At 40.9% G+C, this 72,089-nt stretch overlaps 1 long non-coding RNA gene across 1 annotated transcript; it reads left to right on the forward strand.

Annotated features, from left to right (window-relative positions):
- The first annotated feature begins 20,164 nt into the window (after positions 1–20,164).
- On the forward strand, positions 20,165–49,812 carry LOC131140350 (uncharacterized). Its single transcript, XR_009132390.2, has 3 exons — positions 20,165–20,361; positions 28,803–28,878; positions 48,520–49,812. It is a non-coding gene; the product is annotated as an uncharacterized LOC131140350 (long non-coding RNA).
- The last annotated feature ends 22,277 nt before the right edge of the window (positions 49,813–72,089 follow it).

Here is a 72,089-nt window from a genome sequence, read left to right on the forward strand (position 1 = left end):
ACTGACTCCGACCACAATGACACGGTGATGGAGAAATTTGATGGATTCGTGGGAGGAGATGAATGAAAAACTCACCTTATTGCTTACGTTGCCTTTTTTTGACCTTTTTTAAGCATAAGCCTAAGAATATGGTGCGCCTTATGTATGGGTTCACCACAGAAATAAACCCAGACCGCGCCTTGTAATCCAGTGCGCTTTATGGTGCGAAAAATACTGTACTCCTCCAATTTGAAAGTAAAATTCATTAATTCATTCATTTGGGTGGAGCATAAAATATATTTAAAGGGGACCTATTATGCTTTTTCCACTTTTCTGGCCAATAAATCTTGTTAGAATGTTGTAATTTTGTGCTAAATGATGCCAAAATTTCAGATAATGAAGTTTGTGCATTTGAAAGTGAGCCCTGAAAGAAGTCAGGGATGGCTTAAAACGCTCAGCTTTAAAAGGCGTGGTAAAACTGCCCCTTTGTGATGTCACACAGGGGCGGATGTCCTTATTTGGTTCATAGTACTTTGGGCACTTTGGGCGTGTGGCCAATCACAGCGGAGGGTGGATAAGTTAAAACAGTGTCTGGAAAAAGACAGGTCATTTTACTTATTAGGAGGAGGAAGTCTTAGTTATCACTATCTATTTCATCGTAGCAGATCCTTTCAGATGTTCAAGGATACCATATTTATCCTTGATGATGGTCGCAGTGTTTGAGCAGCTTGAACCGAGCCGAGCCGTACAGTCGTTATGGACTTCTCCACTGAGCCTTTTACAATTTCTAAAAACAATGGCATGGAAAACTTATTTTAGTTTTATTAAAGGCAAAGTGTACTGATTAGTACATCCTCCAACCCAGCTTCAATCATTCCATGTTAGCGTGTGCAATCATCTGTGCATCAAGGTGAAGCATGATACTGACGTGCATCAGCTTGTACTAATCATCTTCCCCGTCCCTAAAATCACACACAAAGAAACCATGACACCTCCACAAACATGACACACATGTGATGTGGCTGTCATGTCACAGTGACAGTGTGACAATGCTTGTATTGTATTGTACACCGTATGCCTATGAGCAATTTAGCGTACACACGGGAGCATGGGGGAGGTTCACACGTTGCATTTTCAGTTTTTGTTTGATGAGCATGTCCACATAAAGAAAAAAAAAGCATCACTTTGACAGCGTTGGTCCAGCTCCATCCTTCCAGGTCAGTCCGGGGTTTAATTGTCAGCCTTAAATATTCATGGGCACGCTGAGTGGATAAATGAAGGTATAAGCACACTGTAAAATTTTCAATAGGGCAAGTGTCACTGACTTTCCCGGATACAATTTACTGTACGCTCCGACATTTACTGTAATGCCAATTAATATGTTAAGAGCAAGGAAAGAAAGCGGAATGGCATTTTCCATTTATACGTTATGAACTAATCCACAATGAGATGGATACCATTAAGAGGAAAGGTGCACCGCAATAAAATGGAGCACTTTATGGGGCGGTGTTTTATAAAGGTATGAATCTATGTAATTCTAACATCCAATCTCACCTTTTGATGCCTCCAACCATTACTTTTTACCTGAGCAAGTGTTCCCTCCTGATAACCGCAGACATATTATTTGATACAAACAGAAAAAAGTACCTAGTATATGCGCCACCTTATCTGTTTGGACAGTTTAATTCATTCATTCATTCATTCATTTTCTACCACTTTTCCTCACGAGGGTCGCGGGGGTGCTGGAGCCTATCCCAGCTGTCTTTGGGCGAGAGGCGGGGTACACCCTGGATTGGTCGCCAGCCAATCACAGGGCACATATAGACAAACAACCATTCACACTCACATTCATACCTATGGACAATTTGGAGTCGCCAATTAACCTAGCATGTTTTTGGAATGTGGGAGGAAACCGGAGTACCCGGAGAAAACCCACACATGCACGGGGAGAACATGCAAATTCCACACAGGGATGGACGAGGGTGGAATCGAACCCTGGTCTCCTAGCTGTGTGGTCTGCGCGCTAACCACTCGAACGCCGTGCCGCCCTCAGTTAAGTTCAAAATAGGTAAAATTTTTTTAACACTGATTGTGAAGTATCGTCTTTTAATTTGTTACACTGTATGCACAAAAGTATTGGGACACATACACAGTAGTGTTTTTCCAATTGTGGATCGTGTTCCTTATATATAAATGGAATATTTTTGTAGTCATGACATGGGAAACCTCGCAAACCTGCCTATGTTAGGTATGCCTATGTTTTTGGGGGGTTAAATTGTCATCATGGCCAGTTTACTAATATGTTACAATTGTTACAATTGTTACAATTAAACACACAAGTTGTAATTGTGCCTTGCGACCAACCTCGTTTCTTTTACATCTTGCATTCAAATTTGGAAGTATTGTGTGAATTTTGCGGCATATTTTGTGAGAAAGTTGTTTGAATTCCTAATTGCACGACTTCTGGGGCATCACACTTTATTTTCTCACCTTATTCAGCAACATATTAGAAGAACAAACTACTTCCATTCGCCGTACGTATTGACTCTAACATATGTTAAAACCCAGAAAAAGATTCATTTACTTATACTAACCAAGCACAAGCCAGTCAGAGCTTTTCTTCCTGTCACTCATTCACACGCACACACCAGAGACAACAGAGGAAACAAATAACAAACGCTAATTTTAAGATAATGGTGACCAGTGAAGTATTGACAATCAGCTAAGAAATGCTTTCATTATTGCAAATATTTTTCCAAAAACATATCTTGAGTTTCGAGTTTCTTATTCACGGTTGTCATTATTATATTATTATTTGGAGTGGTATTTAATAAAGTGGCCAAGGATGTACAGTAGGTGAGGAGAGAATTGAAGAAGAATTGTCTGCTACAGTGCTTCATTGTGGGCGGCACGGCGGTCTAGTGGTTAGCGCGCAGACCTCACAGCTAGGAGACCAGGGTTCAATTCCACCCTCGACCATCTCTGTGTGGAGTTTGCATGTTCTCCCTGTGCATGCGTGGGTTTTCTCCGGGTACTCCGGTTTCCTCCCACATTCCAAAAACATGCTAGGTTAATTGGCGACTCCAAATTGTCCATAGGTATGAATGTGAGTGTGAATGGTTGTTTGTCTATATGTGCCCTGTGATTGGCTGGCGACCAGTCCGGGGTGTACCCCGCCTCTCACCCGAAGACAGCTGGGATAGGCTCCAGCACCCCCTCGTGAGGAAAAAGCGGTAGAAAATGAATGAATGAATGAGTGCTTCATTGTCACTATGATGTCCTCCCACCCGGCAGTTTGCACCCAAACATCTTTTAGAATCAGACTCTGTAACTCAGCAACCGTCAAAGCTAACGCAACCGTACCCACAGCTGTCCCACCCTCCCATCCACTCACCACCTCTCTTGCCAAGGTTAGAATCCCTTCATCCTCCACGCTTCCATCCTTCTCCTTAATGGTTTATTTGACGATAATTAACCCTGAATCCAACAGAGACGGGGGCCAGTGAGAGATTGATGGCCTCGTCGGCCTGCAACACCTGTTCTTCCTGCGAGGGGCTCCTCACTTACCAAACCGTGGCCAAATATGACTGCCCCCGAAGCCCTGCGTGTTAATGTCAAAGACAAACACGGGTCCTCCCCAGTGGCCTGGGTGCTCTGTATATTGCGCGACACGGCGGCCACAACCTCTGATTACACTCATTATTCCACTCAAGCCCAGACTGCTCTGAGGGGGCATCTTGCAGTCCCTTTTGTCCCAATTATCTACAGCGGCCCATAAAATGTCTATTAGTCTGCGGCACACACACACCCTTTGCATACAGATGCCGTGACTTACTGGAGAGTATATTTCATTCAGGCCAGTCCACTTGTCAGCGAATCCATTGAAGCAAGGGAGCAAGTGCACAATTGGGAGCCTCACCGCACACGGGAATAATAGAATCGACAACTCAAGTGTAATAATGGTCAAAGTTATGCCGCTTTAAGGCTGCTTGCTGTTATTCTAGTATTCACTGTGCTCTGAGATGATATTGATCAACATGCATACACTCTCCTCCAAAAGTTTGGGAACACCTGCAGATGTTTTTGCTAACGTTTGCCTGCTTGTTTGTTTGTCTTTGTTCAAAATAACTTGAAAAGTACTAAATGTGCATAGGTTGTGTTTTCGTGCTGATATGCTGGACCAGCATAAGTTGTTTTTTCGTGCATTTTCGTGCAACCGCACAGCAGCGACGGCGAATCAGGAGTGACTGCTATTATGGTGCCGCGTTCCAACTGTTCTGTCTGTTTTTAACTTTTTGTCTTCCACCTCTTTCATTACCTTGTCGCTTTCTCTAGCCTCTTCAATCTCCGCATGTCTTTAAACACCCCCTTCCTTCTTCGTCCTTTGGGACTCCAGCAAACCACAGTGAGAGCCATTATCCACAAATGGTGAACCTTCCCAAGAGAGGTCACAAAAGACCCCACAACAACATCCAAATAACTGCAAGCCTCACCTGCCTCAGTTAAGGTCTGTGCTAATGACTCCATTAGAAAGGCACTGGACAAAAACAGCCTGCATGGCAGGACAAAAAGAACATTAAGACATGTCTGGCTTTGCCAGAAAACATCTTGATGATTTCCAAGACCTTTGGGAAAAAAACTTTGTGGTCTGACAAGGCAAAAGTTGTACTTTTTGGAAGGTGTGAGTCCCATTACACCTGGTCTAAAAGTACATTGGAATCCAAATAATCACTTTTTAAATGAATTAATTATGTTATAAAAGAGCATCAGACTCTGTGTGACTGTGTTGGGACGCCCCACGGTGCAGAGACGCACACACACACACACACACCAATTAACAAATATTTAGTATTTACAAAATAAATGTGAAAAACTAAAAAAACTCCAACAGAATTGAATGGTGCAGGTGTACTTAATAAAGTGACTTTTTTGCTGGTTGTTGTGGTGAATGACTTCTGTGGGTAAATATTCATAAGATTGCTGAAAAGTAATTCGTGCCTTCACACATGTGCTCACTATTACCCTAAACAGATGTTAATTATTTCCTTTACTCCCCCAACTTTACTTGAGGTGTTCCCAACTCCTGTAAGATGTTAGGGTGATGCATTCAAGGGGGCCCCCCTGTCATGTTTGCTTCAACAGGGGCTTTCGGGAATTGGGGAATAATCCAAAGCAGGATGCAAGTGTTAAATTTTTCATAAAGAGAGGAACCACAGAGAATGCACCCAAGCAACAATGCACTCCAAAGCAGATGTAGAGCGTTTTTAATTTATGGAGAATGGAGCGAAATGGGCAGATGGAGCAAGAGGAGGTGGAGGCATGGTGAGGGACTCCACTTTTTCTCTCTTCTCACCTCACAAACAAGAGGAGCCTGTGAGCGTGTGCCACACAGCACACACAAACACACTCCCACACGGCGCTTAAAAGACAACCATTTGCGCAAAATGCACCACCCCCACTAGTTGTGCGCGCACACTTCACACTCCCGACGTTTCCTCCCTCACAAACAAATACACAAGCCTCCTCCTTCGGATCACTTTCTCCTACAGCTCACAGCAGAACACATATACACACCATCATCCCCAAAACACACAACCGGCTCCTCCAAAGTTAGACCAGACTTGATGAAGAACATCCAGTAATGAAAGGCCTTGTGTGTTCTACAGCAAAGAGACGGGCCTCATTGGGGTGGGCCATATGTAGATATGAATATGCATAAGAAGCTGTCATACAGGCAACAGGCACTACACATATATGTGATGCCAAAGGTCACCAGTTTGAGGCGTGAAAATTAGCTCTTTGTCAGGCATTTAGAGACATGTAAGACAGTGTTTGGAGGGCGTGGGCGGACTGTGAATTATGCTAATGTGTGGCGTGAAAGTAGTCCTTGGCTCGCTTTTTAGAGGACGCTATTGATTGAGAAGTTTGGCTGCATTGCCTAAAGTTTGTTTGTATTTGGAGGGAAGCTCTTGTTTATGATGTACAGCCAGTGCAAATTGAACCTGATGAATATATTTTCATTTTTACTCGAATCTTGTGTTAAGTTTTTTTTTTTTTTTTTCAAAGTTATACGTACTAAACCCACAGAAATCACTGTCATATACGATATATTAGTCAACAAATCCGATGCATCAACAGATCTTATCCAATATGTTTTTTGTGATTATCGTTTGTTGGTGTGTATGTCTGTTTTGAATTGTCCTTGCACAAACGCAACAACAATTCAACTAACACTTTTAGTTTTCATTGATTTTGACCGATTTTTCAAGGCACACAATATTGTGTCCTCTGTCTATATAAACATGGAATCTACCAAAGGAAAGATTAGAGTCTCGTCTTTCATCAAAAAAAAACTTTGTTTCTACCTTTTTCTGTGCTTTAGTAATCAACAGTAGAAGATAGGTAAGTTTCAGGAAAATATCAGTTCACAACAAAAACAGAGACATAAACAGCTTTTTTATGAAAAGAAACATTTCAAGTATAACTGTCATAATATGTTGTGCTGCTTTGCTGCCGCCTGTTTGTCGTTGCACTGCACCTCCGAGTGTTGTGGGAGGAGCTCCTGAACACACCTGCAGCCAATTACCCTGGGACTACTTAAGCTGTGCGGTGTGGACTGATCATTGCCAGATTGTCGATTGTACCTTGCTTGTGTACCGTGCCTCCCTGCCTTGTGTTTGCTTGTCGTGCTTTGTGGTGATGCGGTTTCATTTTGTGGGTACTTTGTATATCTGTTTGGTTTGTTTCTTGTTGCCTGCTTTGTTTTCAGCAGTTCCTTTTCTTGGCTGCCTCTTCATCTGTTACGATCTGTTACGATGCGATACTGTTAACTGGGCTTCGCCACCCGACAATAACTTTCACGTTAACACAAATGTTTTGCTTTTGTGACATCTGAAATGCCAACTATACCACAACATAAACAACACAAAACAGGTTGTTTTACATCAAAATAAATAAATAACATTAATCCATTCATTCATCCATTTTCTGCGGCTTGTCCTCACAAGGGTTACGGGGGTGCTGGAGCCTATCCCAGCTGTCTTCGGGCAGGGTACACCCTGGACTGATCGCCAGCCAATCACAGAGCACATATAGACAAACAACCATTCACACTCACATTCATACCTATGGACAATTTGGAGTGGTCAATTAACCTAGCATGTTTTTGGAATGTGGGAGGAAACCGGAGTACCCGGAGAAAACCCAAGCATGTATGGGGTGAACATGCAAACTCCACAGAGATGGCCGAGGGTCTCCTAGCTGTGTGGTCTGCGCGGAATGTATGGCACAAAAGCTGTGTCATAAAAATATAATAAATGATTCATTCATTCATTTATTCATTTTCTACCGCAAGAGGTGGGGTACACCCTGGACTGGTCACCAGCCAATCACAGGGCACATATAGACAAACAACCATTCACACTCACATTCATACCTATGGACAATTTGGAGTCACCAATTAACCTAGCATGTTTTTGGAATGTGGGAGGAAACCGGAGTACCCGTAGAAAACCCACGCATGCACGAGGAGAACATACAAATTCCACACAGAGATGCCAAGCAAAGAATCAAACCCAGGTCTTCCCGATCTCCTGGATGGTCCTATGCTTGGTGGAGGTAGTAATGCCGGATCTATTCTACACAGACTATTGTGAACTCATGCATTCGGACACTGGAAATGAAATTGATTAATTGGATTCATATTATTTAGTGCGGGAAAAATGTGTTTTTTTTATATGTTGCGGTTTTCGTCTAACATTTTGGAACAGATTAGTGACGAAAACTGAGGTTGCAGTATACTATACCGCTATGAGTGGTTCCTTACGGCCGAGCATGTGTTTTGCTTTGTTGTTCTTGGCACTGCTACTACACACTTCCCAACAGATGTTTCTCACTTGCCGTTTTCCAAAAACACAATTCTTGCAGGAAAAAAACAAAACACAACCCATATTTTACAAGTCTGCCACTCTAACAAGCACAACTATCTCCAGCTTCTTAACTATTTATTTGCGGTGACATTAGCCCGGCATAATGCCTCAATGAGACATATGTGTCCTTAGGCTGATGCCCAGACGGCTTCGCTGTGTCCCGCAGTCTCTCCGCTGTAAATTCCCCACTTAAAATTTCATGATCTCCCGCTCTGCAGGATACCACTTCCATCATGGAAGGAGTTCTCAAACCTAATAACCGTTTCTTCTCTTGCAGAGCCATCAAAAACCTATTTGTTTCAACAAAAGCCCCCCCCCCCTCTCCTCTCCCTATACAGAGACTCTGGGTAATAATGCTAGATAGGTTTTAAGGGCAATGAATTGTGGAATTACCATTTTCTCCTCTCTCTGTCTCTTTCTTCCTGTTCTCTTCTTTTCTCTCTCTGGAGATCCTTATATTAAACACTTAATTATTCATTGGTAATGCCTGTCATGGTGAAATATTGCTCTCTGCCAATCGGAATGCATCATACTGCCGAAGCCTCTCTTCCTGGGGTTAATGGCACGGGCCCTCGGTTGCATTAGCTTGGCTAAATGCAGCACACCTCATAAGTCAAAGTTCCCTAAGTGAGTGGCGAAGTCGTCACCTCCAGATCTCTCGTCTACTTTCAGCCTCGGCTTGAGGGTCAGTGAGATCATCTTCACACAGGAGGACATGCACACACACACATCCTATAAATGTCCACAGCGATCCTTTATTGTTTTATCTAAGGGACGGTTTACACTTGATAGAGTAGATAGAGTAGTTCCATCAGATCAGAGCTTTCAGAGGTGAAGGGTGGATGGATGGCTATTCATGCAGGGATGCACCCTCCGACTGAGTCTTATGACTAAATTATGAATCGGACATTAGTCATTCCATACCGCATGTTCCAATTTCAGCAGACACAAACATTATTAAGCAGATTACAGGAGATAGCGACGACAAGGATCTCACAGGTTTGATAGGAAGATGCATGGCGGCCCTCTGTGTGTTAATGCAATCTTTCCTCAGCAAATATGCAGTGCTAACAAAAAAAAAGGTAGTTTTGTGCACTTAAGCGAATTGCGGCTTGATTACATCTTCCTAATATTGCTGAAATGAAATTCATTTTATCACTGGTTAACAGGGCATTTTGTCCAATACGGGAGGGGCAAAAACAAACAGCTGACGTAGGAGTAAACATTTCACTTGCCTTGCAAATAACATAAAAAGCAAAAGCAATTAATTTTATTTGAAGGGAGGTTTGTTCTTGTCTACCCGTGAGAACAAAAAGGGAACAAGATAAAAGATGAATACAATCTGAAAAGCCTGTAGAGGTCATTATTTTAGCGCCTTCTATTAGCTGATTAAACATACAGTATATGACTTCATATCAGCATTTTATTACCATGATGTTTAGCCCATATGGAAAATATCACTAGTAAGAAAGTTACTGGTTTGTCTCGTTAAATTGTCCCTTACCAATACAAGTCTTGAATGAATAACAGATACACGTGTGGTTTCTCCACACCGCATGCATTTGATCAAAATGAATACTCACTGGCTATGCTTTAGTTATATCTCCATATTTATAAACGGAATACTTTAATAGTTAAAGTCGAGAAAAACCTGTTTGAACTTCTACATACGGTTTTCATCATTATTCGAGCCCTCTAGACATGAAATAACACCCCTAGAGTCAATATAGTAGCTGCAATCAAACCAATATAAAAATATGAAAACGTGAATAAGACTTGTGCTATTTTTGTGTTGCAATGCATGTATTCTATAGAACAGGAAGTGACGATGGGGCTTCAGTGTTAGTGCATCAGTGTTATGATTATTATTATGATTATTGGATTGTTATTGTGCCTGTTGTGAGGTAATTCGAACCTGCAATAAAAGCCTGTTGTTCCGGCAATCAAGTCAGATGCTTGTCTCACCGTATATTGCAACTGTTATGCTTGAAAATGCTTGAGGCAAATAAATATTCATATTTGCTCATATATGCATTTATATATTTTTTAATGAGCTGAATTCGTCCAGGGCGGCATGGCGATCTAGTGGTTAGCGCGCAGACCTCGCAGCTAGGAGACCAGGGTTCAATTCCACCCTCGGCCATATCTTTGTGGAGTTTGCATGTTCTCCCCGTGCATGCGTGGGTTTTCTCCGGGTACTCCGGTTTCCTCCCACATTCCAAAAACATGCTAGGTTAATTGGCCACTCCAAATTGTCCATAGGTATGAATGTGAGTGTGAATGGTTGTTTGTCTATATGTGTCCTGTGATTGGCTGGCGACCAGTCCAGGGTGTACCGCGCCTCACGCCCGAAGACAGCTGGGATAGGCCACTCTCGTGAGGAAAAGCGGTAGAAAATGAATGAATGAATGAATGAATTCGTCCATTCATTCCTTTTTAAAGCTACAGCACAGACACAAAAAACGGTATGTTCCCATTAGAACTTACTAAAAGCACTTATAAACTGTCTAAATTCTACCGTAATGGTTAGATTTTAGCCAACACACTTGAGACTTCCTTTGAAATTATTGAGTAGTATAATGTGGAGCCTTTAAAGTTAAATCCCCCAAAAGTTGCTTGAAGTCATTTGTTTATTACTTAATGACTCTTGAAATCCAACCGACGCATTGGAGTCCAGAAATTTTTTGACCTTCACATGGCAGTTGACTCCCTTCACTGTAGAGCTCATTAGCCAACCATCTAATCTCATTAGACGATGCTGCGTGAAGATGGCACTGCTACAAAGTCTCTCTCTCTCTCTCTCTTTGGGGTCTGGGCCAGCCACATGAACAGGTGTCGGCGTGGCCGCTCAAGTCTGGGCCAGGCGGAGTCCCCGCTAACCCTTCTCCCTTAATTACCACGCATGCCAGTATGCTCGCGATCTGCTGCCGTTCATGACAGTTGGTGTTTGGGTAGAGGCTTTTATGTTTGTTTTAGCTGATGTTTGCTGCTTATTTAGTCTTTGTCAAAGGAGCACTTTTGCATCTTTAGCCTGCGTTTCTCCTGCCGGCTCCAACTGCTCTCAGATTGCATTTGCAGTGCAAGAGCCACTTTGGAAACTTTAGGCAATAATCAGTTGTTGATTTAGTGTTTTAGTGTAACTATTTACAAGAAACTTAGTGTGCACAGAGAAGGGAATGGAGGCACTGCGGCACAGCTGAGGGGATTGGCAGATTCCGTCTAGGCCTTGGGCATATAGGCCTAGTCATTTCCATGTTGACAACAGCAGTAATCAAGAATTTTCCTGCTCTAACATGCTAACAATTCATTTTGGTCATATCCAGCTTCAGATTTAGCCTAATCTCAAAATAGCAATGAGCCGCCTTCCTGATAAATCTCATTGACATTCTTCACTCTAAACCTCCACTAACGTCCATTTCCATTCTATATTTTACAACCCCTGTCCGTGTATTTCTCTTTATATATATTCTCCGGCGCTCATATTGCATATCACATGGAGTCATATTTATTGTTGCAGCTTATTTAAATAATCACCGGCGTGTCAACGAACATTATAGCCGCCCGTCAAGGTAATAACACATTGTCAGCGCTGTTGGCAAGCAAATATTAAACCATAGATCAACGTTTAACAATGCATAATGGACTGGATCTGCATGTTCCTGTTTCCATTTCAGTTGGCCCTCGGCTATATTAGAATAATTTAATGCTCCAAATAATATGAAAAAAAGCTTGTTATTATTGCTTTGTTATGATTAATAGTCAAAGGATTCACACTTTGGTGTGGTATGGAATATGAGGCTGTTTGCATGTGACAGTTGTTTGATTGTAATGTTTGCAAGCTTGTTCCACAGTAACAAAACCGGGGAAAGCAAGACTTATGAAGTATAAATCTGCACTGGTGTGATTTATTCAACGCTGCATAATGCTGGGCAAGTCTTATGGTCTTGGTTAGTGTCAGAATGCACAATTCCGAAATATATATTTACACATTGCACATAGCTCATCCACACTGGCAGTTTTAAACCCTGGAGTGATGCCTTTTGTTAGGTGCACCTTTCTCTGGTTCTGCTCTTGCAAAAATAACAATGTGGAGGTTTGATGGAACAAAATGTTCAATCATTGCATATGTCACGGTTCGCCATGCGGGTGTTGCGATGCGACCCCAGGATGCAGAGATGAGACGACTGGTGCAGGTAAAAGCTTTGCTTTTATTTCTTTAAACACGGCGAATGCAGCACTGGCATACGACACGTACTAAACGACAAACAATGAACCAACAAAAACTAGACGCACCTGGCTGAACTAAATACAAGAAACAAATTGGAAACAGGTGCGCGTAGAAGAAAGTGTAAAAGTAACGAAACACAGGACAGACGAACACAGGAAGAACTACAAAATAAGAGCATGAAAACCGGAACTAAGGCAAACAACGTGAAAAACAAAACTGTCACACCGGAGGCGATGCAGATTGTGACAGCATATAAGCAGCAGGTAGAGTATGTACACCACACTATTTAAACCAGGGGTCAGTAAACTGCAGCTCCAGAGCCTCTCTTTGCAATATTGCTTGAATATTTTTTGAACATCAGCGTGGGAAAAATGCACGTCTTTGTAATGAGTTTAAAAAAATCCAACTTTGTGTGAGACCATGAACGCATCCTGGCTGAGTTCTGACTTGTGACTGGATGAGCATGTGGATGTGCAGACGGGACGCTATTCAGTTCTCTCTGAATTTTTTTTTCAAAAGTGGCGTGGGAACACACTAAACAAATCTGATTATTTTACAGTAATTTACTCATTCATTTATGTAAGTTTATCTCCAATACTAGCAAAACAACTTGATCAACTTGTCTTTTCTTATATGAACTACTTTGATACCCCAAAATTCCCACCAAATTAAACCGTGGGAGATTCATAATTTGCTCAGCATGTGAGCTCATCACAGCTGTTTGCCAGATAAAAAAAACAGCCTGTCAATTCACTGTGCTACACGTTTCTTCAGGCATCAGGTAGTCAGATTTAACCAAGGTGATACCATGACAACCCTACTAGTTGGCATCCCTTACACATGCACACTCACTACACTTCTATTTGTTGCATTCCCTTCTTAGAGATTATAAGGTGTTTTAAATGTATGTTTATGTATGTTAGGGGGTAAAATGGCTCTTTTTTAGTAAAGGTTGCCAACCCCTGATTTAAACTCTATAAGTAAGTAAGTCAGTAAGTATGTTGGAGTTCATATTACTCTCAATAAATCATATTTGGCAGCACTCATGCAGCCCCAAACCATGTCCCCCACACCACCATGCTTACCTTGGTACTAACTTGTGTTGTCAGCTATTTAGACAATAATGTAATGTAATGATGGCATTTCCAGTGGCTAATAAGTCTATACTGTTATACAAACTGTACACTGACACTTTAAAGCAGGGGTCTCAAACACTCGGCCCGCGGGCCAAATGTGGCCAGCAGGACACTAGTTTGAGGCCCCCGCCTTGACATGAAAGTTTAATGTTAGTGCGGCCCGCACAAGTTTGATATGGATGCTGTATGGTATCATGTACCCAGAAAAAAATAGTTATCCTCCCTATCCGTGTGGAAGTGGTAAGTTTTTGGCTATTTAAGTTTAAAGGAAATAACTTGGAGGCTACCGTTTAGGTCCCTAGCTCTCTAGTTTGCGAGTTAGCATGCGTCTGAAGACCCTGCAGTTGCGCAATATGTTGTAAATAAAAAAAGTATAAATAGTTGTGTTTTGTCATGTCTACAGGGCTCTATTCTCTGTTCATTTTAATCTGAAAAAATAATTTGTCTACCCACCAACTATATGTGGTTTCTTAAGTTTTTATTATTTGCCGTTTTATTAATATTATATTTATTTATTACTGCTTGATTGATTTTCTTTATTCTTGAATTGTTTATTTATTTTTCATCTTATTTTGTGCAGAAAATAAAAATTAAGATATTTGAGAACAGTGGAATGTTTTATCAGAGATTTTATTGTAGAAAATCGGAACCAAAGCACTGAAAAAGTTTGTATATTTTTCTGTTTTTAATAAATGCGTTTTTTTGTTTTTTTTTGAAAACCTGATGTGGCCTAGCCTTGCCCAGACCCTAGCCCCAGTGGCCCCCAGGTAAATTGAGTGTGAGACCCCTGCTTTAAAGCATATCCAAGTTTCATTTCTACGGTGCTGTCCCCGTAATAGCAATGCTTGCAGTAATGTAAGGGGTGTAATTTGCCAAGCTGACTAACATAAATCCAATAATTGCTCCTTTAAGCCCCATTTTTGTTTCCCTGTTGGGCTTTTCATCTACTTAAATGCTCTACTTTGTTCACCTGCTAATCACTGCATTTGTGTGCCACGTGAGATTGGTGAAAGCAATAAAACAAAACAAACCTGTTTTAGGATCTCTCTGAGGATGTGTGGATGATATATATGCACAAACATTCATTACCTGACTTGCACAAGCATCTTTCTGTGATCTTTGACATTCCCTTGTCTTATTGTGTGCATTTATAAGTGTAAGAGTGTGTGTGGTGGGTGCTAAGTGTTTGCCTTCGGGGATTTCTTCATAGATACTCGCTGATGTAGCAGCTATCACAGCTCAGGGGTGCTCCAGTTGGGTCTGATTAGCCCTCCACGGACAGGAAGGGTCAAGGAAAGGCCGGGGAAAGAGGAAGTGAGTGGTTGGCGGGGTGGCATGGACACGCAAATGAATGGTTACGGGGCAGCGAGCAGGGAATTAGACACGTCGGCCCGAGGTCTCCATTTCCCTGCAATCAGCACGACACCTGGCCTTGGCTTAATTGGTCAGGGTACCTCCACCTAATCCATCCTTCTTCTCCGTGTCTGAAGCCTTTTAAGTTTTGCAGTGAATGCACCAAAGCTGGGAAGAACTAGGGAAGAGGGTCTCTTTGACGGCCTAATCCAATTAGATAACTGTTAGAAAACCCCAAGTTGAGTTTCACATAAAGACCTCGGAGCTCTGTGACCTAAAGCCAGATATTTTTTATATACCCATGATCTTCTCCATCTGACTGGATTCTTGTTTGTTTTTAAGTTTAATCTTAATTAACTCTTTAATGTGCTTATGTAAACAACAGAGCAGAGTAGACAACACAACAGCAGCAACAGGAAGACACCGACTACAAGGATTCAAACTGATTTATTCATATTTACAGAGTCCTCCTCGCCTTAGGTGATGTCTGTGTGAGTAAACACATGAATATACAGCAGATCATTGCTTGATTTTCTTTTTCAAGACATGCCACGAAGGCCATAGTTACTGTAAATCTGCTGGAAAACCTTCCAAAGCATCAAAAATGCATGGAAAATATCAAACTCAGGATACTTCTATGTGAGAGGTGACCGCTCTTTAAATGTTTGCCAAAGGCGGGGACCACCGGCCAGTTCCGGTAATACCTCATAATGTCCCTGCATAGTGATCAAACAATGAAATTTAATCAGTAGCCTCCAGTCTACTTCCCATAAAAATGTGTTCTCTAATATAAAGTTCATTTCTATGAATATTAAAGCAGCATATCATCTGTTGAATATTTCATTTGAGCTCCACCTTTAATAATGCACAATGAGGAATAGAACATTGCCTACTTTGCCTGTGGACTGTGACTTTGTCCACTGTTGTGTAGTAGTACATCACACGCCACATTAAAAGTTGTGCTATCTGTAATAAAAGTGTTTTTTTTTTATTTTTAAAATGACACTTTCAGAAGTGCATATTGTGGCGCTGCTTTTGGCCAGATTGGCTGTCAGGCTGAAATGTGGAAGAATGATGAAGGTTTAAGTAAATGTCTAAAGTGAAGCATTGCTTGACATTTCTGCCTTCTGGATGTTATTGGATTAAACTTTTAAATGAGATGGCAGTCGCTGTTCTTCAGATATGCTTTTTTTTATACTCTGTGCTACTTTTCCACAAACTCAACCAGGTACTACCAGGTAGTACTTGAAGGTTTCCAAGTGTTCTGACTTGATAGATGCTGATTAGACGGCACTGGTGTGCTTTAGGTTGGCTACAATAAAAGCCCACTCTAAAATGATCAGTTTTACTGTACTGAAAAGGTTCCAAAAGGGAAAAACAGTCAATATCCTGTGTGACCACAATGTCTCTTATGTCTACAGGCCATCAGGTTGTTGATTGTGGCCTGCAGAATGGTCTACTCCTACCATACTCAGTAGGTGACATGTCTGGCCACGCAAGAACTGGGATGTTTTCAGCTTCCTGAATGGGGCTGTGCATTATGATGCAACATGAGGTGATGGACGTGGATGACTGGCACTTCAATGGGCCACTGGATCGAGTCAAGGTATTGGTGTGCAGTTAAAATATCAATAAAATGCACCTACAGTATGTTGTCCATCACATAACGCCTGCCCACACTTTCAACCGAGGGCCACTCAATCCACAACACTGACATCAGTAAACCAGCGCTCACCCACACGATGCCATACACGCCGTCTGTCATTGGTCGTTTAAAGTGAAAACAAGGACTCATCTGTGAAGAGAACACCTCTCCAAAGTGCCAAATGCACACTAAAGTCGGTTACAACGAATTGCGAAATAAAAAAAAACAAAGTAGCCGGGACTAGCCACAGGAAAAACTAACATAAGGAGTTTGGCGTCAGGTTACTATCAAAAGTAAGAGCAAACAAACTACATAAAAACGAGCATATAAACTGAAACTGAAGAGGTAAAAATAATATTGGGGGGAGTAATATCATTTTTGCGAATGCATCATGAAGTGAGAGGGCGCACAGAATTAAAAATCACAAAATCACCTCTCACTTTCTCATTTCCATGCTCGCTTGCTTCTATTTTCTGCGCTCATTCGTTGACATTTGTTGCTTGTTCTTAAACCTGATTGGACATTAACTCATTTGTTTTTTTTCAACACAACGACTTGCTCCCAAAGACGTATTTATACATCTTTTAAAGAGGTAATAATGCTACTACAAAATAGAAGAGACGTTTGGTGCAGGTTTAACCCAAAATAATGACCATAAGGTGGCAGAAGCCCATTTTATAAGAGCTCGGCCTGCATCTTTCCCATTGAAATACATTAATTCATTCATTTTTTACCGCTTATCCTCACAAGGGTTGTGGAGGTGCTGGAGCCTATCCCAGCTGTCTTTGGGTGAGAGGCAAGAGACTGGTCGCCAGCCAATCACAGGGCACATATAAACACAGTCACATTCATACCTATGGACAATTTGGAGTCACCAATTAACCTAGCATGTTTTTGGAATGTGGGAGGAAACCGGAGTACCCGGAGAAAACCCACGCATGCACGGGGAGAACATGCAAACTCCACACAGAGATGGCCAAGGGTGGAATCGAACTCGGGTCTCTAGCTGTGTGGATTGCACGCTAAACACTCGTCTACCACGCAGCCCATTGAAATACATACTAATCTTTATATCTTTATATACCATGTCTAGCCCAGGTACACAATATTCTACATGCCTTGAAAAACCTGTTAAAATCATCATTCATTCATTCATTCATTTTCTACCGCTTTTCCTCATGAGGGTGGCGGGGGGTGCTGGAGCCTATCCCAGCTGTTTTTGGGCGAGAGGCGGGGTACACCCTGGACTGGTTGCCAGCCAATCACAGGGCACATATAGACAAACAACCATTCACACTCACATTCATACCTATGGACAATTTGGAGTCACCAATTAACCTAGCATGTTTTTGGAATGTGGGAGGAAACCGGAGTACCAACACCAACACAAAATTTCAAGTCATCAGGACTAAAGTCCGAGTCATTGATGTCAATGTCCAAGTCAAGTCGCAATGATGTAACAGACTGTATAAGACGGACTGTATAAGAGTTGTCCTTTATTTATGTTATTTGCTAGCATCTTGTTCTAACCGGTGTGCCTTCACTGTGGTGTGGCGCCTGTGTTCAAGCAGTAATATTGATGTTAGACAAAGAAAGATGTTGAAACAGTTATGTAAGGTGCTACACGAGCACTCTGCAAGGCTTTAGATGCTTATAGAGTCTTAATTGTGTGACATTATAAGGATGCAAATGAAGTGTGTAGACATGGCAACCCTGTTTGAAAAAAGCCTTGAGGCCGTCTCTCCTTTTGTTTCCTTCCTCTCACAGCCCTCCTCTAATTATATTATCCCCGTCATTTGACTTACTTGCCGCTCTCCCACCCTCCTAAAATGCCGTTGTATGGCACTGTCATCAAGGTGATAATTGCATTTCAGTTCTCAGTAAGAGACATTCTTAATTATTTCAGCATTAGACGATAGTTATACAGGCAATTATGGCTTGACTTCACAATTATATACTTTGTTGGATTGCCTTTTATCACCGGGACACAATGAGCCTTTTTTTTTTTTTTTTTTTAGTGGCTGACAAGCGAGGCACCACTTTCAAATACAAAAGATAAGCTTTGCAACGCTTCTTTATGGCTTCCATTCAAATGTAAACATTGTATGTTGTGTTGAGGGGCTTTTAATCTGCTTAATGTTTATATACAGTAGTTGCAATGGAAAAGCAGTGAAAAGGAATATTTGCTGACTTGCTGGACTGCATCTCCTTTTAAACACGTTAAAACACTTTAATGTTGTATTTTTGTGTTAAACAATGCTTAAAATTTCCAACAATGAGTTTTGCACATTTGAGATGTCTCTCCCAAAGGTACGTTTTTGTAACACTTCCTTGTATGGGCGTGCTGTATAAGCTGTTAGCTGTACAAGCTGACTGATGTCATTAATAGTATGTTTGTTTCCCTCCTCCCATCTATGGCATGCATTTGGGTGACACATTGTCCATACAGAGGAGAGTCACATATATTTTCTGTGTGAAATTTACCCATGGAAGAAAAACCAAGAGGTGGCCACCGTGTGTTATATGGTATGATGGATGCTGGTGTGATAAACTCATTGATCATACACAAGGAGAATTCCATGAAGAGAAGTGACAAACAAATGAAGAGGAGGCAGTACAGTACTGTACATGCAGGCAGAGCAGAGGCTCAGAATTCTCATCTGCAGCATGGAAAGAAAAAGTTCCCAGCTCCATCATTTATTTTTTTTGTTTGGGAATTTGTCATTCATGATTACAATTGGCTGGCACCCAGGGTGTACCCCACCTCTTGCCTGAAGTCAGCTGGGATAGGCTCCAGCATAACCCTAGTGAGGATAAGTGGCATAGAAAATGGATGGATGGTACTTGAGACTGACTTCCTCCATCTCTGATGAATATTAAATACTTTTTTTAATGTAGCACCTTGCCCAAAGACAGCTGAGATAGGTTCCAGCATGCCTGCGACCCTCACGAGGATAAGCGCTATAGACATAGACTTTCTTTATTGTCATTGCACAATAACACAGCAGTGAAATTGCCAACGAAATGTCGTTGCCTGGCTCCCGTGTTATAATATACAATAAATAATAAATAATAATGTGGAGAATCAATAGATTACATCAAATATGAACAACAATGTACAGCGTAAACAGTAATTTGTACAAATAATTTAAATAATTTAGAATAAATAACAATAATTTAAAGTTTTGGTTGTGTGTGTGGGCAGGTAGGGGGGCTTATTTGGCATTGAGCAGTCTGATAGCCAGGGGAAGTAGCTGTCTCTAAACCTGGTATAAAACATGGATGAATGGATAAAATTTTTAACCTTAATACCAAAAGATAAAAAGTGGAATGTTCCTAAAATAAGAAATATGAACACATTTTTAAGTGAAAATGACTTATCCATAGTAACAGGCGTCCTTCTGCCTCAAGAGACAATTGCAGGTGGACAGAGAAATGGTCGAGCCACAGCTGCAGTAAACTTATACCTTATAATAGTATGCAGTAGTAAGTTAAAAGAAGCCAAAATCCATCTTACATGCAAAAAAGGGCTTGCAAAATACAGTATATATTAGGAAAAATACTTTCAAAAAACTAGTGGCATTATCTGTATATGCAAATAGTTAATTTAATGAACTTAATAAAACATCATACATTACTGTGTATATATCTAGAAATAAACATAACCTTTAAACTGAAGATACTTATTTAAAAAAATCAGATCCAGATTTCATTTGTGCTTTTGTGTTTTTAGTTTGTACTTTGTCATTCTTCCCACTGCAATCGTGTAGATCCTCCCTACCATCCTAACAACCTCATACACATAAGATATGCTGCTAATATTCTCCAACAGTGCTTAATATGTTTGAGGCCTAATTATGCAGTGGCACCCACCTGGTTGCGGCTCATAGCATGCTGCAGTCTGCCTGCTCTAAAGTCTTGGAGCAGGCATCAAAGCCACCTGGTTTTGATGATGAAGTCTTGGCACCAGTCCCTGTTGGCAGGATTAGAGAGTGTCACATGCTGGAAAAAAAGGCTTCACCTTCTGCATGAACACGATAAGTATTTTTGCAATGCGGAAAAGTTACAAGACGGCTAAAGTGATTATTGAAGGTAAGCGTTCTGTAAATATGCAACTTATGCTTGTGAGATGTTGAGAAATGTAAAAGATCTCGCTGTAGGTTTATTTAACACCAGACGTAAAGCAGCCTATTCAGCCTCCATTTCTGTTTTAGTGCTTTTTACAGTATGTAAACATGGCCAGTCACAATCTAGTCTTTGGACAGAACTGATTTCCGCTTGCCAGCAGCTAAATTGGGATCAGTTATTAGCAGTCAGCTCACCAGATGTCGACTTCAATAAACACACATTTGATATCATGGAATGGGCAGCACAGACAAGTGCAGGGGTATAGGGAGCCAACATTTAAATGAAAGTAAATTCACTTCAACTGTCCACAGATGTGCATTTACATTGTCTGCTAACGGCCAATTCATTATTATCCTGTTCTTAATTATTGTCCGCTAACTGCCAAGCTGGGCTTGTCTTTGGCTTGGTTATTGATGTATGTGATGCAGCCAAAACAACTGTTTACTTTAATTACAGGAATAACAAAACACAAACTAAACACCACTCAGTCAGCATTGTTGAGCAAGCCGTAACTTCTTTGCTGGTCGTATACATGCAAAGCGATACCACTTATTACCTCCTATAAAAGTAAGCAATGTAAAGTCACTACATTTATATTGATTGCAAAGAGAAACCTACGAATACAAATCTGAAACCTTAAAGTCACACCACTATTCACATAGGGGGGGGGGGGGAACGTAATTAGAAAAGTCCGCTTACTAATGTTGTGTGATTTTAGATGGCTATTTTTCTCCCAATATTCTTAAAAATGTACAACCTTCTGGAACATTCAACTGTACAGGTATGCAAAACCCTCCAAATGTGGGTTTTACTCCGGTTTCCTCCCACATTCCTAATACATGTTAGGTTAATTGGCGACTCCAAATTGTCCATAGGTATGAATGTGAGTGTGAATGGTTGTTTGTCTATATGTGACCTGTGATTGGCTGGCGACCAGTCCAGGGTGACAGCTGGTATCAGCTCCAGCATACCCCTAGTGAGGATAAGCGGCATAGAAAAAGATGGATGTTAGCATTGGGTGAGTACCTTGTGAGTACTGTCTCATCAATGTAACATAGTTTGTGTACTCTATAATGCTTTCAGTTCAAATGCTGGAGAAATCTGCTGCATAAAGTCCCTTTTTAAATATTTAATTTGTCTGGCCATGTATACACTATCCAAAAGTAAATTACACTTATTAAAATACAAAAAAAATACTCAAATACAGATGGAAGGGAGGACTTTCTTTTTATAAATATTATAATTGGAGTTAATTTTAAACAACCTAGTTGATAGGTGCTGCTGTTTTGGTCACATGATTGTTATTATGAGCTCAGCAGTCTACTCTTTGTAGGCTCGGCATCCGCCAGGGGGTAGAGGGAAGGCTGCTGTGGAAGATGATAGATAGATGGATGGTGTATTTATCATAAGTGAATAATCCAGTCAGCCATTTATGAGAGAGCCATTGGAGATCACTTTTTGGGAGTTTTTTTTTTTTTTTAATGTTTAGAACTTGTTTCAAAGTGACCCCAAAAGTAATTGTATTTTAATGAAACAACAATACCCTGAATATCATGCACCCCCTACCGCTAACACTCTTGCAGTGTGGTAACAAATGCACGGCAGTCATTGTCCATGTAGCAGGAGATACATCAAGACAACCGCACGGACATCAAAGATCAAATTACACCTGCCAGTTTGAGCCGCATTGATAACCCCCGATGTCACTAGGAATCTAATCAAAATCTAAATTGTGCCCTACTAAAACAGCCCCCCTTGATTAGTTCTCCAATAAAATCCATTTCCTGCCCCCGTGCCTATTTTAGGCCGTTTATTTCCCCTGTGGTATCAAGCAATAGGCCCTTTCCCAGGACTTCCATCTGAGAAGCCCGGCGTGATGCGTGTCTGTCTGCAGTACTTTACAAGAGCTTGATGCTTCTGTCCGCCCCCCGACCATTCCAATCATTATAGCAGCCCTACTATTAGCTTTTCCAATATTCACTGCCGCCTCTACCTTTTGTGTCCACCCTCACCAGAACTTAAACGGGCAGTGCTTCCACAAGATTGAGGCACCTTTTTTCCCTCCTCTTCTTCACTGCCTTGAATTGCAGAGCTGTCTGGAAGAGAGTGAAATAACACACACGGTAATGGGCATCCATCTGCTCTGCCTGTCACAGGGAGGACGCCTTGAATCATTCACCTTTAAAAAAAAAATACTTCCCGATATTCACAATATGCCAATAAGAGTGGCTTTCATTTTTACATAGCTTGAACTCTAGGAATGGTTATATATGCGTAGATTATTTCTAGAAAATGACCATCTTGCACACCACATCCCCTTTTGGAAAAATAAATAGAGATTACTATTGTCATATTTGTCATATTCATTCATTATCTACTGCTTATCCTCATGAGGGTCGCGGGCATGCTGGAGCCTATCCCAGCTGTCTTCGGGCAAGAGGCGGGGTACACCCTTGACTGGTCGCCAGCCAATCACAGGTCACATATAGACAAACAACCATTCACACTCACATTCATACCTATGGACAATTTGGAGTCGCCAATTAACCTAGCATGTTTTTGGAATGTGGGAGGAAACCATAGTACCCGGAGAAAACCCACGCATGCACGGGGAGAACATGCAAACTCCACACAGAGATGCCCGAGGGTGGAATTGAACTCAGGTCTCCTAGCTGTGTGGCTTGCGCGCTAACCACTCAACCACCATGCAGCCTTTGGAGGTGTTTGAAATTGCTAATGCTGTAAATGGGATTTTAAACTGAAATTGCCATCGATTTAGCACATATGTTTTAATGCGTTTTGTATATGTTGAAAGTCACGGAGAAATTTGTTTGTATCTTGTAAGTTATACTTATTTATTAGAGTGCTTCAAGATTGTTCATGAAATGTTGTATTGAAACAGGAGTTCAGAACATTCAGAAAGAGATCACCTAAAAAAACACGTTTGCTTGTTGTTAATGGAGAATGCAAAACATTTCTTCAAAAGTACATATTTTACATTATGAACAAGGTGAAAAATAAGATTTAGTTGCCATTGATTACTTATCAAGTTTTCTGTCCAGCAAGGTCAAACGACTGCCATACTGTTAAAGGTCTGATTTTATAGTCACAAAGCTGGACTCCGGATTTGGCAAGCAGCCACAGGTCTTATTTAGTTGCTGATGTTTGTGTATTGAGTCTTTACACACTGGCTATTATTTATTTTAACACCTTTTTTCATGAAGTTCACTTGGCCAAAGCTCTATAAATAAGCTCCATACAAGCTTGGTTGTGTTAGCTCACTATCTCCACCATCTTAAGGCAGTTAAAGGGTTAACTGCCACCAATCCTACATCTACTAGAATGGAGTGATTTATCATTGGAGTGGACAAAAGGTGATTTGTTTACTCATAGAGCTGCCCCCCGTCAGATATAAACCCAGCCGCCCTGCTGCAGATTCAATCTCTCCATCCTCTTGAAGAGTGACAGCTTGACATGTTGACGCACTGTGCCGTAATTATGTGTCACGCATATAAAGTTTTACTAAAACAGAAATTGACCATCCTGGGATGTTTTACAGCAGAATTACCTAATTTACTGTATTGACATTATTGACCCCTTTTATGGGCCTGGTGAAGGGATTCTGGTGACCTCAGCCAGTAAACACATTGCTGGGAATCAATACGACAAAGTTCACACGGCTCACCCGGTCACGCTGATTGCAGTATGAACTCCATTAAAAGTTTCCCAGGCCTAAAAGCCATTTTCAGTTGGATGTCTAAAGCAGAGGGGGAAAAAATCCGCCATTGGTTGTAGTGGTTGGAATTTGGAACTTTAATTGCAGGTGTGCTCACGTCAATAAGTCAACTGGTTCAATGTAGAGGGGGGAAAATGTCTTAAGATTAAAAACACTGAGGCCTGTCCCATCTACCCAACTGTGGTCTGCTGACGTCCATGTCTACATTTACTGCTGTCCTACTCAATCTCAATACCTCAGTCCAGTCATCTTGATAAAACCCGATACCACATAACCTCCAACGGAGAACACCATTACAGGTCATGCAATTCACAATTCAGCCAAAATATGGGGGAAAATATGCCTGTAAAATCACCAAAAACCTATATATACATTATGCATAGGTGGGAGTTCAAGATGCATTGCTTAGCCAAACAAGTCCATTTCACAAAAAGCTGCAACAGAACATATAGGAATTACCATGCATTATTATGATATTATTATTATTATTATTATATTTAAAAGGAAAACTGCACTTCTTTTAAGAAATTTTGCCTCTAGTAATACAAAATTATAACATTTTAATTAACTCTAATTTGACATTTAATTCGTAAACACATTTCTAAACACCCAAGATTAGATTAGGGATTAAAAAACAAATGATAAATCTTGAAAATGGAGAGTGAGCCAATATTTCAGATGTTACGTGAAACATGAAGACACGTCTTTCCCTATTCTGTGTGTTCTAAAGGAAGGAAAACAGCTAGCATGCTAACAAAGCACATAATGGGACCCATCTATTTAGACTATAAAGGCCTCTAAAAAAAAACCTCCAAATGCTCCATGTCCCATTTACATAATGTCGGTTAAATCTGCATTTTAACCAAGCTACTGCAACATTGGTATTGTGAGAGATAACACCGAAGAACTAATTTTGACACCTCTCTCGTCCAATAAACCATTCAGCACTAGTGCTACATGCCAAAGCTAGCAGAATGATGGGTTTCACTGTAGCTAGATCTGCCTAGCACCCAGCAACGTTATTCTTTGCCTGGGGGAGCATAATTGTAAACCGTAGTCGTCAGAGCTGTCACTGAAGTCCGCCATGTTTAGTGATAGCAAATAGTCTTTCTATGCTGCTGTTTTTGTCAGAAGTAGTGTTTTTTTTGCTATGAAATCAATGTGCCCAGAAAAGGATTCTGAAAGTGCTTAACTTGACCAAAATACCAAATTCAAGATTATTTTATGCTTCTTTTGCTTTGCTTCATGTTAAAATGGCTAACTTATTTTTACACTTGTATCAGGATTCTTCTTTCTTTTTCGGCTTTTCCCTTCAGGGGTCACTACAGCAAATCAATCTCCTCCATCCAACCCTGTCTTCTGCATCTGTCTCTCTCACACTAACTACCCTCAGGTCCTCCTTCACTACATCCATAAACCTCCTCTTTGGTTTTCCTCTACGCCTCCTACCTGGCAGCTTTAAACGCAGCATCCTTCTACCAATATATTCACTATCTATCCTCTGGACATGTCCGAACCATCTCAGTCTGGCCTCTCTGACATCTCCAAGGCCTCTAACATGTAATATCCTGCTGATGTACTCCTGATCCTATCCATCCTGGTCACTCCCAATGAGAACCTCAGCATCCAGTTCTGCTTCCTGTCTTTTCCTCAGTGGCACTGTCTCTAGATCAAACAACATGGTTGGTCTCACCACAGTTTTGTCTACCTTTTCATTTCATTTTATCTGAAACTCTTCTATCCTGTATCATGATTAAGAAAGAAATTTATAGCAAAGTTCATGATATTATGAGGATATTTTTCAAGATAAGAGTTTCCGTTGGATTTGACTTTCTTTACCCCAGAAAAATTTTTGTTTGGACCATTTCATTTCAGAACACCTGGCATGATCATTACTCTAATTGCCCATTTTGTTCCCTGAATAAAGGGCAAACAAAATGAATTTAGGTTATTGAGTTGCCACCATAGTGTTGATTTGATTGAGTTGTCCGACTTAGGAGGTCTACAGTAATTGCATTTGCAAATTGTCACACATACACACACACATATACATGTACCCCCTGACGGAGGTAGCAATCTAGTACCCCCCCCCACTGCTGCCACTGCGTGTATTCTTCCTTCTTTTCTCCAGCAGCCACAGCTCTTTGCTCGCCTCATCAGTCACTTCCTTCATCCATTCCGTCCGCAGGCTTTGGCCCTGCCTCTATTTAGAAAGATAAAGGCTTAATGGGCCTCTTTGTGCTACCGACGGCCACTCAGCCACCAGATAAATAATTATTTTCTCCCTCCGGTTCTTTTATCGCGAGCTTGCCTTCAATCGCGGCAAGTTACAGTAATGAATGACCTTTTGCAGCAGTTGTCTCCTTTCAGTCATCTGACTAATTGAACACAGAGACCTAGCTGTTGCATGTATGGCTGGTGGGATTCTGTACGGGGAGGTGTGACATGTTTTGTGTGTTGACAGATAAATGGATGCATAATGTTAGTAGATAAAGAGAATGAGGCAGGCACCAGGATGGGAAGGAGTCCATATATGACCCCCAACTCTTTTTCTCTCGTGACATGTGGGCCGACCCTCTATGACCCCGCGCCTCCCTTCCATTTTTAGCTATATATTTTTATTCCTTGGCACCTCTGTGTAGATAGGCCATTGGGTTCCTGTCTACCGGGGCAGCTGGCCGGCATGAAGGATAAGTAGATTCAATCGGGCGTTGCAAATCAACTTTTCCACTAGCATCCTGGGAAGACCTGATAATACAGGTTTCTAATATCAGGCCTGTCTGGGAGAAAGAGAGTGAAAGAGCAGGAGGAGGAGTAGGAGGGGGGGAAAGGAGGGCAGTGGAGGAAAGAAAGCAATGAACACATTGATTTGATGCAGCTCATCGTTAGTTGATAAGCACCCTGGTGTCCAGCTCAAAAATGAAATAGATTTGGTCTTTTCTTTTGGTGTCCATCCCATCCCGGTTTGGACATGTATCAGAGGCATCAGGCAGGCAGACTATTAGTAAGGGTTCCACTTTGTGGCTCTCCACCTGTCAACTTTCATCCGTTTCCCATTTTAAACGCTATAATTGACCAACATTTGATTGTAAGCTGACCTGCCAGATGGTTAGTTTCATGCGGCAATCCATGTGTGAGAGACACCGAAAGTGTTTTGAGGAAAATGTTTCAAAATCACAGTGAAATACAGCACAACAGATGTCAAACTAAGCATTGGATTTCACTGCAAATAAAACTACAATAGCAGTATTTAGCCAAGTGAAACATGTTGCATTATTCATAGAGTGAATACCTGGACAGTCACGACTGTAGTTTTCTTTCTCTAGGGAGAATAATTGCTTGCCAACCCTGGCTGTCGTGTCAGTGTCTCGTTAGCACTGCCTGGTTTTGTCGTCACTGGTGTCGGTCAGAAAGGTCAGAGTGCCGCAGCATTACCACTGTGACACCGTGTTCGCATTGGTCTGGCTCAACACTCTTTCCAGTCCATTTGGGTATGCTCAATCAGTGGTGGCTGATAACAGGTAGATACTGTAACTGATACAAATATGTGTACATACTTCTTTCAGCTAAGTCACACCCATCCAACTATCCTTTTTCGATATCCTTCAATTAGATTATCTACTACATTGTTGACCCAAATATAAGACCCTAAAAAAGCTGAAAGTGCATATCACCTTATATTTGGATATTTACGTATACAAATAAACCATTATACATAATAAACCAACACCAATGACTTATCCCTAAGCTAGTCAAAGCTTTGCTTCCTGTCACACTCGCACTCACCGGTGGCCTGAAGAGATGCAGCACATAAGGAGGACTTATGATGTCAACGAAGCAGAATTATCAAGCAAATGTTGAACAGCTTAAAAAAAAAGCTATATATTTTCTGTGCAATCTTTTTCACTGCTCTTGAAAACAAAGAAATGCAAAGGTTTATTATATGTGCTTGTTTCTTAGAAATAGTTTCCATGAATGGCTCTTGAAATAGAGGTGTTAAAAGCGACTGTTGTTAGTATTGGATTCAATTCAGCTCCGGAACCTTCCCCTTCTCCCTTCAATTGCCATTGTTCACAGGTTGAACGCCAAACTATGCCTCATACACCCATGTAAAGTATAAAATGTAAGCTGATTGATGGAATAGGAGTGTGTTAAAGACTGCTGAGCAAAGTGCAAAAAAAAACCTTATCAGTGAAGCATAAAGACATAAGCATGTAGAAATTGTGGGCTTTTAAACAGTGGCACATGTATGCATGTCTGCAAGAATTGCAGAATTTCAAATGAAAAAAAAAACAAAACAAAACAACACCTTCCTTGAGGTTAGAGACTGAAGTGTCATTACAGATCCCGACACAGGTGACTTGTATTAGCATGAACGCGGTCACCCACGATGGATTTGTGTTCGGTTCGTAGTTCTGATCTTGGAATAGCCGGCTCCCAAGTTTACCTCGTGTGACCCATTCATTGACGCTGATGTCAGGTGGCCTGTTTGAAGTCAGGCTTGTGCTATAATCAATCTAGACTTGTTGCCACACCACTGAAAACTGCCCCAGGAGGTGTTTTTAAGGTGGTGCGCATTATTCACTATCATGCATGTGAAGTACTCACCTTGATCACTTCAATGAACTATAACATGAAATGAAAAACACATTGTGTTTTTGTCTTTCAGGTTATTTTCTACTCAACTAACGGTCTCTTAATGTGAAGAGCTGCTCATCCACAACTGATCCACTGCAACATTTCAGGTGAGGTGACTTTGAGAGTAGTGTCAGTAAATCAATTAAGCCCTCAAGTCGATAAATTAGCTGGCAGAAGATAATAGGAAGTCCTGTACAGTGCCACTTCCTATACTCCTGAATTTGACTTTGAGAGATTGATGGAAAATTCCGTAAACACATATTTACTTTGTTCATGTGTTGTTTCTAACTCAATATATTCAAGGCCAATAAAATCCCTGCAGTTTGTAACTGATGGATGCTGAACTAGAATTGCGCTACATGAAGGATGACCATGAATAATTAGAGAGTGCACTTCCACCGCCAACAAGATTTTATGGGGAATTATGGGAGAAAGAAAATGAGTATAATAACTCTTGTAACTTGTTATATCATAGCAATCTGCATACAGTATTTCACCAAAGTGAGTATAGCCCTCACATTTCAGCAACCGTTTTTATTATACAGTATGCAGCGGTTCCCACACTTTTCCTGTACCCTTCAAACATTCGACTTGAAGTCATGTCGCCACGATTCCAGCACACTAAAATAACATAAACCATAATAAGCACACAATAAAACATTTTCATGATATACAATCATCCCTCACTACTTTGTGGATTGAATTATGCGGCTTCACAGTTTTAAAAATATATATTAATTCATAAATTGTGTTATTTCGTAGGTTGAATACAGCCCATTACCTATTACTATATATTTAAACAAATTGTACATATTTTCTGCCTATCTTAAAGCATAAAAATGACTAAATGAACTATAATAAATATATAAGGCAGGCCTAGACACACATTTATAGCAAACAAAAATGTATAACAGCACTCGGTCCAGAACTAACATTTCCACAGCATTTGCCCACTGCATTAACATTTGTGAAAAAGTAATAATTAAAAAGAGATAATAGTAAGAAAAATGTCAGTGTCACACAGAATACAACTATGGTGCATTCAAGGTCCAAGACACAAAATGGATGCAATGCCTAAAAAGACACATTATTAGTGGAGCATAAAGAGCTCAGTTCTCCATCATCTTCTGCTTGAGGATGCCCCACAGGTGCTCAGTTGGGTTCCCAAGTTTATGGATCATGCTGTGCTTCACAATGTCACATTACATGTTGGAATTCACACGTACCTCCAATAAACCGTAGCTCCCAGTACTGACAGCACTCATGCATGCCCAGACCATGATGCAACCACCACCACACTTGATTGCAGACATTTATTTGAGTGGAGGCTTTTATTTGTGCATGAAAGTGAAGGACACTAGTGTGAGCATTTTTGCAAAGTTACCATAGTAATAGTTAGCAATCCACAAGGTTTCACTTTCACTTTTAAATGTTTAGCTATGTAGCACAGATTTGACACAAGCTCTCTGGGTCAGCGCTTCATCAAATTCTACACCAACGACAGATTCCGCATAGTTGTTACATCAAAGCAAGTGCATGAGTATTCCAATAATCCAGAGGGGTTGTATGGATGGTAGCGGAGGGGGGAGGCATCAGACACGGAAGAAACCGCAATAGGGAAGTGGGGTCGGGACCTTCTGCTGCTGCCTGGGTAATAAACACAGGATTTGTGCTCAGAACAAAGAAGAAGAGGTGGAGCACCTTGGAGTGACAACGTGTGAACAATATCCTGCAGCAAGTAGCCTCAAACACAACGGCTGGAAAATAAACGATTGTTTAGGGAAGGGGAGAAAAGACACTTGCTAAATTTGTGCCTATTGATTCTACATCTGGCGGTGCTTGGCGTCTTGTAAACACAGTCACTATCCACATCGCCTTCTGCTCCGTCTGAGAGAATTTCAATGAAATGCTCAATAAGCCATCCACTAAAGCCCGTCTCATATACTTTGATCTTGGACTATGAGCGAATTAGGTTGAACAATTTTTGCCCAACATCAAGCGCTTCAGTCGGAGAGTTAGACATTCTTCGGTGGGAATATGTGCCAGCTTCCAAGGGCATGAATCAAAGGGGATGAGAAGGGAGTAGCTGCTATATTCCTTTGTTGCAAAGGCCACTCGGCTGGGCTTCAGCTCGCTGCGATGCCTCGGAGGAGTCGGCATGCAGCGTTGCTATTGATCTGTCTGTTGAAAGTTTCTGCTGAGTGATTCCATGGGTGAAACAGTGATGCATTTTTAAAGGCAAGCTAGAGTCCAGCCTGGACGTGTATCATTTATCTATACACACAAACCTAATTATAATCCGCATTGACTTCTTTATTGTTGTTTTGGAAATGTTTTGGACGTTTTAATTGGTGCTCTTACATGTGTGACTGATGGGTGACTTTAATGGGGAAGGGTTGCAGCACTGATGGGTAGCAGAGGTCACTCGGTGAATTGTTATTTCACATCCAGCGTGCAATGCTCTTAACATTGCCTCCCTCTGTAAGTGAACTATATTCTTAACAGTCATCCATTGTGGTGCCTATGACAAGAAAATAAGGCATTTCTCGCTGAGTCTATCAGAGAAATGACTTTGGAGGTATAGAGAGAAGAGGCTCTAGATCAATACGTTTCAAGCAGCCCTGAGTGTTTTTCTTTTTTCCTCAACTGCATTTCCACCTTCCTTTTGAGTTGTTTTGACCTTGATCTCCAAGAAGATACGTCTGCTCCACTTGCAAGCTTTCAGCACTCTGTGATTATCCAGTACGGCAAGAAAGATAACCTGCGTGGTGTGCTTCTGCCCCCCTCCCACCCTACCCCACAACCACCACCACCCTCGCGGCCATCACCATTATCTTGCCAATCCACAAGCAGAACAAAAGATGTCACCGTACAGCCATTGCACACTTTCATTCTAAGAAGAGCCCTAATTATTTTTATTCCCTTGCTGTCTAACTCTTCATGGTGATAATTGTATTTAAATGCAGGAACGGCTGCCACTGTCCTGATGGCGATGTCTAAATGGGTTCCTGTCACAGCCTTTTGAGCAAACTAGTGAGGCCTGAATTAATTGCACTAACTTCTGAGTTCTTTCCAATAAAATGTCAATATAGTAAACACTCACTATTTTGCGCTTTGCACTCAATTTTTTCCAAAACACATTAATTAAGAAGTCATTTCATGATTGAATATGACCTCGTTTTTTTTATGCATATTGAAGGATATTTTACATATTTTTCTGCATAAATTAAGCAATTTCAAACATAAAAATGGCAAAGCGAAGTAAAACACGAATGCAGGGCATTTATAAAACACATTAAAATATGTTGTGATGATATGTTCATTAAGTTTCAGTAATGTTACTGATATAGTGAATGAGACACACAAGCACCAGACCTCATCGCCGGAACAACAGGCATTTATTTCTGGTTTGAATGATCTCACAGCAAGGCCATTAATCCTTAAGCTATAAGCTATTGCTGCGGTTGTAACCCATGCCAAGCAACTATAAACCCCTGATGTCACTTCCTGTCTGTCGCCCCACTTGGCTCCCACAGCACCGTCACACATTTACAGCAACACACATGAGCATGAGCCTTTATTTATGTCTACTATATTGGGTAATACAAGCATGAAGGTGACTATAGGGGTGTTATTTTATGTCTAGAGGGCTCTAATAATATTTTTTTTCTTTTTTCTTTTAATTTTTTTTCTGATCTGACCCCTGATACCTGAATTTAGTTATGTCCAGATACTCATACAATTTTCTGATGTGCCACAAGAATATCAGCGAATGTCGCTAAAACAACATCAGTGTATGTCACTGTCAACACAAACCTACAGGTGGCTAAATTAGCAATATTGTTGATTTTATATGAGGCTTTAATAAACTCCTCTCTGCAGGCAAGTGTGGTATTACTTTGGTGTCGTGTTTGTGATATTCGACTGTTTTGTGCCTTGTACCTTGGCTAGTATTCTTGTAGCCATTTTGGCTGGCAACATTAAAGCTCAGATACGACTCAGGCATCCAAATATGTCTAATGTTCTACCTCAGACAAAATGAAGGGCATGGATGCATGATGGGACAATCTTCCAAAACAAACATGGAGCGTGGTGGCCAGATGATTGCTCAAGAGAGGTGCCCGAAGAGGCGCCATCTGACTGCAACACATGTTATGACAGTTTGCGCGGAGCTATTCAATGCATGCAAAAATCAAATGATGCGCCACAGCCGGGAAACGCTCCCAATGAAAACAAAATGGGGGGCATTAGCATGTTTCAGCTGCGCTTCAATCAAGTTTGTCCGTGGTCTCTTTCTGGTCGACGTGTCCCTCAGAGGAATAGAAGGCAGGCAGAGCATAAAGCAACAACCGCATGGATATTAGATGGTTTAGAGGGAATTGTCTCCATGCACTACTGGCTTCTTTCAACCTGACTGCTATTCCAAGCCAAAGGGAATCATCTACGCTTACATTTGGCTGTTGCTCTGACTGACTGGCTGATTGCCAGCTGCATAATGCTTTCAAGGTTGATGGACATATTGGAATATTTTAGGGTGGTGCACCTAATATTCAGGATGTCCCCATTTAGAGGCAAAAAAATGCAGCCAGTATGGAGCCAAGAGACTCACAACACAAATAGGTGGAATTGATTTTTTTCCTTACCTCCAAGAAAGGGAATTCGCACAAACCAATGTAAGAAAAGCTTAAATTCTCTGTTTGGTCTCCAGCCTATCACCAAGAAACAAGCAAGCAAGTTGTACAAGTAATATCAACAGTATCGCTTCTGTTTAGTGCAGACGTGATGGCAGCTGAAACCCAAAATGCATTACATTTTCATTATGACCTGAGCAATGTGGCACATTGCAAGGTGCACTCCTGGTGCACCCCATTTATTCTGAATGAAGAGGTGGCTGCTGCAGTTCAATGACCTCTTATCTGATGGTGTGCTGCTGTCATTGAAGCCATCAGAGTGAAAGGATTAAGCCTGGCTTATATCGATAGAAGTCCTGAATGGACGGAAACACACACGGACGATACACAAGCCATACTGTGCACACACAAACACACACATAAAACACTTCGTCCTTCTGAAATACATTAGAGAGGCGTATTAGGTCAGAGCTTCTGGGTAGGAAGATATGTTTTCATCTTGTGAGCAGATGAGGAAAAAGAGAAAGTCAATAGTGTTCCCTCAACTAGATATTAAACAAATCAGCCTTGGACGCCGCTCCATTCCTTGTTGTCAATAATACAATGAGATCATATTAAGTGTCCACCACAAAAAAATGACATCATAGACTGGGAAAAATTGGTTAGAGGACTGCTAAGATGCATTAATCACTACTTTTAATGATCCATTCTATTTTACAAAGAAATAATAAATTGTGATTTTGATATGATGCTGAAATTCTACAGTGAAACCTCCAATCTCCAAAGTTGCTATAATTTCAGAACAGTTTTCTTAAAAGGAAATAATATAAACTGAATTACAGTAATCCCTCGTTTACTGTGGTTAATTCATTCCAAACCCGACTATGATAAGTGGATTTCTGCAAAGTAAGATTCCTTGATAAATTTAATATTTTTGTAGTTAGACCATAGAAAATCTGTTTGTGACCTTCTAAATGCAGTTTTTAACATTATTATGTATTCATTCACAGAAAAGAATATATGTATTCATTTATATACAGTATTTTGAAACAAATGTGATAAGTGAAACTGAAATTTGAAAACCATTGCCATAAGAATACATCTTTTACAGCGTTGTAGTCCTACCTCCAACTTTTTATGGTGTCACAAAAAACACTAAAGAAAAAGCAAAACACACTTGTGGAGTTCATCCAGGGTTGTCCACACTTTTTTCACCGAGAGCCACATAGTGAAAAATGAACGGATGCAAGGATATTTTGTTAACCAACACATGTAGATATGCTAAGAATATATGTCAAGAAAAAAATCTTCAGCTCTGTGATGTAGGTGAATGGGTGCCCTTTTTCCCCATTTTTCTGTTTATTTTTTACATTTTCAAAATATTTCAACATCCTTCATAAAAATATTTTTTGTAATATTAGGATTTTATTCTAATATATTTACACCTGTATTAATTATAATATAAATATAGTTTAATAATAATAATAAATATAATGATAATTTGATATTACAATCATTACTAGCATCACATTTTTTCCAGAAATAATAAATTAATAAATGATCGCTGTTTTGTGGTTTACTATGGCATATTATTAGTCCAAAAATATTCATGTACAATTCAGATCACTAGTCATAGATTACATTACCTTCACACTACATGTACTGTTGTCGCCTTGGCAAGTCCGACATGATAGAGTGACAAAAAAACTCTCCTCCCATTTGTTCTTATTTTGTCTTTCTTCCCCACTCGAACACATACTGATATTGGAGGCTAATTAGTTAGCTCGCTAGCTTGCTATATGCTATGAGTAGTGGTTGTCTCTCACTAGTATCCACAACAATCCTAAAACCCCCTCATAGCAGTGTTGCAGCAGTAGTAGCAAAATGATAGAATGCGGTGTTGGCTTTAATCAATTCAAAATGCTGATTTAATGCTTCACAGGTGTCACCTCCACGACTTAATAACACTAAGACTCTTATGAAAAGAAGCACTGGAGCTAGTTCCCTTTTATGCTTTGTGATATATGGTCATAGTGATGTAAAAGACCCGCCTTTATTTCAAGATTCATCAGATTGCGCCAAATTGCTTTTCTGATATGGTAAAAACTGGTTAAACTGCTATCCACAACTATAACTATTATTTTTAGTATAGTAACCTTTTAACACTGCCATCCAAGTGGAAAGAGAAGTAGCTACGTACACAATAGATGAGGTGTTCCCACTCACACAAACTTAATTTTCACTTTCCAGGCGAACAAGCTTAAGTTTCACTTTCTGGAGGGGTAATTCTGTCCTGCATGTGTGCTGTACATGCTATGCTTTACTATCACGTATTTATAAAGTATTACTGATTGATGGAGAATGAGATCTTTTTTTCCTGTGGCAACTCTGGCCTATTTTCAGAAAACAATAATAATTCTCTTTATCAAAAAAAGCAAACTTGCAGGGTCTGGAGTGTTGAATGTGCAAAGATGCACTGTATAGTGTTGAAGACTTCTAAGTAATGTTGCCAAATGTCTTTTGACTTCAGTCTGTGATTGTACTTTAGCTCATTTAACTGTTCCTAATGTGACTTTTAATGGGCTAAATGATCTTGAACGTCATCATTATTGTGTTTCAATGTGAAATGAATCAATTCCATCAACTTTAAAACATCTACTGGGTAAAGTTTGTTAAAGTTGTAACAACACTGATGCATTGTTCATCATGCCACTATGGAGGTGTTGCTGGCCACCTCTCGCTACCCTCATTTGAATAAAACCCATTTCCACGAGAGAAATATTGACTGAGTCGGAACCTGATGGTGTCATAACTAATAACTCAGCATCTTCATTTACCATCCATAATTCACTCTAGCAAGGCACTTACTGTCTTAGAATAAATTGGAATATTTAAGCAAACATATATATGCCTCGTGGCATTTAAATAAGTAATACATCTGCCTCCCAAGTGTTCTCAGTTCTGGAGAAAAAAAAGTGCAATCCAGTATACAAGTTTGATGCGCCTGCTCACCAGAATGAGTGTTTTATTTTTCATGCTTTTACCATCCATTAGCTGTGTTTTGAGGCAGGTTGACACACTTGGAAATATAGTTCTTCCAAATGAAGTCAAATTGAACCTTCATCTGGTATGCGTCCAGTAATGTATGCGGCCATGCATTTGGACTTGGCTTCCTTGGGATGTATGGGTGTAGTGTCATGTTCATATGAAAAGCCACACTATTGTTACTTTATATTATTTAAACCGCGACTAGTTTGGCCAAATTTGTCAGCAAAAGCTTGAACATATATAACATATATAATTTGCAAATATTTACCATCTTATAAATTCATTAGCAAGTACAGCATATATACTTTATTTATAGTCATGTTTTGGTTAATCTGCATTGACAACTCAATATATTTTAAATTGTAAAATTCAGTGAACTTGTTGGTTGATTGTGATTAACTCTGTGAGGATCCTAAAAACTATCCTTGCAGGTATTTTTTTGCTTGTTTGCTGGTGTTACTCCATATTGCATTATTTCTTTGCTTCAATTTTTTTCCATGAAAAATCCAAAAATTAGAGCTGTCAATCAACTTGAGTTCTATTTTTTAATTATTATTATTGTAAAAGTTGGGCCATAGGTATGAATGTGAGTGTGAATGGTTGTTTGTCTATATGTGCATTGTGATTGGCTGGCGACCAGTCCAGGGTGTACCCCGCCTCTCGCCTGAAGACAGCTGGGATAGGCTCCAGCATGCCCGTGACCATTTTGAGGATGAGCGGTACACATGGATGGATTATATTTACTGATTATACCTGAAAAAAATTATATTTTGTTCGTCCAATTTGTTGTATTTACTGTTTACTGTAGTTACCGTTTCCTATTGATTTGTGACTGAGGTGGGTTCCGGTGGGGGGTGTGGCTTATTGACGGGCCATGACGGCCATGAAACATTTGCATAAAGTCATTATCACCAATGAAAAACGAAGCAAATACGTTTAGATCAAGCTGCTCTGCTGTTGCTACTTGATGTGGTGTTTTTGGGCAGTTGGGAGGGGTGAAGTGAGGGAGGAGCTTGCAGTTCCTCTTCCAATGGACTTCCATAGTCAATCCAATTGTGGTGAATATATGCAAAACAGTTATATATTGTATGGGGTCACAAGACAGATGATACACGAAATTGGGTCTGCAAGAACATGACTTCTAAGAAGAGTACAATGAAAAAATAAAGTTAAACGTAACTAATACTAATATAATTTGTACTATACATTAAACACTGTATATTCTGCATGTATGCTAGTGGCACCGCATCCACCCACTGAGACAAAGAGACTGGAACAATGACAAAAGGGCTCACTCTGTTCAAGCCATTGCTCTATACAACAAACGTGCCAAAGTACTGAAACCAATGCACAGTGAACACTGGTCCTGATTGTGTAATTAATTTACTATCGTCCCAGGCCAAGTGCCTATGAAATATAACATTATGTGACACTGAATCACATCTTTAATCAGTTACATAATTCTTCGTAATGTTTAGCAACAGCATACGACATGTTCCATTGGGCGTGAGGCCGGCTGAGGGGACACCACACCTCCTCCGAGCTCTCTTAAGTCACTCCTCATATTCACACAGCCAGCATATTTTTTTTTCAAATGCAAATGATGAGCCACGCTGAAAGCCTCAAATTGGGCCACGCAATTCAGCCTGTGGTGTTCAGTGAGGCCCTGTTCATGTTGAAGACCACCACCACCACCCCTCCTCACTTCTTGTCTTTTGTGTGCTCCCAGTAATAGGCACAGATGTTCCTCTTGCCTCACACAGGGCCACTTTTCCCCCTCCTCGGCCTAATCGCCACCTTGTATGCGGACGGCTTGCACCTGCCCCTGCAGCTCTCGCCTCTTTAACACCCCCAGCTGCCCACCCTGCCTCCTCACTACTCTTTTTTTTTTTTTTTTCTCCCCATTAGTCCTCAATCACAGCCCCCAAATTTTAGACGCTACTTCTCCGGCTACTGATTGTTTAAACAGTGAATTGGGAGAGACTGCTGAAGGGGTGATCAGCATGGGTGGACAACGTAAAAAGAAGGGATTTTGAATAATAAAAAAAAAAAAAAAAAACGCCGGGCAAGCTTCTCTTTTCTCCAGCTGGACAGAATTTGGAACTCAATACCCTTGTAGAAGCCAAACCTCAACGCTGTTGCATTTAGTGGAAGTGTGAAAGGGGGTGAAGTCATTACCCGGGCTTTAAACATCATCTTCAAATACGCTTTTCAAACAGAGTGTCCAAATTTTGGTCTCGGTAGGGATTTGACTTGTGGAGGGGGGGGGGGGGTCATGATTTTTCGAGCAAAATACATCTGATAAGTATCTTAACCACCTTGAAATGAAACCACGGCAGGTGCCACTGAAGCCTAATGGTACATTTGCCATGCTGAGGGAAAAAAAAAGCTACCAATTCTGTAATAGCGGCGAGAAACAGAAGTACTTCAAAAGAGTGCATTTTCCCTGCAATTTAAGTCTCTTTTTGACAGGCCTTGATGCCTTTTAGTGATTGTGAAATGTATTTTCACAGGAAAATAGCACTGCTTGAGAAAAAAAAAAAAACAAAAAAAAAATCGTCATTTGATCCTCAGCCTGCCTGAGTTTGGCAGATATTTCCTTCATTTAACACTCAGATAAAAAAGAGATGGAGTTTAGCAGCTGAGCGGTAAATCAATAGATTGTGTTTGCTGGCTTTTTGTGTGGTGCTGCTTGCTGAGACTGCTTAGTGTTGCTGGTAGCAGGCCAAATAATTGATCATTACTGTGCATGGCACCGTTGCGGAACCGAGGGACTCTAAAATCAATGCCGTTTTTCTCCTCCTGCAACACATATTCCGTCGTTTGAATGCAATCCTCAGCTGCCGTCAAGTTGAGGAAGTGACGATTGCTTGGAGAGCACAATGGGGGGGAGAGAGTGAGAGTCTTATTTTTTATTTTTTTATTTTCTTGTTGCCACCTAGCACATGATGCATCTAACACTTGGGTGATGTAGTTTGACAGTTTTATGATTCAACAGAGCCTTCTTTATTGTGTGTCTTCATAGTGCATCATCACATAATCATAACTTATCCATGGACTTGGCCTGAGTGGGAGGCGATGCTATGACGCCGCTTGTGATGTGATATCTTCACACAGTGGTGGGCAGTGCCTTTCGTACCTTTTTCGTACTTAAACGATGAAACCATTATTACTAAGGTAACAAAAACAGTATACCCTTTCCAATACCATCTCACCATCCATTTTCTATGAGGCTTATTCTCACTAGGATCGTGGTGGTATGCTGGAGCCTATCCCAGCTGTCTTTGGGCGAGAGGCGGTGTATACCCTGGACTGGTCGCCAGCCAATCACAGGGCACATATAGACAAACAACCATTCACACTCACATTCATACCTATGGACAATTTGGAGTCACCAATTAACCTAGCATGTTTTTGGAATGTGGGAGTAACCCCAGAAAACCCAGAGATTTTGTTGTGGGGTCTTTTATGACCTCCTGGATGAGTCGTTGCTTTGCTATTGGGGTAATTTTGGTTGACTGGCTGCTCCTAGGAAGATTCACCCCGTTCCATGTTTTCACCATTTGTGAATGACGGCTCTCACTGTGCTTTGCTGGAGTCCCAACGCTTTAGAATTGGCTTTATAAGCTTTCCCAGACTGTGCTGTTGATGCGACGATGCATTCAAACGCACTAGTAATAGTTAATTGTTAGTTAGAGGCTATTAGACATGAACCAATCAGGGGATGGAAATATGCTGACATTACTGTATGCCTGCTAGCTGGCCCTAGAAGTGGATCTGAAATTTGATTGGTTAAAAAAACAGCTCTGTTGCTAATTGTGAGAGAGGTTTTTAACCACTGATAAAATACATGTTTTTTTTCTCCAAACGGTGCATATAATATGGCTAATTAAACAGTAGCCTACAAAATACAAATTCCCGCAAAGTAAAACCACAAACATAATTTTCTTGAGAAATGGAATTGAAGAGGATCCACTTTGTCAGTCTCTTTCTATTGTCGTTGCTCTCGGTGTAATGCTATTCTCGAAGCAAATTAGCCATTTAGCTTGAGCTGTCCTCTTCATCACGCAGCATTCCAGCCTATCGAAATCCTCTAATGATCTTTTGGGACATTATAAAAAAAGACACACTATAAACCTTGCAATCTTACCTCCACTCGACGTTCCCATCGTCACTCTTTGATGATGAGATATGATGCGTTTTTTCCCGGAGTCCATCTACACTGTTAGCATGATGGTAACATATGTACAGGTGCCGTATGTATAAAATACTTTAACTCTGTTAAAGTCAATGTTTGTCAAATTTGGAGTGTAACAATTTTGTCATCAACTTTTCTATTTTCTGTTTTGTTTTGTTTTTTTTGTCCTATTCCTGTTGGCTTGGTAGGATTTCTACAAAGCATTGATTTGGATCTCAATAATCTTTGACTCCTTGACTGCTACGTAGCTATTTAGCGAACAAGTAAAAATAATCTATTGTACGACATCTTGTCAGTGTAGTCGACCATTCAACACAGTAATTTAACGTACTGTCAATGAAGTGATTGTTTATTTCCTTATTTTACCACTTCCAACCATAAAAAGTGTAACACTAGTACACACATACTCCACAGGCACGCTTCAGCCAGCCCACTTCCCCAGCCGCGGCATGATTATTCAGCCTTCCGTGAGCTTGTTTGATTGCTTCCCTCAAAGGGCAGTTGCTTGCGTGCCACTGGATAATTAGTGTTGTGATACTGGAATCACCACAGGGGCCCGTCTGAGAGAAGCCACAAGCCACTTTGGTCAGTTTGACTTCATGTACGCCAAAGAGACACGCACTCAATCAAGCACATTACAGCAGGTTGCGAGCCATTTGATCTCATATTTATGTGGGATATGTAGGACAAGAATGCTCTGAATCTGTTAGGGCTGTGGTTCACAATTATTTGCTGTCATGACCCCCAGAGCTCCCTTCCTTTCCCCTTTTAATAATATCATACTTTGGTGTACCTTGCAAGGATTGGAATGAGTAACAGCGCTAAACATGACTTTGGTGCCTACTAAAAAAAAAAAATCCCTTTTAACACTTTTACATACACTTATACTATACCGTGCCATTAATAAAGGTGTGATCACAGTTGGACTCTGGTGTGTATACGTTCCAATTTTGACTATTCTATAGAGAAAACTAGTTAATTAGCCAAAGAAATTATAGTATTCAGTGTTTGTGTCTCATGTCCATTCTCGAGGAGAAATTTACATTGTGCGATTAAGGCAATCGACATATTTCTCCAACATCCTGGGGTCAGACGGCACATTTGGAAAGTCTTTGCAGGCGTTAATGAATATTGAGTGTTCTATCTTTTACGCCTTCCAATTAATGAATAGATGTTGGTAATTATTTGACTAGTGCCTCTCTCTCTCTAATGACACGTCTCATATCCATCACTAAGTTAAAAATAAATTAAAATCAATAATGCCGACAGACTCTTTGGACAGTGCCAGTGGTCGCAATGCAGGTCTGAATAACAATTATTGATCCTCCTTGAGGAATATTCTGCTTTTATCACCACACACACCCAAAACACACATGTCCCTTCTCTGCATGCAAGATAAGTGTTGTTATTCTTTCCCACAGTCAACCATTGACAAAACCGCATCTTGTTTCTTCTTATCGCCCAAACTCATGATAAAGAATGCAAAAAGAAAAGAAGAAAGATGAGGAAGATGCGAAGAAAAAAAGCACAGTCTGTTTCCATTTCAGACAACTCCCTTCCTTGTCTCTCTGCCCGCTGTGTGCTAGGTGGCCACTGAGCAAACACCTCCTTGGAAAACAAACGGCTCCCTAAATTGTTGTAAAAAGGGGTCTCAGCGGCCGCAGCGGTAGTAGTGGCGACGGTGGCTCCATCCGACCAGAGGCCCTGGGAGCGAGGGGAGCGCAGATAACGTGTGTCAGCAAACATTGACTAGGCTTTATCACAATGAGCTTTTTGTGCTGCAGGAGCTAAGAGCCTAACCAGCTAATCGTCCTCCACAGAGAGCTCACATTCCATGCAGGTCAAGGCTCAGGCTTGTAAGTGTGTGTGTGTGTGTGTGTGTGTGTGCAGTGAAAAGGCTATAAAGCTCGGACTCAGTGACTAAGGGGCTTTTTATGCAACATCATTTTTAAATGACAATGGATAAAACTATCATATCAGCTGTTCGTTTACATGATTTTTAGAGCAGTACAAGCAGTAAAAGTGGTCATTCATGAAAACATAAACATGCTCAGGGTGGGTAAGTGTGAGTATACCGCAACTGAAAACAAACATGGTGGACAGCAGTGGTCGTTGTAACTTTCCTGTTGTTTATTCAAAGCATTGACTTTCTCATGCAATGTACTTCCTGCAAACCAGAAGAAAGGTGGGATAGGCTCCTGCACACCCGCGACCCTTGTGAGGATAAGCAGTAGAAAATTAATGACTGAAATACTGAATGAAACACTCCGTCCACGCAGTCTCCGCCCTCACAGACTCACAGATTTTGGGTGAAAAATATTTTTTTCTACGTATATTTTGTACCCCAAAATGAGGTTCTCACTGGGAGTGACCAGGATGGATAGGATCAGGAAGGAGTACATCACAGGGACATTACATGTAAGAGGCCCTTTCAGAGATAAAGTCAGAGAGGCCATGATACATCATGATACAAGATAGAAGAGTTTCAGCTAAAATGAAAGGAAAGGTATACAAAACTGTGGTGAGACCAGCCATGTTGGTCTAGAGACAGTGCCACTGAGGAAAAGACAGGAAGCAAAACTGAAGGTAGCAGAGATGAGGATGCTGAGGTGACCAGGATGGAGAGGATCAGGAAGGAGTACATCAGAGGGACATTACATGTTAGACACCTTGGAGATAAAGTCAGAGAGGCCAGACTGAGATGGTTCGGACATGTCCAGAGGATAGATAGTGAATATATTGGTAGAAGGATGCTGCGTTTAGAGCTGCCAGGTAGGAGATGTAGAGGAAGACCAAAGAGGAGGTTTATGGATGTAGTGAAGGAGGACATGAGGGTAGTTGGTGTGAGACAGGGTTGGATGGAGGAGATTGGTTTGCTGTGGCGACCCCTGAAGGGAAAAGCCAAAAGAGAAAGAAGAGGATTGTTTTACTCCAACATAGGCTGCAAATTCACTGATTTTTGTGGAAAATATATTTTTCTTTTTTTTTCTGCCAAAACTAGACAATCATTTCCCCCAGAAAACACATCTCATTCACTATTAATCCATAAACATTTATAAATATGTGATAATACTGACATGTACCACTGTTCGAAAGTGCACACATTTATATTTTTCACTCATGTTTTTTACTCAAGGGTTGAGATTTTGAATGCACCATTGTGCTTCATTGGTGGTGAGTACCGATACATTTTATATTTTAAACGAGAATAAGTGTGAGCCATACTTTAAGATGGATTGTGTCGCAACAATAGCAATTGAAGAGACAAGGGGGGGGGGGGGTTCTGGAGTTGAATTAAGAATTACAAGTCACTTTTTGATCCAAAATACAAAATGGCTTGTCTTATGACAAAATATAGATAAATGGTCATAAAAACGATAAAGAATTTGATTTTGTGGAAATGATTGGTGATTAATTGATAATAACATAAACATTATGGCGCATGGTGGACGAATGGTTAGCATGAAGGCCACACAGCTAGAAGACCCGTTCGATTCCACCCTCGGGCATCTCTGTGCGGAGTTTGCATGTACTCTAGGTCTCTGGCTTTACTCTAGCATGGTTTTTAAACCATGATCATTAATACATTTTATTTTTTGTGGTTTGAATATGGCCTATAATTAATCAGAAATGTGCATATTTAAGCTAATTGTACATAGTATATGTTTAAACTAAATTAGGGATTTCCTAGCATAGAAATTATTAAATGAACTAAAATGCAAATAATAAGAAGACACATTGAAATTGTGAATGTAGTATTTTACATTGGTCACAAGGTGTCAGTGAAGCACCAGGCTTGATCACCGGAACAACAACCTTTTCTTATAGCTTTAAATTATATCACAACAGGCACATTAATACTACTACTAATAATAATAATAGTAATAACATGGGTGTTTTTTCATGTCTGGGGGTCTCTAAAGAGTTACAAAATTGATGTGACTAATTGGAGTGTTAAAAACATGACCATTACAATCAAGCTATACTGCAGTTTACCGTTGTTTTTCTAACTGTGTATGCTGTGAAGATACAAAAGCAGCATTTGTATTTAGTGTGATGATGAGTTGTTTACTTGTATTGATATGACTGGTAATATAAAATGACAACATCTGGCATGATGAGCGAGTGTGTGTTTATGTGTGTGTTGAACTGAGGGGTCACTGTGTGCTGCCCGGGATCGAGGGTGAGAGTTTACTGCCAAGGACAGCACGGGGGAATTAAGTTTCACACAAGCATGAAGGATTTTTTTGCTCTCTTAACAAATGACATCCGCACTAAAAGCACTTGGGGTGATTCCGCTTCAGCTGCGAGGTTAGCCTGCAGGCATCTTTTCATCTCGGTTCACGACTCTCTCGCAGTTTTTGCCCCCTTGTGTGTCTTTAAGTGTTTTCTGTGCCGCTCTTCCAGGGCACAGAAGCTCTGAACTGTTGCAAACCTCAGTGCAATAACGCCATGCTGTTAGAGGAGAGGGGGGAAAAAAAAAAATCAATGCTCCCGCAGTTGCTTGTGTTTGCCAACAGATGTCATCCTTTCCAGTAGATTGACATCTCTTGGAAAAGCAGTGATGCCTGCTCCTGTAACAGACTCAGATGCACTTCTTACACTTTGATATGCATCATGTATGTTAATCGAATTCTTTGGCAACAGGGGGGGGGGGGGTCAGACAGGCTATAAGCCATGTGCTCCAGGTTGGCCTCCACTTTCATCTCCGAAAAGATGTCGCCTTGCAATGATCACTGCTCATTGGTTGTAACATTGCGTAACCGTGGCAGTTTTAATCCTCTTTTATGCATTATCCTTATCATATTTATCAAGTGACAAGCGATTACTGTGCACTTTCCATACAGAACACATTCCAGTTATGCACACCTTTTTTTGTTGTTGTTGTCCAAAAAAAAAAAAAAAAGTGTAAGCGCTGAGCTGGCTGCTAACTGGAACAAGATAATTCCTGGCAATAGTGGCTATGCCTGTTTTAGCCTATTTTCACAAGTGTAAAAATAATTAACCACTGCTATCAGTAAAAAAAAAAAAAACAAACAATAAAATCATGTCTAACTACTTTAACAACAATTTTACCTTTCACCTTTCACTTACCTTTGACTTTAAAAAATCTATCAATGTACATACAACAAAAGTACCAACATTATATAAACATTTTTATGCAAAGACTTATTTAGAGGTTTTTCTTCATGACAGGCACAAAGAGGTGATGATGAAACTCCACAATAGAAGAGACCACTTTTGATGCAGTTTTAAGCTGAAAAAAAAAACAAAAACGCCCACAAGGTAGCAGAAGCGAATTTTATAAGAGCACGGTCTGCATGTTTCCCACTGAAATCCATGCTCCCCAAAAACCAGGAAGTGAAAAGGCATCTCGCTATGTTGGTTCTGCATTCAAAGGAAATTGCAAGGTAAAAGCACGCATGCACACACACAATTCAGTTAGTTCATGGTGTTTATATTTGAAAAAAAGGTTATTTTCATGTCAAATAACATTCTTTTGTGTTGCTTATGTTGTTGTTATATAGCACAACAACACAATATTCTGTGTACCTTGAAAAATCAGTCAAAATCATGAAAAATGGCCGGTACCGAGTGGGACGGCTGTTTGTTTTATATTTCCGGTCAAGAGATTAATAAATCCAAACCAGCAGGTGGTGCCAAACGTTTCTTCCATGGGCAAGTCAGAACTTTTCTTCCTGTCACTCACACACACCAGTGACCTGCAGCCACAAACAGCTAGAAAAAAAAGTTGGGTGGAGGAGTTATGATGTTAATTGTGATCGATGATTCATGATGATGATCACATTTAGTCATAAAATATACTTTCCAAAACAAGTTGGTAAACAATTATTTTGAGGGTAGTACTTGGCTTGGAGTAGCACGGATACTATTGTTGTCTTCAGTGTTTTCCTACTTTTCCTAAACATATACACAAAAAAAATCCCATTCATTCACATGCATACAATATACTGTATTTAGTCAAACGAATGATTGCTTAAAACCGGTGCCCTAAAAGCTAATATTCTGTGTTTGCCTCGCTCACATTTCAAGGCTTTGTGTGGCAGCTGTTGGTTTTCCTTGCTGTGAGCATTTAAAAGGTTCCAGCCAGGAATTGTGCACACACACACACACACACAGAGTAGCTGAGTGTGTTCCTTCCAGGCAAGAGAGCTTGTCAGAGAATGTAAGAGGCAGGCAGGGAGACACAAGGTGGAGACCTCTTCAGATGTGGCTGCTATTAACAGCATTGTGATGTGCTCATGTTTACCTACTCTCACAACGCTACTACTCGGGGCTGTGTGGAGCATGGGTACCTCTTTCTTTGAAGTGAACCTGATCCCTCAGACTATGCTGTTGCTAATTGCAGTCTCTTTGGGAGATTTAGGATTTGGAGGATGCATGGGAAGAGTATTTGAAAACACCCTCCCAAAAATACTTCCCAAAAAACATAGAAATTGTTATTTTAGAAAACATTGTCTTCACAGGAAAACTTGTAAAGAATATTAGAGCACTGTGAAATTAAATAACACCCCTATAGTCACCTTTACACTTAATTTTCTTGCTCAACTTTAAACATAGCATTAGTTGAGCAAACAACTAATTGGACTAAACAACTAATTTATTCATTCTAAACTTAGGAAAGGGTTTCAAATGTGGTGATGAAGGACGATGCAAGGAGCCATAACTGTACCACTTCCACACAAATTAGGAGGATAACTTTTTCACTATGTCATGCCATTGTGAAGGCAATCTAATCTTATGTCGTCTCATCGATGTAACATTACTGACGACTAATGATCAGTAACTTGCCTTTCAATATTTTTTGACTAATAATATTCCATAGTGGGTGGCACGGTGGTCGAGTGGTTAGCACGCAGACCTCACAGCTAGGAGACCAGGGTTCAATTCCACCCTCGGCCATCTCTGTGTGGAGTGTGCATGTTCTCCCCATGCATGCTTAGGTTTTCTCCGGGTACTCCGGTTTCCTCCCACATTCCAAAAACATGCTAGGTTAATTGGTGACTCCAAATTGTCCATAGGTATGAATATGAGTGTGAATGGTTGTTTGTCTATATGTGCCCTATGATTGGCTGGCGACCAGTCCAGGGTGTACCCCGCCTCTCACCCGAAAACAGCTGGGATAGGCTACAGCAGCCCCCCCCCGACGCCCCTTGTGAGGAAAAAGCGGTAGAAAATGAATGAATGAATATTCCATAGTCAAATACAAAACAGCAGACATTTATGAATTAATTAATTTTAACTGAGAGAGTGATGGTCGAACTGCATTTAGGTGAGGGACGACTACAATAATCTCTACTCTCTAGAAAACTGCTCAAATGTACACGGTGGGTCAACTTCCCATAGTTGTTCCATTTCTGTGGACTATAAACTAGTAAAGACTGAATCAGCAGTGTCTCTGCTGATTGCAGACAAGCAGTAAATATTGACCAAATTCTTACTACTCAGTGAACTGATCAATTACTATGCCCATCTTCAATCATAAGAGAGCAGTTAAAAACAGATTGCTCACAACATGTCCATGTTGAGCACCATACAACTACAAAAAAAACCTTGTTGTTTGTGCACTCAGTCTGTCAATAAAGTAGCCAGAACAGCTCTTGCCTTAAATTAGCTTCTCCTTTTTCCCCCCTCAATGATGTTTACTCCATCAACTGTCAGTGAACGTTGCAGCGTGTTCGGTGGCGTGCAGCACTGAACACCTGTGTTTTTCTGTAATTACTTTGATTACACCTACTTTGTTGCCACAGTCTGGTGAGAGGGAGGCCAATTTAAGACTGTTGCTGAAGAAAAAAACATGACTTTCTGGAATATTTGATGATTTTTTTTGTGTGTGTGTGTGTTTGCAGTGGGGTGAAACACAATGCATCGGGGACACATATTGAACTGTGATGGCCTCTTAACGTTTGCTTCAGCGCCATGGCCACTGGTCTGCATCCAGACATGTGACAATCCAGGAGGGCCCTGTCGGTTACATGTCTGTTCTCCCACAAGATGCCAGGTGCCTGATTCGGAACAAATGCACACAAACACAGGAACAGAAACGCACACTAGAGGGACTTGGATTATTATGCATGGGTGTATTCTGCACTATTGTCAGGTATGGAGCTGTGTTGAGGTAGAACGAGCAGCCATGGGCATATACTGGTTCACAAGCGCTAGTCAGAAAACTGACAAGGCAAAGCTGCTTTTTTATGCCGCACCTACAATGGAAATGGAGCTCAAAGAACAACCTCTCTTTCCCGTAGCCTTTATCTGCTTCTCTCTGTGTGTGTCTTTCCACTGCTCCCCCTTGTCTAGTTAGAGGGCATCTATACCTTCTCTCTCTCTCTCTCTCGACAGGAGAAACCTGTACTTTATCACTGCCACATATGGAGAAAGGCATTTTCTTCCCAAAGGGAAAGCTGACATGCAATTACGACATTCTGGCAGCTCCAAACATCCTTCACAAAATATATAGCATCCTGTTTTTTGACTTTTGCAGTTTTACAATGTGTTACGTGGCATCGATGTATTGCACGTTGCCATTTGTAGTTTGTGGAAAAGTGACAAAAAGCATTTCCTCATCAAGGAAGTCACAATTATCCAGGATGAGATGATTCAAGCTCCTCAGGTTAACATCCAAACAACCGGCCTCACAGAGATCATACAAACACACCTGTGATTAGTTGGGGGTAAATTGCAGACAAATAAATTGAACGGGTAAATGCACCAAATTGCAGATGACAGCTCAGTGAGATGTCTGGAAGCAGTTTGTTTGCCTGCCTTCTTGCCCGTCATACTAGCCGAGCCAGCCGGTGCTCCATCAGAGACAAAGAGAGAGGTAAAGTGGGACAGATGTGGAGCTTTACAGAGGCCCCAGTGGGATATTGAGAATGATGGCATGGAGGGCAGTGTGGGACAATAAAGGGAGGAGGACCGCGTTCCTTCTTCCCAACACCTGAAAGAAAGGTGCCCTTTGTCATACCTGACACTTATTGCCTCCGCTAAGAAGGTTGTCTTATTTAGTTGGCCGGATTGCGCAAAAACTCTTCCATCACCTTCTCCAAAGTTGGTATGGGCCTCGAAAGTTAGGGTGCATTCATCTTATGTGAAGTATATCTCCAGTATATATGGAAATACATGTGTGTTATAAATAAACAGTGGACATGTTACTGCCCTTATAATGCCATGTGCCTTTTGCGTTGGAATGAACACTTAATCAATCCACCCAAGGATTGGGTGAAAAATGGCAACAAACTTGGAGAAAGTGGAGGAGCCATTAGAAATGTCCATCCGTACATACAATTTCTATGATGCTTATGCTCATTAAGGTCGCTAGGGTATGCTGGAGCATATCCCAGCTGACTTCAGGCAAGAGGTGGGATACACCCTGGACTGTTCCCCAGCCAATCACAGGGCACATATAGACAAACAACCATTCACACTCAGTGAATATACCAGAAAAAACGTGTTAGATTCATGCAATTTGGTGATGATCTAAATCTGGATTCCTTGACTTAATCAAAGTTCGGTACTCTCCTGAATTACATTTCTTTTTCCAAAAATCCCAACAAGAGAACACAAGGCTTTGTAAAGGTAAACCTTCCAAATAATGTTCAAACTAAGAAAGAATGTTGGGATTAAAAATTGAAAGAGTTGCCTAGAAATAAAATAGCCCAGAAAGGAGTGGGCTGCTTCAAAGTGAGAAGACATAAAAGTGTATTTTGAAGTCTCCAGTTATCAATTCCCGAATCATTGAGGGCTTGGATCAATAACTGCCCTCTTGAATTTCAGGACAAGCCTTTGAAGTGAGCTGCGGGGTTACAGTAGATATATAATAAAGAATATTTTGTTTTTCCTGGAACTGATGTTCCACAGACTCCAGGAACCAAGTCTGTCTCCCTTAGTTTTTGTATTCCCTGGAGTCCTTCACACATTCTGGATCTAATAAAAGCTTTTCTTTGAATGTATCAGGTCCAAAATCTTTATATAAAATATCAACTCAATATAGTATAGATAGACTGTATAAAGAATTGTTGCATTTTGTTTCTTTGGAGGCTGTTTTGCTAGATTGTTATTCAGGTGAATGCTGCATAATTTTATGCTGCAGCTGCCAGAGCACCACAGACCTTCCATCGCTTTTACATCTCCATAAGTGTTTACATATATTGTGAGTCGTCAAGGGGAAAATTGTTTTCTGCATAGCTCCAACAGGTGTACTCATTAGAGAGTCACGCTAATTACGGCACATTTTTTTACCGCTACTGCATAGCCAAGTTATTGTTTTTGTTGTCAACCTCTATGACAAAAGGTGGACTTTGATGGCTCTGCACCGAGAATGTGTTTCCCACAGATTTAGCTTCTACCTGTGGTGACAGCTGTAGGGGCGGAAGGGTCCCCCCACTACCTAACAATTTGTGCGACTGTGGCGCTACAAGCGCACCAGCTGGGCAAGCACTGCAGAATGCATTACCCACACCCGTTGCAAAAACCCCGTCAGTCATCAGAGAGGCTGACTAAGGTTACTGGTAGAACATGTGTAACATCAACGTCGTTTTAGCACCATGGAGCTTGTTTTTGTTTTTTTAGTTTTCTGTTGCTTCCAAACAATCAAAACCACAAATCAAAACAGTGTCCCTTGGTAGGCATTCAGAACATGAAGTCAGTCAGTGATGGTAATGGTTTAATGTTTTGTGAACGTCCATACAAGTAATATTGGAAGGAGTCGAAAGAAGCAAAGCGTGTTTAATTATACATTAATTATGCATTTGTTCACTTCCTGTACTCTAGTGCTGCTCAAATAGTGGGGCAGGATCACCTCGGGGAACACGGTGGACTGTGAATAGGGTCATGAGACGTAGGGAGGACTTTTAATAGTACTGCAGACCTGACAACATGTAGTATGTCATACCCAGGATGCAATTTGGCTCTTGAATATGCTTGTAGGCATCACTGTTCTCCATTTTGTATCATTTCCCTGTTTTCATTTCAGTCTGTACAGTACAGATAAAAAAATAGATATTATAACTTTCTCAATAGCATTTTATATAGGACGTGTGGGGGCATGACAGCAAATAATTGAGAACCACTGGTGTAGTCAAAATGCACTCTTTTGCCAATGTTAAAATACAAAGGAAATGATAAAGCGGTATAGCAGTGTGGTGCAATACAAGTCACAGTACTTAATTACTGTAAGTAAATGGTCATAACTAGAAAAGCACTATTAGAGCCTAGACCAAGTGTCACAGTTTCCCCCATATTGTGATTCACACCAAAATACTAATCCTTCATTTTTTTTTTAGTCAGTCTTTGATATTACTTAGAATCTGAATGAAACTTTGTGGCATTATACTGTATGCCTGTATGCACAATGGCAAAAATGGTCCTATCTCACAATGTTAAAGAATCCTTCTGGACCCAGGCAGTGAGCCGGATCACCACCAAAATGTCATCAATGTCAAAATTTCATCCAAATCCATTCAGAGCTTTTCAGGTTGTTTTGAACACACAAAAAAAAAACAGACAAACACCAGCAAATGAATGAATGATGAATGTGTACAAACAATGCAATACTTTAATAAGAGTTAGTCAGTGCAAGTGTGGTTAGATATTATAGCATTGAATGTACACAGTGGTTCAGGACTCTTCTTTCTTGTACTTTGTAAACATCAACTGCCCGTCTTGAAATTGCTCACTTTAGTACATTGTTTGTGTTCTTTACTCAATCCATCCCATGATGTGTGTGATGGAGTGAAACACAGGAGGCTTCATTGCTGGGTTGTGCTGGAAGTGATTTTGACTTTGGATTTTGACATCAGGTCGATGCTAGAAGATGAAATACTTGAGTCTGCCGAGATAATCTGAAAGGTTAGCAGGTATGTCTGAATGGGACATATGGGAGGAAGAAAAATGGAGAATAGCCATTTGAACCATGCAATGTAAATCCAGCCCAAATTAGAAGTGGGATGATTTGATATCGGGAGGATGTTCAGAGATGGTACTCAAAAATGGTGGACTACCTAGAAAATCTGGATGGTTGGCAAGTATGGAATTCAGGAAGTACCTCATGGACCTTATGGGAGAAAAAAATCATGCAAAGCGTTGTAAATCCAACCCAAACAAGAGGCTGAATGATTTTGGATTTTGACATCAAAAGGATGCCGCAGTGAAATACGGGAGTCTCTCGGGGGAAACTACCATGGAATGTAAATCAAGTGCAAACGAGATGGTTGATGATTTCTTGCTTGGTCATGGGAAGGACGCCAGCAGATTTTAACTACGGGAGTGACCTAGGAATTTTTGTAGGGTTGGCCAACATCTATGAATTTGCTACATGAGACATCACCACAAAGGAAAAGTTGGATAATGACATCCGCAGGACGCCCAGAGATGCAGACAGTGAGTGTGTCCCTGGAAAATTTGGACGTTAGATAAGTAAATGTTCTAAATGGGAGAAATCAAGTGAACCATGTATCGTAAACCCAGCTCAAAGAAGAAATTGAATGGTTTGGCGTTTTGACATCGGGAGGACACTGGGAGATAGCAGTGTCCTTGGAAAAAAATATTCAAGGACTATCAAGTATGCTTGAACAAACCGAGAAAAAATTGACAGTCATGACATGGACATCTAATCCAGATCAGTCCCTAACAAAAGGACCCACATTTTCTTTGCAGTTAGGCACATTTCTTTTCACTTTGGTCCCACTAAGGTTGAATGGCCATGTCTACTCACCACTTGTGTCAATGCTTTGCAGATGTTTACCTGGACTGAAGGTTGTCTTGGGGGCATTTTAGTTCACTGCACTTTCTTGTCCATACATCTCAGCCACCTCTCACTTTGTTTGTGGACCAAACCTCTCTGGCCCAGCAACCGCCCCGAGGTCAACCACATCTCTGACTGGCTTGCAGCTTGTCAGCGTGTCAAGGTGCATACAGGCGTGCGGGAAGGAGGAAGAGGAGGAGGAGAAGACACATGAAAGGCTTGAATGCGGTGAAGATGGTGGTTGAAGATGGTTGTCGAATACGTGGTTCACATTTTGTTCTGCCTTGAGACAAAGGTCAGTCCAAAGGAAACGATATGACCCCTCTGGACCTGCTGTCATGTGGCATCTTTGTTTACCATTCCTGTAGTTCCACTCGTGAAAACATTTTAATCAACATTTTAGTATATCAAATATATGCCAAACTGGATAGATCAGAGTATGTTTTCATCGCATTCAGGATTTCTTGAAAACAACCTTGTTTCTACAGAATTCTGGGGAACGGTTGGGGCGTCTGGCCATGAAAACGGGGAACTAGAGATGCTGATTTAGACAAAGGTTTCCGATTCAGGAAACAAGACTGAAATTATTTCAATGTTTGGCAACCTCAAATAATCACTACTGACTCTTACAGTTTGGGAACCACAAAGATGATCATTCGCCGTGTAATAATTGCAATGCAGGTTGTTTATTTGTGGATGTTTTATTTTCCTGTACATTTGGGTACAGTATGAAGTGTTTCGAATGATATTAGATTATCTCCATGGCATAGTGATTTTGTATAAACGAGTACTTTTATAACTTAAGCACCTAAAGTGGGCTTACGATGACTTGCCTATGTAATTAACCATTTTTTTCAAAATGTAATGTGATATGGGCCAAAATCAATATGATTTTGATTTTGGGGACCACTATAATAAATATGAAAATTAATTTTTTCATTTGTTTTTTAACATTGGTTCTGTCAGGGAAGATTAGTCAGGCCAAGACCGAATCAATGAAAAAAGTTTCAATCGGCCCCTAATAGGGATATCAGTAAAAATCGGCGGATACTTGCTTTAAAACACAGATCCCCTCTGCCGATCAGCTCCACCCACGTAGCACTTTTAGTGCAGGAGGAACTTTCGTTGTGGGCGGGTCTGCGTCACACTCTGGATTGTGTGCAACAAGTGAGAGTGCACCGCGTTTTGAAACGGGGGTTGTGCACACTGATATTGTATCCCCTTTGCGGGCACAAAAAAGGGATCCGGCTGCATCTGTGCTTCATTCAGGTTTTCAGTTAATAATGTGAGAAGACTAAAATTAAATGCATTGTGAATTAGAAAAGGTGAGTTGTGGATACCAGCATTTTGTTAATGTTCTGGTAAAACAAGCATATTGGCTTTGTTTGGCTTGAAATAAGCTATGATAATAATTAGTAGCTCTTGGTGAAACATGGTGACCCCTAATATAGCCAGTAGTACATTTACACTGCATGTATGTGATCGGTATTGATATCGGCTGATTTTACTCATGGATTATCGGTATCAGGAGCATAAAATCCTGATCAGAAGATCCCTAGTTTTATCATTGTTAGTCTCCTATTAATGCAACTGTTTTCTATGTTGAAAACAGTACTGTATCCCCATGTTATTTGTATGTATTAGATTGAGGATATGTGACTTTTTATCAACTCTGTCTAAGTAATCTTTTAACTCCTAGCACACACAGATTCATCTGACCATTTGGGACATATGCACTGGCAGACATCAATGTTTTTCTCTTCCATTGAGCCTACAGTCCAAACAGGATTAAGAGCAGCTTCCAAGTGTCAAAGCAATTACAACAATGACACCAGGGTGGTTTGGGTTTGAGGTTTGATGGGAGGTGGGGGGGTGGTTATGCCTGATGCTGTGTAAATGTCTGCGGGGATGAACGCCTCCTAGCTAACAGTTGTCACCGCCCACTTCCCTGGCTCCATCTGTTCTCCTCCTTATAGTGCATCAGATTAACCCTTTTTTGTGGTACAAAAGATGCAGCAGTCCATATAAGTCACAGCAATTTGAGATGCTGTGAAGATTAAACATGGCCGTTAGTCATCTGCAAGCCTCATTTCTGGTGAAGCGCTCATGCCACAAAGGTGCTAAAGGAATAAATGGATGCTTGTATTAATGCATCCTTTTGTAATGGTGACCTTGCTTCTAATTAATGCATGGTCAACTTGAACTAAGGAACTACATAACACAATCTGTATATGTCTGAAATAGGGCTGCATCTAATGATGAATCAACTAACAATAGTTTTCTTTGTTGACCAATCTGAAGCTTGTTGTTTTGATTAATGGGATAATCTACAGATAGTTATGTAAAAATAATTTATCATTACGGGCTGCATGGCGAATGAGTGGTTAGCGCGCAGGCCACACAGTGAGGAGACCCGAGTTTGATTCCACCCTCTGTGTGGAGTTTGCATGTTCTCCCCACGTGTGTGTTTTCTCCAGGTTTCCTCCCACATTCCAAAAACATGCTAGGTTAATTGGCGACTCCAAATTGTCCATAGGTATGAATGTGAGTGTGAATGGTTGTTTGTCTATATGTGCCCTGTGATTAGCTGGCAACCAGTCCAGGGTGTACCCTGCCTCTCCCGTGAAGACTGCTGGGATAGGCTCCAGCACGCCTGCGACCCTTGTGAGGATAAGCGGTAAAAAATGAATGAATACATTTATCATTACACTCGAAAAATAGCCAGAGCCAAGGTGATATTGCCTGGTTCAGTATGCTAAACCCTGATTTTAGCTTATGCATTGATTGCTAATCAGCTAGCAGCTAAACCTAAATCATATAACAGTGTTAACAAATAGCCAGACACCCTGAAAATTGCCTGTAGCACATGAAGATGCAGGAATGACACATTGCAGAGCATGGTCTTACAGCCATACTGCAAGTGCAAACCATAGACACATTAGCGCAATACAGCATGTATAATAATGATGCAAAAACCTTCTAAAAGTGTCAAAAATAAATACTTCCACTAGTACTTATATGGTACCATTACACGGTATTGCATATACCTTGTTTCTCTCCTCCATTCTAATCTACTTGAATGTCCTTGTGGTGTAGTCATCATCGCCTGGAACATTTCTTGATACATTCAACAAGAGAAGAAAGTTGATGAAAAATGAATTGATGGGGGAAAAAAAAGTATATAGCATGCACGTCCCGGACAAATACATCCATAAGCCACTTAAGTAGATAAGCTAAGTGGCAAACCTTACCCGCTCCTTTTATTATGCCTCACTGGTGCTCAAAGGAAGAAGGGAAAAGCAGTCCAGATATGACGTCCCCTCTTGCTCCCGCTCATTAATCTTAATAAAACAATTGACCCTTGAATAGCTTATTCCTGCCCTAGACCATTAGGCTGTATGACCGAGGCTTTAAATATTAAGCAGGCTTTGTAAAATTTGATAAAATGTTTAGTAAATGGAAGAAGACACGGTGCACTCAGGATTCTTTTCTCTCAGCCCTGCGTAAATGATAGATATGCTTTTATTATCCAGAATGCTGTTTGAAGCAGTATTTGTGGTTGATGTTGATATTAGCCTTCAGACCGCTTGCTTTAAAGTATTCCCATAAGACTCTTATCTTCTACAGTTGTACCTCATTCATTGGTTCCAGACCCAAGTGTGATAAGTGAATTTCTCCTTATTTATAAATGGAATATTTTTGTAATTAGAGCATTAAACAATTGTTTAAGACCTGCTAAATGTGCTTTTAGCATCATTACAGCCCTCTAAATATGAAATAACACCCCTATAGTCACTTTTACACTTGTATTATCTGATATAGTTGACATAATAATAGAAATAAGACATAACATGGACTCAGACATTATCACTGACAGCATGCTTCATGGCTAATGTCTCATTAAGGTAATGCTCCTCACACCGAGTAACCATTCATTCATTTTCTACCGCTTTTTCCTCACGAGGGTCGCAGGGGGTGCTGGAGCCTATCCCAGCTGTCTTCGGGCGAGAGGCGGGGTACACCCTGGACTGGTCGCCAGCCAATCACAGGGCACATATAGACAAACAACCATTCACACTCACATTCATACATGGACAATTTGGAGTCGCCTATTAACCTAGCATGTTTTTGGAATGTGGGAGGAAACCCGGAGAAAACCCACGCATGCACGGGGAGAACATGCAAACTCCACACAGAGATGGCCGAGGGTGGAATTGAACCCTGGTCTCCTAGCTGTGAATAGTTTCACAGAAGCTGCTGTCAGCCACAACAATGGTACTCTCTACACTGTAAAAGGAATTGCAAAGAAGAAATATAACCACAAAATGACAAATTAATATTAATATAAAATTATATCTAAAAAAAACAGTTACAGTTTCTAAAGGTTTTATAATGGCAAACGTTTGAGCTGAGAACAAATGAATTCCCTTCACTTTTGTGGATTTTGGAACATTGTGGAAAACCAGGAAATCATCAGTCAGTGGACTAGTTGTGGTCGATATGATGCTGTATTGTGCACCTTTGCCCCTCCATTCAATGGTGGTGGCTCACTGCCCCACGGTGCAATATACAGTAATTTGTCTCTGATTAAAATTTTTGCTGAGCTTTGAAGCCTGTATCGGTGTTACGTGCCGAAGTGGTCTTCCTCGTCTGGTAAAAATTGAAAGCCTTTTCATCTCAGAGGGCTTAAAGGGTCAAAGGAACACCAAATAACCCTCCCTGTTGTTTCTTTTTTTTTCCTCCCCTGAAGCTTGTAACAAACTGCACCTTTGTCGGATGCGGCCTCTGTCAGGCAGTGCAGAGCATGGGGGGCGGGGGACAAACTGCCCTTGGGTTCAGGCTTTGGAGACCATGACGGCTTCAAAATGGGGTCTGCTTTATTTCACCCCTTGACCTCGGGCCCAAAAAGAGCCACGCAGGAAAAACACAGAGATATATGATACATCAAGGCCTAGTGAAACTCCTCGGCTGGGAAATGAGGAAGCTGCAAACTGCAGACTGAGCAGAAAATGAATGAGCTTATTGTTTGTGACTTTTTTTTTACACCATGATGCCAGTTGTAGGTTGAATCAGTGAGAGATTGCAGTCATATAAAGCAGTTGAATTTGATTTGAAAGCCAGTTTATTTCACTTCTTGAAATTATTACCGAGGAAGATGCATTTGTGGGTATTTGCACTGAACCCATGTGTAAGGTACATAAAAGATAAGGTAACATGGTTTTAAAAAAACAGTTTAAAATGTATAAATATAGTTAGAGCATTTAAGAGTAGTAATAGTTCATGTCATACATAGAAAATTCAGTTGTAAAAGAAAAAAAAGACACCCTACTATCTTTAATATGTTTGTGTCTAAAATAACCAAATCTCCATTGTTGGCGTTTGGGTGTAATACCGCAAGGTCCACTAGGGGGTGCTAGCAGCGACAGTGGTATAGAGTAGGTGACAAAACGACAGAGGAAGAATAAATCCTGAGGGTGAATATACGTCAAGTCATCGTGGATTGTCTTCCTTATTCTGTACCACAGGTTAGTATAAAGTAGAAATAATTTATGCAAACGACTGTAAAGAGTGTAGAAAGTTGCTAAAGTAAACAGCTGACTGCAAAGTGGTTTGTTATAAATGTTTTGTAGAGCATTTGAGCACATGTGAAATGGCTAACGGCTAATGCTAGCAGTCCTTAATGTATGGTGAATAGCATTAAGCAGGCGAACTGCAATATGTGAAATGTGTTACTGATAGTATTGTACTAAAGATATGTGAAAAGTATACATTGGCTGTGGAAATTGTCACTCGATTGACATGTAAAGACAATGTCTTAACATCACAAATGTTTAGCTGTTCAAATGTTTGTTTAACCAATAATACTGGAAACAAATGGCCAACTGTTGGTGTAGTCATCTTATGAGACCTGAAGTGTTGTTATTGTTCTGAGAGGAAGAATAAATCCTGAGTGTGAATATACGTCAAGTCATCGTGGATTGTCTTCCTTATTCTGTACCACAGGATTTTCAAGGCATACAACGCGTCCAGGTTGTGGAGGGGCAACACATGCATGTGTTTTGTATACTACATGCTAGCGATCTCATTTTTTACTGCTCTGATCCATATGTGTCCCTTGAGCCTCCCAGGAACTATACCAGAAGCTCAAAACACAAGCCTGGCCACAGCATGAGCACCACAGACATGTTTAATTCTTACCAAAAATAAAAATAAATAATCTACCAAACACATGAACAAACTTTTTGGCCTTTGTCAATTTTGAAGTTATTAGCTCGTTCTACACTTCATAGCTGATGTGCATCCTGTCAACATCTGATACGAACGCGAGGTTGTCTCTGCATGCTGTTTGCATCTTGTTTACGCTCATTTACAAACGCAACCAGATAACACCGTTAGACAAATGAGTGCAAATTCATTTAACACTCTGCTGAAGCGCCTCAATGAAAGATAACAGAATGCAGCATTTTAATAAGATATGGAATACACTGTATCATTTGTGTTTGTTGCCGAATTGAGGTTGACGATGCCGATACATTTCTGATTTCCATTTTCTCAGAAAATTGCCATCCGTTGATAAAGTTTGTCAAATGAATGGTGTTGATTAACTGTCCGAATATTGCTGAATAGCCTGTCAATCTCAAGAGGGACAAGCCAAGAGGCATCAGCAGGGATGCGGTGAGGAAAGGGCCTCCTTTTGTTTTTTGGGGCCAGTTCTTGACCTTGGAGGGAGGTGGGCGGTTGGGGGGTGTATAAGCTTCCAAACTGGACCCTGTGTATGCGTATGGGGACAAGGGCTTGGGAAGGCCTGGCTTTCAAGCTCAGGGTCACAGGGTCAGCATCGGTGCTCAGCAGTATTAATGAGTGACCTTCGCCAAACGCTGGAGGAGGACTTGGAGAGGGAGGAGATGGAAATAAAGAGGAGGGGTGTAAGGAGCACAACTGTAAAGCCTGAAGAGAATAGAGACTGAGACCTGTTTCTCCAAGATAACGGAGATTGGCCTATGAAAATGCATCCATCACAAGGCCACTAAGCCGGATCCTTCTTTTGTGTGGCAGCGTTGAGATCCTGTCGGCTGAGGCTGAGGGAGGAGGAGGGTGGTGGGCGAGATGATGAGGAAGTGTGGAGGGGGGGTCAATCTGTGGAGATGGAAGCTGTGAGAAGGGGAGAGTCAGATGAGAGAGGCCGGGGTCATTCAGGCCATCCTGGTGTGGACAAATGAAGCTCCTTTGCTTATTAAATGGAAGGAAATCTTTAGGGACATGGAGACCCAACAATGTGTTGAAATAGAGGGGAAGAGTTGTATTTTTCACCTTAAGGAGTAGATGACAGAATAGTTCAGATGAGCAAAAGATGGAGATATTTAAAAGCCAGAGAGAGTATTGTCTAAGTGTTCTCAGCGAGGTTAAAAGGCTTTGCCACTTCCTTTTCTATAAGCTTTCCTAACTATGGTCAGAGCTCAAACAATTAGCAGCAAGAGCAAGTCACAATTAACCTGCTTTTATCCCGGATGTTTCATTTTAATGTAATGAAGCATTGATTCTTGCAAAAAGGGATAGTCCGGAAACATTGGTAATGATAATTGTATTAGTTTCATTCATTTTGAACGTGCTTAATGATACATTGAAGTACATCATCAATACATTTGCATTGAACAATTTGACATGTCAGGTGAGGAGGAGGAAGAAGCATCCCACCCTTTTTGTGTCTCAGCAGGCTCCCCTTTTTTGTAGGAAAAGAGAGGATAAGAATGTGTAATAGCAAAGTTAATAGAGTTTGTAGATGGCTTATTAACATTTAGTAACATTTTAACATTTTTGGCTGTGATAGAGAGTAAAGTGATCATTCAGGTTTTTTTAATGAACAAATTGGGATATTTGGGGATATTTTCTTCATATGCCACAAATAATTACAGATTTTAATAACAAAATTCAGCTATAGTCATCCCTCGCTACATATGTTTCGAACATCACTCGAGATGTCTAACATGTGGGAATGAAAGAAAGTTATCCTCCTAATCCGTGTGGAAATGGTAATGTTTTGTCTTCTTACATTGTACGTCTTCCTCACTCTGTTTGAAACACTTTCTTAAATTTAGAATAAATACATTGAAGGCTAATTAGCTTGCTCCCATGCTATCCTTAAAGCCATGTTGCTACACTTACGTATTGTGCACTTACCCAGGAGGAAGAAAAAGTAGTTCCCACCAACCACATATCATTTTGACCGTGTTCCTGTTAATGATATACATTACCCCAAATGACTGAAGTATCAAAATAATATTATATTATGATTTGAGAATTGATTTTAGGAGATAGAGCTCTGGTGTCTGAGGTATCAATATTTCAGTAATGAGCTGCAAATCACTAGATATCATAGCAGCATAGTTACACACTGATTTCCATGCCAAACAAGTTGTGATATATGATTGAATTACCTGCACACAACAAAGTTTCCAAGGAGACGTTCACCTTCTCCTCCATGCACTGCATGTTCTGTATCCTGATTTGAGGCACAGCTTGACACAGATGAGCCTGCGTATGTGCGTGCGCTTCTGACTTCAGTGCCACAGTAAAAGTGATGCACGTACGCATTCAAATTAATGTGGCTGCCTTCAACTTCTTTTTTTTTTTTGTGCTTTCGTTCTCCATCTCCCCTCAGGCCTTTTAATTTCCGCTGGTCCTTCTTGTGGCTTCCGTCCATCGCATAGACAGATGCACCATAGGCGCTTTAAAGCTTGGTAATGTATACATTATTCATATCACTCCACAAAAGGTGCTCATTAAACTTTGCGCGGCCAATGCAGTAGTCAGGCGTAGATTGAAAGTGGCGCCTGTATCACAAATGTCACTGTGGACTGACAGAGAAAGGACAGTGTTGATGTGAAGATGGCTTTGATTTAACTCCAGGCTTATTTGCATTTGACTTCATCCATCCTCCCCTCTCACCTCTCTGCCTATTGTGTCTAGGGAATGGAATCATGTGTTGGAGGTGAAGGATATGGGGATATAAATAAGAATGATGCATAAAAAAGACACTTAATTTACTGTGGATTATAGCATGTAAATCAATATGGCTGGGTGAAGATATGCAGTATCCATACAGTGCAGGAGGTGGATGTACATGTATTTATATGTGCATAATCCCATCGCAGAGTAATTCAACATCAAATGCATCTTTAAGTCTGCATAAAGCCCCAGCAGTGTTTCTCACAGCACAAACAAGCTGCCACGGAGGTCGCTGGGGTAGGTAAGACCTACTGTACATGCTTTCCCTTTTCTTTGGCCCTGGTCTCAGCAGAGCATTTATCTCTTAATAATGCATCACTTAGCCCCCCCTCCCTCCTGTATTGCCTATAAAAGGCTTGGCTGGCAGGTACAGTAAGCTTTCGGGACCAACAAAAGCTTGGCGTGGAGCTGAGAAAAACAAGCACAGGGGGAAACGAGCTGTCATTACAGTGCTCATCGCTTCTGCTCGCTACCCCCAAGGTCCTCTTGCACTCATAAATACATAATTATGCCCAGCGCCCGCCATGATGATTTCTGTTTTCATCAGCTGTCAGAAATGACCTGAATTACCCATCACTGTTTGACCCAAATTCAGCCGTCAGATATGTTAATCACGGCTTACATAACCACTTAGCCCTACTCGACTTAGTGAGGACTCAAAGCACCTGTCGCCAACACGCAACCCCCCACCCTGTCCCACTCCCCCAAAAAATGGAGGTTTGCATTCACACATTAACCTTGACTTCTCAGCAGGGGGTATCCCGTATTGAATGTTAAACATGACAGGAGAGATGAGAGATGATGACGTCCCTGAAAGACAAAACAAGAATATTCACAGAAACAAGATCAACCTCATGATGGCTTACTCTATTGCACACTTGAATACATTCTCCTATTAAACCGCCTGAGTCAGCCACATTAAATCTTGGCCTGTGTCTTAGTGTTTCACCGAGTGCCCCCCCCCCCAGCATACAGTAACCTTAAAGTCAAGTGTGTTTGACATTTTGCTGTTTGAACCCGTGTATCCGGTTAATACAGAAGACTGTTCTCCTCAAACGAAACATGGTGACATGCACAAGGTCGCGTTGGGATTTGTAGATACAATGTTACACCATGCTGGAATTAATGTCTATCTTTAAGTGTCTTATCTTTTTTTAACCCTCTACTACTGAATACTGGATTAGCATCATTGTCCTTGCATACAACTTTTATAACCAATAATTAAAATTGAAATAATTTGTTCCAGAACCAAACTCTCCCTAAAATGTCTATGTATGGTGTTTGAAGTAAGGTTAGTAACAGTAACTGAATTTCTGCAAAGTAGGAGCCCTTATTCATAAATCAAATAATTAGAGCCCTCTAGACATGAAATTAACACCCCTATAGTCACCTTTACATTTGAATTTAAATATGATATATGTATGCTAAGGTCCATATCACCGAACCCAAATATATACTATAAGAGTTCAATAATTCCTTATTCTAATCAAGTGTTGACGATATTTGCACAATGTAATTTAACTGATCATTGCTGCAGTTTAAATGATCGTTGCTGCTGAAGTGCATTATTTTTACTCTTTTGATGTAAGTGGTTATAATTAAATAGCTAATTTTGGCCTGTTAGTATTTTTTTTCAAGGGAGGGGGTGTCTACGTTATCTCATTAGCAGTACTACTTGAGCAATATCATCCTGTACATTCTGTGTGTATCCTGAAGCAAGCGCAATGGCGGCTCGACTGGTCTCTGCCATCCTCTCTTTGCATTAACAACGCCTGCAGTCGGTGTCTGCTCTGATCAAAGGGACAAATCTATCCAGGAGCAATCAGGTTGCCGCGCTCGCCGAGGCTGCTGACAACTCAAGGCTCTTTGATCAGAAAGACATCATCTTCAGCAACACTGGCTGCCTTGGATGCCTTTGTCTGGGGCCAGGAAATAGGGGACATGATAGCTCCCTCTTGGTGCTCTTCTTCGCTGCTTTGCCTTTTGGCAGGCAGGATGAAAGCTTAGCCCAATTATAAGTGAAAACAGCCCCGATGAACTGAGCGCAGCTTCAGGGTTGGATTCATCCACCATCAGCCTATATGTACCACTAAAGTTGGATTTACACTACTCACAATTCAGATTTTTTTTTTTTTTGCTCTTAAGTGGTACAGATATAGGTCATAGGAACATATAGAGAGAAAACTGCATGAGATCTGATATTAGATCCCAATTATCCCCATGAACACAAATCACATCAGTATGAACATACTTCCCAAGTATGAACATATAGCACATAAAGGACCATATCTTCATTACATTACAAATTACATCAACTGTCTAACTGATTCATTGTAATTTAGTTGAATTGTAACGTAACTGACTCTGTATCGTATTGCATAGTACCGTTTTGACTCGAAAACAGAGTCTGAAAGAGAAGGGACAGTCTTATATTTGACGTAACTGATCTCCAAGCTAGTTAGATGCTTTTCTTCCTGTCAGTCACACACAGTAGGGACATGGAGAGGTTCTGCTGGAAGAATGTGTGTCTCGGGTTGTTCATCATTTTTGTTGTAATCTACTACAACAAATGATACATGATTTAAAATAAAATAAATAAATAAATAAAATTAAAGTGAAACCCTGGTTAGCATCATTAATCCATTCCGGAAGGTCCGATCCTAACTGAAACGGATGTTAACCAAATCAATTTTCCCATAAGAAGCTGGTATCCACAACTGAGATTTTGTATTTCACAATGCATTCATTTCTAGTCTTTTAGACACAATATAAATGTGATATCAGTGTACACAAAGCCCGTTTCAAACACTCACATCTGGAGCCCGACTCAGCCTCGCACACAACAAAAGTTCCTCCTGCACTAAAAGTGCTACACAGTGCCTGCATGCTCCCAAATTTTGGCCGAACTTGCAAGTACAGCGGGTTGGGACCGGGGCTTTAGATTGGTATCGATAGGCACACCCCGACTATGGACAATTTGGAGCCGCCAATCAATATTTCCAATTTCCCTTGTGCATCAATAAGGCTGTCTAAGTCTAAGAACAAGCATGGTTTTGGAATGTGGGAGGAAACTCAAGTACCCGGAGAAAACCCACACACACGGGGAGAACATGCCAATTCCACATAGTAATGCCCAAATGACAGCCGGGTCTCTCCAACACGTCAGAAAAGGACTAGGTCCTTCCTGTTTGTCTCCGTGTGGTGAGACACTGGTTGCAATTGAAGGTTGCCTCCATCTTCCTCGAAATGTCATTGAGCCTTCCTGTGTGCATGCCCCTCACAAACCCACCCTTGCTTACGAACCCTATGTGAGCTATTTTTGTCCTCAATAGGTGGATGGTGAGTGATGGACAGGTGTGCTATTCAGGTCTGCACTGAAGGAGATCATTGATTTGCATTACAACACACACACACACACACACTGCCTCACAACCACATCTAACTGTTCCACCCCTATGACTCCACCGCCTCCCACATGGCACCTCATCAAGAAGCCAATGTTTATCTCACTTCCTGTCTCTCATAGGGGATGGAGCGTTATCACCAAAGGGACCCAAGAGGAACCTAAACTTTACAAGCCCGTTCTTAATGATGTCAAATCTTTACATCTAACTCAGGGATGTAATAAAGGAAGTTTATGCTGACGAATCGAACATTCCCTTCAAATCAGACCAATTACGCCATCCCCAAGTTTTAGCTGTTAGGCCCACCCGACGTCAACATCCCTGAGAAGCATATCAGGTGTCTTTTAAGCTGTCAGTGAAGCTCTTTGGGCAATTACACATCTGTCAAGTGTCGCCTATCTGGGCTCTCACTGACAAGGGTTATGTCAAGCAGTCAGCCATTACAGCGGCCCAAATGGGGTCTGCATTGTTTGGAACTCGCAGGAAGTGGCTGCGGCACGGAAGAGTGAGCAAAGGATCTTCGTAGTGTGACTGAAGGCGAACTAACACGCAGTTTTGGAGCTTGGGGTGAGGGGCGGGGGGGTGTTCATCATATTTCTCACAGCTAGAATGGCAGGAAGGGTGTTTTTTTGTGTTTTTTTCCCTTTCCTACATTGAGCCTCCAGACTGGTTAAATCTTTGCCTGGAGCACCATCTTTTGTATTCATGAGCTCCAGTTGACCTGTCTTCAGGCGATAAGAGAGTTATGCAAAAAAGATAAAAAAATCAGTTAGAATATTAAATACATACGCTCAGGCATATTTAATATTGTCTGTCTGTCCTATGGTGGATACACTCGTTTCCATGATTCTATTCCTATGCTAAATACGTTTACTCGCTTGTTTGTGTCATCTTGGTACAAAATACAACAGGTGAATTGACATTAACGATTAAGCTAATGAAATAAGATGTACAAATAAACTAGAGGGCAAAGGAAAATATCATAGTAAGGTTTTTTAAAAATAAATTTTGCATACTTTTGTTTTATGTATTGTTTTATGCTGTTTTCAGGAAAAAAGGGCTGAAAATGTTGTTTAGTAATGAAAATAGATGTTAAACTGTAATACAATGTATCATATTACATGATATATGATATATATGATATAAATCATATATATATGATTATATGATATATATATTACTTGCATATGAGCACTGTCTATTTTTTGATGTTGCAATTTTGCAACTTTGGCGCTTAAAGGGTAAAGCATTTTCAAGTCAAAAAATTGCTAAATGTGCTAAAATACAAATATAAAGCATGCAGAAAACTCAGACATGATGATATGTCATATTCTACGTTGGTCACTAGGTGTCAGTAATGTTACACTGATGAGCCAAGAGCCACTGCAGAAAATTCTGTTCAAAACAAGAATAAAATAAAAATAAAAGAATAACAAGGAAAGCCCCCAATGCTAGAATGTGAGTCAATATTATGTCCAATTAATTAAATTTAATTTGTGTCTGTTAATGTATGTAAAAGTGGTTAGCATGCAGGCCACACAGCCAGGAGACCCAAGTTCAATTCCCTGCTCGGCTCTGTGTGGAGTTTGCATTTTCTCCCTGCGTGGGTTTTCCCCGGGTACTCCGGTTTCCTCCCACATTCCAAAAACATGCTAGGTTAATTGGTGACTCCAAATTGTCCATAGGTATGAATGTGAGTGTGAATGGTTGTTTGTCTATATGTGCCCTGTGATTGGCTGGCGACCAGTCCAGGGTGTACCCCGCCTATCCCCATGGGATGCCCGCGACCCTCTCGAGGATAAGCGGTAATGAATGAATGAATGAATGAATAAATAATGTAGGTAAAATTTGACTTATTTACTCTTTTGATGTCTACTATATTGGTGTAACGGTGACTATGCAGTGTTATTTAGAGGGCTCAAATAATAAAAAACATTGTAAACAATTTTTCTATGCTCTAACTATGAAAACAGACACAATAAGGAATCCTAGTTTGTGAAAATTCACTATGCTCTGCAACCGATTAACTACAATAAATTACTTATTGTACATGAGTATCCTAAAATTGTCTTTACAATGAAATGTGAACAGAAAACAGGCTGAGTGTGAGAACACAACTAGCATGAAGGTTAGATTTGTCATGCTCAACTAAACAGGCTTACATTAATCAAGCATGCCTCATAAAATAAAACGCATACACAGAAAGGTAGGAATTATTTGCGTTCCGGATAGATAAATACTGCCATAAAGCAATATGGTTAGTTACAAGCTACAATCAGCAAACTCACTGAGACTTGCTTAAGCAGTGTCTTTGCTGAATGGTGTCACATCGTGCACTAGGTTTAACCCCCCCCCCCGCTACAAGATTGCCTTGAATACACAGCATAACCTATGGAGAAGATTCTACATAACAATGCATATGCTCATCCCTCACTTTTTACACTTTCAAAAAGTACTTCTGCTCTCATCCCCCCCCTTGAATATTTCAGTGTGTGTTATAGCCCAAAAGGATGATCACATTGCGTTCCGCCCGTGTCCTCTTGTAATGCCGCTAACACACACTCTCTGCATCTTTGTTGCTGCTTCGACTGAATTTTGTATCACAGGTGCTCCCCGCTTGGAGTTAAAAGGTTGCGAGTAAAAAAGAAAAGAAAAAGATTGAATCTGGGTCACTTTAATGCTTCTCGTCCGTCACACCGCTACATCTCTTCAAGCCCGAGACGCAAGGCACGTTGTCAAGTATTAATGAAGAAAACGTCCCTGTAGGGCTGGTGTTTGTCAAACCAAATTACATACATTCAGTTGGAAAGGTGAGGATTAATCTTTCAAATCCCTTCTGGATGTGTAGGATGTGCCCGCTGCCATATAGTCCCGCACTGAAAATAACCCCCCTGATGCTGACAGGAATTGGCTGAGCAGAAGCATTGTGCTGTTATGTATGGTACACTGTACATACTGCATGATGGGGTACAGGGAAGTTAGCAAACATACTGACAGCAAAACACTGCCTTCTATAGCAGCTGCTAAATATTTACACACATTAAAACAAAAGTGGGGCAGAATGTATTCAAACTATGTTCTAGCTATATTTGAATTGTATTGTATGTCATCTGGGGGGGTGTTGAGGGTACTGATCATTTTTTTGTGATGCAAATGTATTATGCTTTTGAAGGCATATTGTTTTGAGGAGCCAAACTCTTAACTGTCCCCAGCAGCTAGCTGTAACTACTTTCCTCAGCACCGAAATCCGACCAAAACTTGGCTCAGGACACGAAGTGGAGAGTTAGTCACTGTTGACAGACTTCACTGTTTATGGGGGTGTCATTTAACTTCATGTCAAAAAAATATGCCTTTAAAGTACCGTCTGTCTGACACACAGCTGCAGATATCTGCTGGAGAAGGGGCGTCATAAGAGACTATGTGCGGCAGCTCACATTGTATTGAAAGCAGAACCTTAAAATATAAGATATATGAGAGTTTTGAGCTGCACGGTGAGAGAGGTTAGCACGCAGCTGGGAGACCCAGGTTCGATTCCCCCCTTCAGCATTTTTGTGTGGAGTTTGCATGTTCTCCCTGTTAATTGGTGACTCAAAATTGTCCAGATTTTTACTACCTAATCAGATTTCAGCTTCCATCTGACGCCATGTCAATGTAATCTGCCCAGGGCCTTCAAAATCAGGAGTGCAGGCCCATGCCACTTCAAAACTATGAACAACGGGGGATGTTTCTTTAACCAATCAGATTTCAGATCTGCCACACAGGCCAAGCTGGCAGGGATGCAGTAACATCAGTATTTTTTCATCCTCTGATCGGTTATGTCTGAGTACTCAAAGTTACCAGTGCACTTGAAGGCATCATCGCATAAACAGCTGTGCTTAATTGATAGACACGGTGTTGTTCATCCTGATGTTTACGTTATATGAATAAATAAATGACTTTATATCATTTATATATCAGTAAGCGGCTCGAGTGGTTCGCGCGCAGACCTCACAGTTAAGAAACCCGAGTTCAATCCCGCCCTCGGGCATCTCTGTGTGGAGTTTGCATGTTCTCCCCGTGCATGCGTGGGTTTTCTCCGGGTACTCCGGTTTCCTCCCACATTCCAAAAACATGCTAGGTTAATTGTCCATAGGTATGAATGTGAGTGTGAATGGTTGTTTGTCTATATGTGCCCTGTGATTGGCTGGCGACCAGTCCAGGGTGTACCCCGCCTCTCGCCTGAAGACAGCTGGGATAGGCTCCAGCATGCCCACGACCCTCGTGACGATAAGCGGGATAGGAAATAAATGGATGGAACTCCTCCAAGTTTTGTAACTTGGCTGATCTTTGACCTGTGTTGCCATGCAGGTCATTGGTGTGTGTGTGACAGAGAAAACCTGTGAGTGTAAGACCTGTAACCGGGTCAGAACTTCCCCAATTATGCATTTTGTTATTGTTATTTCTGCTGTTTAATAAACAAAGGCACCATTTGATGCAGGGTTTAAACTAGTCATGGTAAAACAGTATGTCTGTTGTGGTGTTCAGCCCTTTGCAGGGGTTTAAAGTGCTTTCATGTTACACAAAGAAATATACAGTCAGACCTACTCATGTAAAGCCACGAGCCACATAAAGAAATAACTCCAGCCTAGCGCAGCCAATTGTGTATCATAAGCCCTGCATTCTTCCAGAGAAAAGCAGAAAAACGATTTGCGGTGATGTTTCTTGCTTTGGTCCCATGTGTGTGTGTGGAGGGGGGGTTATTTTGTTGTAGAGCGTAAAAATAATTCTCAGTCAATTAAACACAGTTGATAATACAGCTCGGGCTGTTGTGAGAATGGCGGAGCAATCCACCACATGCTTGGCTCATTTATGGCGGGGATTTGGCCTGCCATGGGAAGGAAACATTGGAGGTGGATCTGCACACTTCTGCCCCTCCACCACCCTCCTCTGCTGGTGCCTTGCTGCGATTTAAATAAGCCTCAGATTACTTGAGGGCCTTTAAATGCAAATTTTGGTGAATGTGCAAAGCCCCTACTGTAAACCTCAGCTTTATCATTTGCCTCCCAGATTACGGCCTGTCTGAGATGGGAAACTGGCTGCGCCCCCCCCACCACCCCAATAAGCTGCAGACCAGCAAGGGAGATAGATGGCTGCTATGTGTGCCAAGGTCACTGGTGGCCAGTTGCACTTGTCATAATCAGCCAGCATCAGGAGACTTCGGTGTGGCATTTTTGCATGTCTTTGCACATAAGGCACACTTTGATCTTTGACTGATTAGCCAATAATCAATTAAGAGAATGCATAACTGTCTGTATCTCATATATTTTAGGTGCTTTATTTAGTTAGCATGACATATGTTGGCATTTATGGTTTGAAAGCCGCTGGCATATAGATGAATTTATATTTGAATGGCACCCATTTCATTACTTAATGATTGGAAAAGGCCGTTATGTTAGCGAAGCCGGACCTGAGCCAACAAACCCATGACCCTGCTCTGCAAAGTCAATGTGCCTAGCAGACACAGGCGCTGTTTTCAGGCACTTACACTTCTCTCACCAGGCAAATATGACATAAACGTGCAGGAAACCGTATGTTGATGGAAATGACACACCCCCTGTGGACCACAGCGTTATGGTACCTAACTAAGGTTGTTTCTGTGTAGCACGCAAAGATAGGAAGCAACTTTGGAACAATGCAGAATAGCACTTCTGCACACTCTGCTTCCAGTCTAGGCGGAACGTGGAGATGGGTGTTACATTGGTAACATGACCCAGATGAGAGTGTGGTTTAGGGGGCTGAGTGTACCAGATGCTAACCGGTGCAGTTGTGCAAAAGCACATGGGTAAACCACATACATACACGTGAATATACACATAAATGTACATGCAAGTAAAATCAAATGAATCCATTCCAGACACCTTGTATCCTAAAATACATTCTATAGAGAATAAATACTTTTTTTGTGTTCATATTTCACATAAAGATTGTGAATGATGGACAAAATTCCCCCAAAAGTGCAGTTCCCCTCTAATAAATGCAGACTAAATTGTTATGTACAGTTATGTATATATGAAAACTGAGATAGTTTATTAATAAGAAGCCATAATTTTCAGGCAAAAAACAAAGCATACAGAAACTGCAGCATTTGAAAATCAAGTTTGACTATATTTGTGTCTGTTTTTTATTTGGCTAATTACTGGTTTATGGAGGATCACGTTTAGACATAGGACCTTACATTTTCTGATTATTTGAACAACATTGTGCAAAGTTCAACTCATCTCACTGT

The sequence above is a fragment of the Doryrhamphus excisus genome, linkage group LG14 (assembly GCF_037039965.1).
Source record: "Doryrhamphus excisus strain RoL-2023G ecotype Guam linkage group LG14, RoL_Dexc_Guam_v1.1, whole genome shotgun sequence".
NCBI classification, from domain to species: Eukaryota; Metazoa; Chordata; class Actinopteri; order Syngnathiformes; family Syngnathidae; genus Doryrhamphus; species Doryrhamphus excisus.